Below are 71,136 nucleotides of genomic sequence, written 5' to 3' on the forward strand. Positions count from 1 at the left end.
TGTGAAGAAGAGTGGGGACTGTGATTGGATTCCTTTTGTTGTTGATATGATTGGGTGCCTCCTGCCTCTGTACTCTATACATGTATACATACATCCTATTTTTATTATTTTTCCTATAACCAAATATAAATTATTCATTCTACTTTACGTTTTTTCAATGCTAATATTTGACTCCTCTCTTTGGGATAATGCTTTTTTCTCATTATTATGTCATCAACTTGTGTTTATGCCTCCCCTCCCCTCCCCTCCAATGCGCAATTCACTACATACGTAACACAATTTTAAAAAAAGAATTTTTTTTCTTTTCTTTTTTATGGTTTTCAAATTATTTCGTCTTTAATATTTTAAAATGTTTTACTTTTTTTTTTTATTTTTAAAATTTTAAGTTTTATTATTAAGATTTGAGTTTTGTTTATATTTAGTTGTTAATTTTTTTTAATTTATATTTTTATTAGCATTAATTTTTATTAATTAATTCAAAAGAATTATGATTTATGAAGTAAATTTTGATAAAAATAGTAAAATTTATGAACCACGTAAACACTAGATTAAAGTAAAAAAGAAAAAAAAAAAAAAAAAAGTCCTTGAAATGGTTCAAATGTATTATTCTCGTGGGGAATTTGATTTCAATTCTCAGCAACTCTATAACTACAAAACAAAGTACTATTACTCAGCTATTAATTTAAGGTGCACTTTTTTCCTGTGATAATTTTTGGTCAATGTTGCTTTTGAAAATACAATATAGTGGTATGTCTTTTGATATTTATTATCAAGACTTTGTTGAGTGAATCGAGACGTAAAAGAATAAAAAAAAAGAGGAATCAATTATGAATCAAATGATGGTTATTTTGAATCATATAGAAGGTACAGTGACGAAATGGTGTCATTCACTTGTAGAAATGATTAAATCTCACCACATACATACACCCCACAATAATAGTAAAGTATATATATAAAATACCAATACCAATACCAATAACGATAGCATAATATTTATGATATGATTTTAAATTTATTTGTTTTCCTTTCTTAGGCAAGCTGGGAGGGTGGTTGCATTCCCAATACATGGCTTAGCTTAGAGAAAAAAATATGATAACAATGATGAGAAAAATGATTTTGAATAATAGTTAGTATATATAAATTAAAGAAAGGGGAATATATATATATATATATATATATATATATATAGAAGGAATAGATGGAGAGACCGAGAGAGAAGAGATCAAAGGGGATTAAATTAGATTTATTTGGGGGACACGATGGGGAATGGTAGGGCTGCTTAGGTTGTCAGTAAGAATTCTCTTGTGTCAGAGAAAAACTCATTCTCTCTGACTCAGTTTTTCTTAATTATATTATTTTTTTGGATAATATATACATATATTTTTTGATATTATAAATTTAAAAAAGAAAAAGAGAGAGAGGTTGGAGAAGGGGCAGGGCACATGCAAAAGGGTATAGTGTAGAGAGGGCAAAGACATGATAGATCGATATCTATGGCTATGGGTGTGGTGGGTGCAAGGACGATTCTGTCCATTTCTCAGCTTTTGTCACGTTTGGATATATCCTCTAAATCTTACCTTTTCCCATTTTCACCCATTTTATATAATATTCACTGTTCTTCTTCTTCTTCTTCTTCCTCTTCTTCTTCTTTAATTAGATTAATTTAGCACTTCGTGTTATGAGTTTACCAGAAAGTCTGATGTATGGTATTTCGTAGTTTATGTTGTTCATTTGGTGTTTTGGATTTTGGTTCAAATTTTGTAGATGGGTGTTCTTTTTAATTATTTCTCATGTTACATTGTGGTAGGAATGGATAAGTGTTAATATGTGTAAAAAGATGTTCTTATACTTTTATGAAATGAATCCCAAACAAACTATGTCTATAAGTATTTTTAACATATAATAACATTTGATATCATGTGTGGTAAAATATTGGGAGATACGGTAAATAATTAGACTTAAAAAGTTGAAAAGTTGAGTGTATTTAAAGTTGGATAAACACGTTTTTTTAATCATTTGTAATTTTAAAAGTTAGAAATTAGTATTTATAGTTCTATAAAAACTAAAACAATGTAAATATTTCGATAGTGATTAAAAAAACCTCTTAAATCATAGGTAACTAAGATCCAATGAACAAAATTTATAATTTAATATATATATTTTAACAATCTATCTTGTAAGGATGTGTTTGATACGAACCAAATTTATAAAACTAAAGAATACTTGCTCTTTTCAAATAAGGAAATTATTTATATGCTAACATAATTTGAATAAATCGTGGATTAATTTTATTTTCAACTCAATAAATATTGAGCTTTGTACAAATTTGTGAGAGAAAAAGTTAATTAAGTCAAGTTGAATTAAATTTATCCCAAACCAACCAATGCTATAAGTACTATAGAACAAATTATTGAAATGAGTAGGCCCTTTTAATCCAATAATATATATGCATATACATGGTTAAAAATGACAGAAGGGTGGGTTTTGTTATAAGAAGATATAGTTTGAATTGGAGGGAAATGAAGAAGGAAAGAAACAAAAGACAGTAAAAGCAATGTGTGTGTTCGAAAAATGAAAACTTTGTACCATTCCAATACAAATATAAGAAAGAAAACAATAGTGAAACGAAGAAGAAGAAGGAAAAAAAAATTAGAAAAAGGAAAAGGAAGAATTTGGGGATTTGGGTTTGGTTTTTGTGTTGTTGACATTATGGAAAACGCAGGGTCAAAAGGACAAAGGAGGCAAATTGAAAGGGAATGTTGGGAAAATAACAAAATAATTATTATAACAAAAAAAAACAATCAATAAAGATGTTCCTCGAAGGTCGATACCAGTTCGGATTCTTAACTGGAGAGACTGTACGTCCTCCACCAGGAGACGCCTTGGAACGACTCTGGAAAGGAGAGGACTCACTTATTCGGTCCATGCTGATTAATAGTATGGAACCACAGATCGGCAAGCCTTTACTATATGCAGCCACAGCAAAAGATTTGTGGGATACAACTCAGACCCTTTACTCGAAACGACAGAATGTCTCTCGGTTATATACACTACGAAAACAGGTCCATAATTGCAAACAAGGGACCCTGGACGTAACTACCTATTTTAACAAGCTCTCTCTCCTCTGGCAAGAGATGGATTTGTGCAGAGAGACAGTTTGGGACACACCAAATGACAGTACACAATATGCTAAACTTGAAGAGGCTGACCGTGTTTATGACTTCCTTGCAGGACTTAATCCCAAATTTGATAATGTTTGTGGTCGTATACTCGGACAAAGACCTCTTCCCTCGCTAATGGAAGTTTGTTTTGAAGTCCGCCTGGAAGAGGATCGCACTAATGCCATGGGTGTATTGACTACCCCTACCATTGACTCCGCAGCCTTTAGCGCTCGGTCCTCAAATCATGACAGTGACAAGAATAATGGGAAGTCAATTCCTGTGTGTGAGCACTGCAAGAAACAATGGCACACCAAGGATCAGTGTTGGAAACTCCACGGTCGTCCCCCAGGAGGTAAGAAACGGTCCTCCAACGAGAAACAGAACTCAGGACGTGCCTACATTAGTGAGACTACACCTGCTAGCACTTCTCAATCAACTGATCCTACTGTGAGCCAGACCAAGACTCCGACTCTGGGTGCCATTGCTCAGTCAGGTATGCCTCAGTCCCTTGGGCTTATTAGCGTTGATGGGAAGAATCCCTGGATCTTAGACTCGGGGGCTACAGATCACTTGACAGGTTCTTCAGCACACTTTATCTCATATGCCCCGTGTGCCGGTAATGAAAAAATCCGAATAGCCGATGGCTCTCTAGCTCCGATCGCTGGCAAAGGACAAATAGTTCCCTTTGACGGTTTTGCTCTCCAGAATGTTTTGCATGTCCCTAAACTGTCTTACAATTTGTTATCTATAAGCAAGATCACTCGTGAGTTGCATTGTAAAGCTATCTTCTTACCTGAATCGGTTTATTTTCAGGACATGAGCTCGGGGAGGACGATTGGCACTGCCCGGCATAGCAGGGGACTTTACATCCTTGATGATGATACCTCATGTAGTAGTTTGTCTAGGGTTAGTTTACTGTCATCCTACTTTAGCACTTCTGAACAAGACTGTATGTTGTGGCATTTTCGACTGGGCCACCCAAACTTTACATATATGCAACATTTATTTCCCCACCTTTTTTCTAAAGTTGATGTCTCTTCTCTATCTTGTGATGTGTGTATCCGGGCAAAACAACATCGAGTCTCTTTTCCCTCACAACCATATAAACCTACACAACCGTTTAACCTCATCCATAGTGACGTTTGGGGTCCTTCCAAGGTCACCACCTCCTCGGGAAAGCGGTGGTTTGTAACTTTCATTGATGACCATACCCGTCTCACCTGGGTCTACCTTATCTCAGATAAATCCGAGGTTCCATCCATTTTCCAAAACTTCTATCATACTATCAAAACACAATTTCATACAAAAATTGCAATTCTTCGAAGTGATAATGGTCGGGAATTCCAAAACCATAACCTTAGTGAATTTCTAGCCTCCAAGGGGATTGTTCACCAAACCTCATGTGCCTACACTCCTCAACAAAATGGAGTGGCCGAACGAAAAAACCGACACCTTGTGGAAGTAGCCCGCTCACTTATGCTTTCCACTTCCCTTCCATCATACCTGTGGGGAGATGCTATTCTTACAGCTGCTCACTTAATCAATAGAATGCCTTCTCGTATCCTCCACCTTCAGACTCCCTTAGATTGTCTTAAGGAGTCTTACCCCTCTACTCGTCTTGTTTCTGAGGTTCCTCTTCGTGTGTTTGGGTGCACCGCCTATGTCCATAATTTCGGCCCTAATCAGACCAAATTTACCCCTCGGGCTCAGGCCTGTGTGTTTGTTGGGTATCCCCTTCACCAACACGGTTATAAATGTTTTCACCCGCCGTCTAGGAAATATTTTGTCACTATGGACGTTACTTTCTGTGAAAACCGACCCTACTTTCCTGTTAGCCATCTTCAGGGGGAGAATGTGAGTGAAGAGTCTAACAACACCTTTGAATTTGTTGAACCTACTCTTATTACCGTGTCTGACATTGATCCTCATCCCATAATCTTACCCACAAACCAAGTTCCCTGGAAAACATATTACAGGAGGAATCTCAGAAAGGAAGTTGGGTCCCCTACTAGTCAACCGCCGGCTCCAGTCCAAAATTTCGAACCTCCTCGAGACCAAGGTATGGAAAACCCTACAAAACCTTGTACTAATAATACAATGAGTGAGAATGACAAGTCTGATGTTGCTGTTCTTGAAAATATGGAAGAAAAGAACCATGATGATGAGACTGAGGTTAGAATAGAAACCAGTAACGATGAAGCTGAACAGGGTCATACAAGAAAACTTGATGAGTATGATCCCTCTCTTGACATTCCAATTGCATTGAGAAAAGGTACCAGATCATGCACTAAACATCCCATTTGCAACTATGTTTCCTATGATAATCTCTCTCCACAGTTTAGAGCGTTTACAGCAAACCTTGACTCTACCATAATACCGAAAAATATCTACACTGCTCTAGAGTGTCCTGAATGGAAGAATGCTGTTATGGAAGAGATGAAGGCTCTCGAAAAGAATAGAACTTGGGAGATCTGTGCTCTACCCAAGGGACATAAAACTGTAGGATGCAAATGGGTATTCTCTCTCAAATACAAAGCAGATGGTACGCTTGATAGACACAAGGCAAGGTTAGTTGCAAAGGGGTTCACTCAAACCTATGGTATTGACTATTCGGAAACTTTTTCTCCAGTTGCTAAATTGAATACTGTTAGAGTCCTGCTATCTGTTGCTGTGAACAAAGATTGGCCTCTATACCAGCTGGATGTTAAGAATGCTTTTTTGAATGGAGACCTTGTGGAGGAAGTCTACATGAGCCCCCCACCAGGATTTGAAGCCCAATTTGGTCAGGAGGTGTGTAAACTCCAAAAATCTCTATATGGTCTGAAACAGTCTCCGAGAGCATGGTTTGACAGATTCACTACCTTTGTCAAGTCCCAAGGGTACAGTCAAGGGCACTCTGACCATACTTTATTTACAAAGGCTTCCAAAACAGGAAAGATAGCTATTCTAATTGTTTATGTGGATGACATTGTTTTGACTGGAGATGATCAAACAGAAATCAGTCAACTAAAGCAAAGAATGGGTGATGAATTTGAAATCAAAGACTTGGGAAATCTGAAATATTTCCTTGGAATGGAGGTGGCTAGATCAAAAGAAGGTATTTCCGTGTCTCAGAGAAAATACACCCTTGATTTGCTAACCGAGACAGGTATGTTGGGATGTCGTCCTGCTGATACTCCTATTGAATTCAACTGTAAACTAGGAAACTCTGATGATCAAGTTCCAGTTGATAAAGAACAATATCAGCGCCTTGTAGGTAAATTAATTTACTTATCCCATACTCGTCCGGATATTTCCTTTGCTGTGAGTGTTGTCAGCCAGTTTATGCAGGCTCCCTATGAGAAACATATGGAAGCTGTTAACAGAATCCTGAGATACTTGAAAAATACACCTGGTAAAGGGTTGATGTTTAGAAAAACAAATAGAAAGACCATTGAGGCATATACTGACTCAGATTGGGCAGGATCTGTTATTGATAGAAAGTCTACATCCGGTTATTGTACCTTTGTTTGGGGCAATCTTGTAACTTGGAGGAGTAAGAAGCAAAGTGTTGTGGCCAGGAGCAGTGCTGAGGCTGAATACAGAGCTATGAGTCTGGGAATATGTGAGGAAATTTGGCTCCAGAAAGTCTTGTCAGATCTTCATCAGGAATGTGAGACACCATTGAAGCTTTTTTGTGATAATAAAGCCGCTATTAGTATTGCTAACAACCCAGTGCAACATGATAGAACTAAACATGTTGAGATTGATCGGCATTTCATCAAAGAAAGACTTGACAGTGGAAGCATATGCATTCCGTACATTCCTTCAAGCCAACAGATTGCTGATGTTCTTACCAAGGGGCTTCTCCGACCACACTTCGACCTTTGCGTTAGCAAGTTGGGACTCATTGATATTTACCTCCCAACTTGAGGGGGAGTGTTAGAATTAGTACTTTTGGAAAGAATAAAATATACTTTTGGAAAAAATAAAATATAAGATTTTATTTCCTAAATATTTCCTAAATCTTTTCCTTTCTTATTCCTATTGTACTCTATTTATACTCCCTTTGTACCTATTGTTTTTGTTCATAAGAAAAATAATAAAAACTAAAGTATCGTGGTTTTTCTCCCGGTTCTCGGGTTTCCACGTAAGTCTCGGGTTGTTGTTAATTGCTTTCAATATTAATTAATTAGTTTCTTCTTTTATAATTGAAATTTGGGGGGAAAAAGGAAGAGGTGGAAAAAAGGTCAAATCAAAGAGGGTACGTTGGAAAAGAGAGGGGGGGTTGGGAATTAGAATCCCAAGAGATTAGAATGGTTACAAATCGTAAAAGACTAAAATAAGAAAAAAAGAAAAAAAACAATATTGGTGTATTGAAAGAAAGAGTTATGTGTGTTGGTTTGTTTGTATGTGAGTTTTTTTTTTTCTTTCAAACCACTCCCAAACACACCGAATATTTGCTTTGGTATTTCAATTGAAAGATTGATTTCGACCATCTATGGGGTCTCTCTTCTTATCTCTCTCTCTCTATCTCTCACACACCACTTCACAAGATTCCTCCATTTCTTTTTCCTTCTTCTATGTTCAAACTACTAATTACTGTACGTTGTTAATTAGTAGTTTTTTCAACAATAAACTAATGGAGATCGGTTGGTGTGAATTGGTCAAATATTTCAACTAGCTAACATATACATACCATTTTTATCATACCATGAGATACTAAAAGAAAATGTTATAGCACAGAAAAACATGTGTAGATGAAGGGAGTTGGTAGAAGGTTTACCGAGAAAAAACACAGAAAGAAAACAGAAAAGCTAAGAAGGGCTGGAGAACAATGTTTTCTAATTAATTAAGTGCAATAGTAATATTGGTTTTTTAAGCCTCTCAATTAAGTTGATATATGATCCTTAATACTTTCATCATGCATCAGATAATAAATCACCTATTTTTAAAACAATAGAGTTCTCATTTAATAGATTTTTCGAATTTTCATTCAAATTCAATGTTTCGTAATATTACAATTTTTACTTTTAAATTTGAGTTTAAGCTTCAAAATTTTTCTATTTCTTTTTTAATTTTGTTTCAATTTTGTTCTGAGGCCACCTCAAAATTTACACAACTTTTAACCTAGGCTAATATTTTAATTAAGTTAAAGGAATCGAATTAATTAATTATAATTAAATTTCTAAACTAAGACTTCTGTAATTTTTTTAACACCGCAAAAATAATTAAAATATTACATCCTAATTATTGTAAATTAATTGATTGAAAGCTAACAAATAAAATACCAAAATATTATTAGTAAATATGTGAAGGTAAAAGAATAAAATTAAGGACTAAATCAAAATTAAACTTAAAATTTAAGTGAGACCCTGCCATTTTAAAATTTAAAAAATAAATAGAAACTAAAATAAATAAATGAATGAATATATATGTGTGTTTGTGTAATATTTTTCGAAAAGTTGTCTTCATCTAAGATTTTAGCTATTTTATTTGAACTAAAATAGTTCTAATCATTAAATTATTTTTTTTCGAAAAAGATACATGAGTCAGTGGATACACCCGAACATCTCCACTAGGTAAACATCCCTTTAACACCTTCTTTCCATTAAACTTAGATACTTCATTCAAACCGTGTCGAAGCCAACTTTATAAAAAATGTCAACTTACAAATAACTACACAAAATCCAAATCTTTTTTGTATTGTTAAGAACTCCTACACTCAATAACAAAGTATTTAAGAGTTTTAAAATAAACTCATCATTAAGTGTAAGAATTCTTAACATATATATATATATATATATAATATGGACGATATGACTCTCATCATATACACATAAAAATAAAAATATTAAAATATTATAAGAAAACCTTGTCACGTAGCTAAATATATGATTATGCAATCTTCAAATAGATTTCTGAAATATAAGGGCACAGAAATCTATTTTTATTATTATTAGTATTATTCAACAAATCTTCTCCGTAGAAATAATGATCCAATAGAACAAATAAAACTGTGCATAGAAAACTCTGGAAGAAACAATGTTGATTTCTTTTTTAAAGTATATTTTTGTTAAAGAAAGGAAGAGGAAATTCAAACTTTAGATGAAACTCTCAAATCAAAGTGGGACTATATCCACCACACCACTTATGACGTTATCAATTCTTTGTAAAGTGCTCTATCACACTCAAAAATTAGAAAATAATCAAATAAAATCATATACACATGTACCTATTATCCCTCCCAACCAAGAATTTAGAGACTTTATTTTCTTCGTTAATTTATGACATATTAATAGTCGAAGTGGTTAAACGTATTTTGTTAATAGATATGAAACGACATAAACTAATAATGGTGAAATAAGTTTGAACGAATAATCACATTCTTTGTTCTACTAAAACTATTTAAATCGAGCGATTAAATGATAATTGATATATTCTTTTGTATGTGGGTATGATCGATATCTAAATGTGGAGATATATCTTTTAATAATTAAATAATCACATTCTTTATCTCGTTACAACTATTTAGATCGAGATGAGTATATAATAAAATAGTTTTTTAATGTAGGAGTATGATTTGAACTCTAAATAATAGGAAAGGTTGTATCTACGATAAAACATACATTTAAACGTGAAGCTCACACACCCCATTCTAACTATAGTTTATGTGGATGAGATGGGCGTAATAATTTGAAAGAGTAGTTTAGTAAGTAAAGAAAGCCAAGATGATGGAAGATGGAGAGGTGGAGAGAAGGGATAATGATTGAGGAACAAATGAAGAGGCATAGGAAATAGAAGGCAATGACCAATTGGTGGAATGTATTAAAATAATAATATGAAGAGAGAGAGAGAGAGAGAGAGAGAGAGAGAGAGTATGATAATAAAAATAAAAAGCTGTATAGTTGCTGTATGAGTGGGAGACACAAGAAGGGGTCCATTATAGAATGTGGGATTCTATCACATCCCATGCATTGTTGTCATGTCATTTCATAAAACCACACACCACCACCAACTTCAATCTCTCTCTCTCTCTATCTCTCTCTAGCACTCCATCATTATTAACATTCACTTAATTATTGGAGTTAAACGTAATTAATAACCTAAGTATATAGTAAGGGGTGTTTTAGCTCAACTTGGGTCTGAGAGAGATGAAGGTGAATCATGTAATGTGAGTTGTCAAGTTTTGTTGAGTTTTGTTTGAAAACTTTTATACAACATGATCTTCTTTCAATAGATTTGAATCATTTTTTAAAAATGTTTACATCATGTCTTTAAACTTTCTAATTAACTTCACCGTCATATTTATCATTTTCAAGCTTTTTAAAGAGTGTTACATTTGAGTGATACTAAAGACGAATTCCCTCTCAATTATTTATTTATTTGGTTTTTCGACCCTTCTGATGAACACTTTTTGAGCCATAAATGAAATAAGAGGATACAGAATTTACTAAAGCACCAGTTTTTAAAATTATTTGTATCAAATAATTATTTCATTAGATTTGACAGTTTTGGTGGGGAGGATCAAAGAAAAAGGTTATTTGTATGATGTATTGAATAACCTTTCCAATGTATATATAAATTGAAAGAAACAATAAATTTTGTGCTAGTTTACTGACATCAATATTTTCCAAATTTTAACTTAAAAACTATAAAAATGGAAATGTAACTCTAAAAAAAAGCTTTTTTTTTTTTGTTTTCGATAAGATTTTTTAAAAATAAAATAAATGGTAACGAAAAAAAAATACCGATAAAAGTCCATCGTAATCTAATTATTAATAGATTTTGATATTGTACAAATTTTTTAAATAAAAAATGCAGCAGGTTGTCTCATAGAGAAAGAATATTTAACAATATGTTACTGGGAAAATCATTGTTTCTCTTACCAATTTCAACAACTACCTCTACAAAATCTGTTCCCAAGACCAAATATATTTAAATGGCAAGTAGCCATATCTGGACAAACCAAGTCAATTTCAAACAGTTCTAATCTTTACTTTGCCTATTTTTAAATTCCATCCCCGTTTACTTTTTGGTCCCTCGTCTTCTTCCCCTCCACCATTATCTTAAATTGCTTTTAGGACAATAATGTTGTTGATGATATAAGAGGCAAAAAGGAAAAATAAAAAAAGGGTGTGATACTTACATGACATGACAAACAATATGGTAAATATTTATTATCGGAGAAGAACATGAACAACTTAAAAAGAAAAAAAAAAATCTGTACATAAATACAGTTTTTTGTCACATATTTCTGATGCATAAATAAAAGGGTAAAAGGGGTGGAAACTTCACAATTTGATAGTGAAAATTTGACTAATTGGGTGGAAACGTTAGAATTTTAAAGTGAAAAGTTGACTTGCTCTACTTTCAAATGTTATGTTGTATGTTAATAATTCAAGAAGAGTATGAATTACATATAAATCTATTAATTGAGATTGAATTTTTGATAGAGTTGTTGCAGAAATGTTATATGTGAGTTTAAAACATTAATATTGGGTCACATATATTAAGATGTTGGCATTGGTGCCATGCCATCTATTTCTATATTTTTATTTTGTTATATCTAACACCGTTCATTGTTCTTGTCTCACCTATTGAAACATTTAAAAGTATTTGGACAAAACACAAAAGTCAAAACATAGACACAAACGATAGAACATAATTTAACCTAAAACCCATAGGGGATAAAATTAATGAAAACCTAGGTAAATAGCTCCCATGACAATTTGGAAATTCAACTCTTAGTATCTTTTTAAAATAAATAATTTAGAAATTCAACTATTACACAACAAAATTCAATTTCATTGTGAGTGAGAAATTTCAAATTCTCCATCTTATTTTTGTCAAAATGATCATAGATTAATTAACATCATCAGATATATATACTATCAACTTTAAAGTTAGAGATTCGATCTTCCATCCATATATTATTTAAAAAAATTTCACCGGAAGTAAATATCTAATATTTATGTCTTAATTTATTATTATTATTGTTATTTTTGTTGAGTAATTGAAAGAGACGGAAAAAACGACCTTTGAACTTGATAATTGTGTCTTTCTTGTTGAGATATATGATCAAATCGACTATTAGTTCCTTGATGTAACAAAGTAAAATTATGCATGTGTCATCTCATCATCAAGTTTTGATGAAAAGTTTCCATTTTGGTTAAAGAAATTTGGACATAGCAATTGCAATGAAAACCAATTTGGTAAGGTACGGTAACCCATGCATGATGTTGCTAGCTAGTTCAAAATAATTGGGTAGAGTGGAAAAATTCAAACTACTTAAGTTAAGTTGATAACCATCACATTTGTTTAATAAGCAGTATTAACTTGAGAACAAAATGATATAATAATAATAATAATTGGAATTAGAGAGATTTATTTGGGGTAACGTAGATTAATTACCATCGCATAAAGAGGGGAAGCTAATAATTGTGATCCAATACATCAACGTTAATGCCAAGGATTAAGAATATATTTATATATATAAAAAAAGAACAAATGGGTCCATAGTCGTTAGTAATTAGGTTGGAATTGAAATTAAAGTTTGAATAATGGTATGAGATAAAAGTTGAAAGAAAAATGATAATTAATAATAATAATAATAATAATAATAATAATAATAATAATAATAATAGAAGGGCAAACAGTATAGAGAGGAAGAATTTTCAGAAAGATTCGGTTAATGGAATGGACAAAGAATCTAAAAGAAAAAAAAAAAAGGAAAGGAAAATGAGAGGAGGTGATTGAAGAAAGGGCGCCCGAGGATCGAGGGAGGGGGTACCCCACGCAATGCCCAAACTGACCGAAGGGACTGCCCGACACCGATCGCAGACTCAGTAACTTTCAGAGGATCGAAATCTCTCGTCGTTTTCCGCTGCCCGTAAAGGGGTACGGGCAGGAGGGTACCCTCTGATTTAAAGTCTCCCGCTCCGGACGGCACGCGCGCTCAGCTCAGGTACTTCCACGCCTTCATTTTCTTTATAACTATTTACCAATATTTTACATTTTTTTACTCTCTATTTTCTTGTGATTTTCATTTTCTTTAGAAATATTTTCTTAGGAAACCATGTTTATTAAAATCACGTGATGATTAGGTTTGAAGATTAGTACATAATTAACTATAATGTATTTTTAATTAATTGTTGGTGAGGGTATTTTTTTAAACTTAAAAAGAGTAGAAATTTGAACATTTAAAATCTCCATTAAAGATATATATATGTCACGATAACTAGAGTTGGGTTTAAGTTGGTGTTATTAAATAGTATGTTTACTTTTCTTATAAAAAAAGATTTAGGAGGAAGTGAGGTAAAAGAAAAAAATTATATCATTTTATATATACTACATAAAGGAAATGTATTAAAATTAAATGTATAATAAGTACTACTAATGTGTTGAAAATTAAAATATGATTGAAAGAAAGAGAAGTAAAAAAATAATAATAATTGTAAAAAGAAATACAATGAGGGGTAAGGATTTGATTAATTTATTTAATTGAGGTGAGAAAGTAAAAGTGAAAATGGATGGGGGTGAAAAGTTTAAAAGAGTAGAAATTAACTTTAGAAGAAGGATAAATAGATAAGGGTGAAGAAAAGCAATAATTAAGGAAAATTAATAAATATAATTGTCGTGTAACTTAAGGGATAAGAATTTGAACTTTGGTATGATTATCTATCAACAATCTGGAACCAAGAAATTGACCATAACACGACACCCACAATTCTCATACGACATGTAGGTCCCTTCATCTTTTTCATTTTATATATATATATAAATTTTATAAAAATTTGTTGTCTTCTTAAACCACAATTTAATTAGTAAATGAAAAAACAAATTAAATAATGGAAAGATAAAGACTAAAAATACTGATGATGTGTCGCATTCTTTGTGTGTCTTAACTATGAGTGGTCAATGTCACAACACAACAACCACCATCATTAATTTTTTTTTTTTTTCTCTTCTTCTAAATTTCTACTTAATTATATATTATTATATCATGAGTGAATTGGACCATTTCTAGCATTATTTCAAACAATTAAACTCTAATTCCTTTGATTTTTCAAAATGAAAAACGTTTATATATCTGCCTCACCTATCTAATTAACTACAATCGTGATTTTTCAAAAAAAGAAAAGAAAAAAAAGTTCGAATCATGACACTGAAAAATAGTTGATTTTTTTTCTTTTATGAAAAATCATTTATCAAATATGATTAGGTATTAGATATGTATTTTTGATAATTATGAGTTTGGGTACAAAATAAGTTAAAAGGTCACTTCATTCTTTTAATAAATCTTTGATAGCCGTATTGATAATTGTACGTTAAAAAATGTTTTCTCGAATTCACCAAATTACATTCCATACCATAATTTATGGAAAAAAAGTTGTTGCTAATACGTGTTAAACATGTATTTATTCTTAATGTTTATAGTGAAAGGGCGGTAAAAGGGTAATTTATAACTATCTCAATTGTTATTTATTTATCTTAATACAACATATTATTATTGTTCAAGTAAGCTACCACCTATTTGTCATTTTGCGTATAAATAAAGGTTTTTAGTGGATTTATAAGTGAGAAGTATATTTTAAATAAATTAGAGTTTGGGAGAGAATTTATTCTATTTAAAATTTAAAATTTTTTAATTTATATTATTCATATTTTTTTATTTATTTATGATATTATTTTTTTTCAATATCCATGATTTTGGACTCATTTTTACCACACCTGCCTTATGATTAAATAATTTTGCATTTGTGATATTGCTATGTAAATATTGTATATTCTTAAGACCTAATGTTATACACCATATAACATTTAAAGTTTTTTTTTTTTGTTTTTCTTTAAAAAAGATACCAAAAGGATTAAATTATGTAAACATTTATATAGCAAACTTTAGAAACAACAAAAAAGGAATTACATAAAAGCATTGATGTCCAGATATATAAAACAAAAGCTATAACAATGTTATATGACAAAATTTAATCATTAATTAAACTTTTTAAATTTGTATGTAATAGATCTTAAAACCTAAAAAGTATCTACTACACTGGAAATAGCTTTAAGCTTTGTTTTTCATTTTTCCAATACTGTAAAATTCTAAGCATGCAAAACCAATATCAAACATTGAGTAGGTTTATGTTCCATGTGACGCACAATATATATCAATGTTGTATGTCTAATAAATTCATCTATTCAACAAAGTTGACCTAATTTAAAATCTTAATAGACAATTTTTTTTTTTTAAAGTAAGAAAGATATTTAATTTTACATGAACATGAAAGTTCAGATACTAATTTATAATTGACCTAAAATTCAATGGGTAAGATGAAAATATGGGAAAACGATGAAATATTAGTTGGTTTGATATATTAAGATAAAGTCATGGTTTTTATTTCCATGAGTTGTTTCGAAAAAAGAAAAAACATGAAATGAATCATTCTAGTTCAATTATCTCTTTCATATATATTGTAGATGCATTTATTAGTTTGCTTTATTACAAATATAGAAATATATTATAAATTAGAATTATAAGTATAGAAAACTTTTACGTGAGTGGGAAAAAGGGCTGCATATATATTTAATTTTGATCCAAAATTTGTCATATGTTGAATACTATTAGGTAAAACAGGGTCTGAAGGGGAAACAAAGAGAGAAGAAAAGGGTTAATGGATCAATCAATGTGTTCTCATGTGTCAATGTCTAGGAGTAGAGTCATGTGTTTGAATTGTTGTTTTCATGTAATTTCCTAATGTTTCTCTGTCACACACTATGTGAACTATAAATCAGCCACTTCAACAGTTGTTTTTTCCTTTATATAAAAATAACTTAAATTTAAAAAGAAATTTTAAAGTAGTCAACTTTGGTCTATCTTTTGATTTTATCAATATCCAATCTTTTGCCGCATATCCCAGTTTTAATTTATTTTTTTAAATTATTATAAATGACAAAATTGTTTAAAATATTTATAAAACATAACAAAATTAATTTTAAATTATATCAATGAAAGTAACTGATAATAGACTATCAATATTTATAAAAAATGTATTTATAAATACATATAACGCAATATCTCTATATCTATCCGTGATAGCTAATGAAATTTTGTCGTCTTTATAAATAATTTAACTCATTTCACTATATTTGAAGACATTTAAAAAACAATAATAATAATAAGAGTAATAGTAAATAAAAAATCAACCTTTAAAATATAGTTTATTCCTAGTAAAATTATTGTAAATGATAAAATTATTAAAAATATTTTAAAAAAATAGTAAAAATTTAGATCTAATAAACTTATATATGAGTGTCTTATGATAGTGGTATAACGGTATCTATTACTAAAAGAAAATTATACTATATTTGTCGTAAATATTTTAATTAATCTTTCTATACGTTCAAATGATAAAACTTGGAAGCATCATCTCATAAATCAGTTGTTGATTTAAAAGTATAAAGAGATGATAAGTGATTGGACCAATTTAGTATGATATATAATAGGTGATAATTAAATGAACCCAAGGAAAAAAGAAAAAAGATTGATGAGTGAAACATAATATTAATTACTTATCTTTTTCTAAGGGATAGAGACGATAGAGAATGTGGAAGAGGAAAGTGATGGAATGAAGTTTGAGTTGGATCACACGTGTGAATGAATTTGATGACAAAACAATTATTAAAAGTGATAAATCATAAATAAAGATATCCCAATGGTGCAGCATCAGATATTCGAGTGCCTATATAGCATGCAACTGCTTAGCCTTAGCTTGTTGCTTTAAAATTAATTAAGCGTTTGGTGAAGCCCAAACTTGAATCCCCCGAAGGGTATGATACCTAGCTTTAATTTGTGGGGTATGTCCTAGCTGGGCTGGGACACTCAACCCTTTACCCATATTTCTAAATATCCCTTCTCTGATCTATATATCACTTTTACGTATATTTATATATAATTATTTCACATTATTCAATTCTTTTGTATGGGTGGAGGAGTGGGTGTTTAAAGTCCTCACTCCTGATCAAATTCATCTATTCACTGCTAAAATGCTCAAAAAGAGATTGCAAAAAAGCATATGTGTCTATTTCAATTTTCAAATATTTGACATCCCCAAACCAACTAGGATGCCCCAAAAGATTCTCTTATTTATAGTCTCACTGCCCCCTCCTGCCTTTATTTCTATCATTTTAACCAACTATTAAATAATTGATCTTTCTTTTGAGACTCATTGATCTATACGGGTTTACTTAGTATTTTTCAGTTATTTGCTGGATTTCTTTGAGTAAAAAAACAGCCATAAATAAATACATATTCCGAATACGAAAACCTGAGGCATTCCGCGACAGAGATTCGCGACATAATACCCTTCTTACTCCCCCGGATAACATTAGTAAATTAGTGGAGAAAATAACTTGTTGAGAGCGGCCGCAATGAGTGAGAGCATCATCGACACGTTTTCCATTCCCTTTATGAAGTACTACGACTCTTCATCTTATCAATGAGTTCGGATAAGGATTAAATGGATGAGTTCTGAGATATATTGACTTGTATAGCATATATATATATATATATATATATATAATTCCTTGGATCAAGAATAGTTTTTTCTTAAAAAATTATTTTTTCCCTCTCTCAAACTTACTAATAAGTTTTGAGTTAAATTTTGAGATAGTTGGGTTGAAAGGGTTAGGAGTGTGTTATTGTCATATTTGAACAAATTATGAAGATAAATTGAGGAACTATCTTAGTTTTGAATAAATTTGAATGCTTTCAATCATATCATCTCTTGTAAGAGTAACTCCATGTACTTCCACACTATTGAAATTTTAAATCATTAATAAGGAGAAAGATAATTTATAAGAAAAAGAAAAAAAAATTCTAAATCACGTGTGTTTAGCCAATAATTACGGGTGAGTAATATTATTGTATATAATATTGTAATGAATTAACTCAACTCACATATTTTTTAACTTTCGACTTTTTTTGGTCACCTTACACCCTACATAATAATTTATTGAAAAATGTGTATGTTTACATATAATTTTCAAATTTATAACATGAAACAATAAGAAGCAATAGAATTAAGAGACAATTTTTCTATAACCTATTCTATTTATTCTCTCGAGCTCCTCTCCATCTCTACTTTTATATTGATCTTGTAACAGTGAAGATGCCAAAAATTTATCAACCTTATTGAAATATTAGGAATCTCTAATATATTTCATTTCATTCAACAGAAATGATTCAAGAATGGACATATCAAAGTAAAAAAAGTGAACAAAAAAGAAGTGGAAAAAAGAAAAAGAAGGAAAAAAAAATGTTTTTTTTTTTCCTGAAAGAATCAGTTGGTACCAAATTACAAAACCCAAGACAAGAGTTGATATTAAAAAGAAAAAGAAAACCTAAAAACAGTTGCTTTGCTTTACCATTTGTACAGCAAAAATAAATCTTATATATCCTATATATATTAAACCCTTCTCCTCTTTCCACACTCTCAAAAGCTCATCCCTTCTTCTCTCATCAAAATCAAAATCCCTCCATCTCAAATCAAAAACATTCATCCAACCAAAAAACCTACTTTCTTTATCTCTTTTTCCCCACTAACTAAAAAAGAACTCACAACTTCCACATCCCTTTGCTTTTCTTTTCTTTTATTTTCTTTTCTCTTTTGTTTTTGGATTGTTCTTAAATCCAATCTCCCAAAAGAAAAGGAAAAAAAATGATCCAAGAACTATTTGGTGTATCAGGGCTTTTAGCTGCTGCTGGAGACACCAAAATCTCCATCAATAATACTTGTTCAATTCTAGATTCTTCCCCTTCCACTTCCCTTTCTGCCTCCGCCACTGCCGCCACTAACGCCACTAACGCCACCGCAACCACCACTGCCACCGCAACAACCTCCTCAAATTCCGAAGGCCAAAACTTGCGATGCCCAAGATGCGACTCTTCAAACACTAAATTCTGTTACTACAACAACTACAACCTAACTCAACCTCGACACTTCTGTAAAACATGTCGCCGCTATTGGACCAAAGGTGGAGCCCTTAGGAACGTTCCCATCGGTGGTGGCTGTCGGAAGAACAAGAGCGCTGCCGCCACGGTGGCTGCTGCTGTAGGGAAGTCCACATCTGGAAAAATGAAAACGTTATCGTCTGAAATACTGGGTCGGGTCGGTTTCGGAAATGGGTCGGCGTTGGATCACGAAATAATATCATCGCCCACGCAAATTCTGTGGGGGTCGCCGCAAAATTCTCACCTTCTTGCTATTTTGAGATCCGCCACCCAAAACCCTAACCCTAATAATCTCGCCGCTTCCCACGTCATCAGTAATGACCCACCGCCGTCCACCACGCCGTTTCATGCTCGGACCACGGGTTTCGATGATCCTCCGGCTGGAACTCACGTTTCTTCTCTGGGGCTCTGCAGCTCTTACTGGAGGAACAATCAGAATCAAGTTCATCATCAACAAAATGGGTATCCTCACGGCGGTGGAGATCAGGTCCACGGCGGCGCCAGTGGGATTCAGGAGCTCTATCAGAAGCTTAAATCATCGTCGAATAATTATTTCACTGACGGTCACCAGGGATCGGTGGGAGTAACGAATGTGGCTACGACGGCTACGGCGGCGATTTTGGAAGCAGCGCCGGTGGGCGGCGGCGAAATGACAGGTTTCTGGAATCCAGCTTTTACTTGGTCTGATGTTCATGCTAGTGCTAATGGAGCATATCCTTAAAAAATGAAAAAGAAAAAAGGGGACTTTGTTTTATTTTCCCTTTTAATTTAGGTTTTCTTCTCCATATTAGGATTTGTTTTTGTTTGTGTTTTTCTGTTGGGTTTTTGGTGTATGAAATGAATGGATTATTTAGCATCAGTGTTTTTCTTTTTTGGGAAAAATTAATTACGCAGTTTGTGTGCCTTTAAATTAAATTAACTTAATTATATATGAAAATGTATTCAATTTTAACTTCATGAAATTAATTAATATTAATTTTACCATCTTTTTATGTAAATGGTATTCTATTTTAAGAGATTTTCTTACTTGGAATCTTACATTTTTTTGTTACAATTAGTACTTACATTTCATGTTTTTTTTTCCTTTTTTTTAAAAATACAATAATAATTCAAACCCATTAAAGTATCCTTTCAACATTTCAAATTCTTATTGCTTTTACTTTGTACTTTTATGGAGAAAAAACAAGAAAAAGTCTCACAGAATTAAGTTTCCCTATCAACAGATGAAACAATAATAATTCCTTTATTGTGTGTATACTACTGGTTCAAGATAATTAATTAGGCAATATTAGATTTTATTTGATGTATGTATGAGGGTAACACTCTCATTTCTATTTTCATCTGTCACCTTTGTCTGTAATATATAATGTTTGTGAGAGTTTTTAGTTGAGATAGGGGAAATTGTATGCTTAATTAATACTTTTCTCCCTTACAATCCGGCATCAATTGCTTTCAACTTAATCGTATAATTTTGATTTCCTTTTCTTCACTTAGGCTTTCTTCTAGCACTCTTGTCCTCTCATGTATTTTCTGGACTTATTTCTTATTTAATAAAGTGAGGATGATAAAGATGGGTGTGTTCAAATAATAAAAATATTTTGGTTGGGCCTACTACTAACTTAATGATATCTTTTCATATAAATACTTTTTTTCTCCTATTATAGTTAAAATACAATATTTAGTTAACCAATAACATTTATGGAAAATGAAAATAGAGGGAGATCAAAAGGAGAAACACAAAGATATATTGAGAGATCTTTCTTTTTCTTGGTTTCCTAGAAAAAACAGATCTCTTTTGTATATACATAGTTAATTCAATGGTAAAACAAGAGAATAAAATATAGAAATAAGTTAGGGAGGTAGTGGAGAAGGTGGTAAAAAGAATAGAAATGTAAATGGAAGGTAAATAAAATAATAGAGTGAGAATAAGAAAAAGATATGGTTTAGAAGGATATAATATATATATACACAAACATATATGTATAAGTTAATATTATTAGGAAGGAAGTGAAAGAAAAGAGAGAAAGAAGCAGGCTTTTGGGGAAATAAAGAAAAGTGATATTGGTGTGTGTGTGTGTGTGTGTGTGAATGTTTTCTTTCAACATCTTCTCTGATTCTTACTATGTGCTCTCAGATTTATTGCTTTATTTTTAGATGTCTATATCTCGCTCTCTCATTGCCTTTCAAATCTAACTTTATACTTTAAATAATATTGTGCTCCCATTTCTATATTCTACTATTTCTCTATAAATCTCACTATGCCTATTCCTAATGTTTTCATTATTATCCTAATCAAAACCTTATTAATTAAACACCCTTTTCTTTTCACTTTGGATTTTTTTATAACTATTTTTCTTCAAATCGACTATAAACATGTATCTCAAATAAGTTGACACATCTTGAATGCATTTGATAATTTAGGAAATTTTAAATAGGATTAGACTAGAGACAAGTGTTGAAAGCGATAAAAGTAGTATCATAATTATGTAAAAGAAATGTGGTTTAGAACACCCAAGAGCAGTGAAATAGTTGGAAAATATGAGTAAAGTTATTGTTTTTTAACACAATTTAGAAACCTATGTAGTAAATGACATAACCTCAATTGAACTATAGCTCTTTTTGATCAAAATATGTGAATATTTGAAGGGCTGTAATAACCTAATACCTATAAATATGAAGTTTTTTTTTTATTATTATTATTAGTTTCAAACCATACAAAAACACAAAGAATTGTTCTCTTAATTCTCATAAGCCAAAAATTTATCTTTTTTGTATATAATTGCTCACACATATTATAGTCTTGTGTTTGAAATGTTGTATTTAGATGTAGGTAATTTATCAAATCCCTAGAAGACGATTGTTCAGACACCTTGAGCACCGTAAATGAATTAAATCTTATAAAAATTAAAGGATTCAAGTTATTCCAGCAAGATATACTAAGGAGGATAATCTTCCAATTGAATAAAAGAAGTATTATAATTGGAAGAAAAAAAACCCTAAAATTGTTACCCAAAAAGCAGCATTGGTGATCGTATATCCAAGGAAGATGAAGATATTGAGAACCAAATAAGCGTAGAAGATGTAGCAGTATGATTGCCATCATTCGACAAGATTAATTTTAGTTTTATGTCATTAAAATTTTGTACTTTTTTTTTTTTTCCAAATTGTGATGTTTTTAAACTTAATTTTTCAAAATACCAATAAATTGCTTATCAATTGATGCCATGAATATCATTCTTAGATACATTTAACAAACCCCATCTAACTTATCAAAATAAATTGAATGATTATTATCACTCTATAATCATGAGAGGCATACAACGTGCAGATTTTTCTAAAAGCCTTAATTTTCATTTAGTTTTATCATGTGAACATGGATCAAACTTTTAATTTTAAGCAATTAAGTTTAAATCCAATTGCTTGAATCGGTTCAACTCTAATATATACTTCTTGAATTTAGAAATTAAATATCAAACCAAATTTATAATTATCAACAAAAATCTCATAATATTTAGAAACAGTTATCCCTTATGATTTAATTTCAAAAGATTAAAACGTTTAGGGATCTAAATATTACAATCTTAAATTGATGGCCAACAAGGAAAAAAAAGTCTCCAGATGTAAATGGACAGCGGCTCATTATCACTTTTGAGTTACAATATTTGTAGTATTAGGTTTTAATTATATTAAAAGTCAATTTTAAATTCGTCATAAGAACCAAATATAAACATAACTCAAGAATAGTGAAACTATTCTTTCTCTCCTAACCTATCGTCCATAATAATGATAATAATCACAATAACAATAACAATAATACAGATGATTTTCATCATATTCTTAAGAAACCAATTATGTATATGTAATGCAAATAAAATATAGAAAAATTTGGGTTGGGAAAGGGAAATTATTGGATACAATATTACAACCTGAGCACATGCAAACTACGAGGGCTTGGGCCCATACGGATACCCAACAAATTTGGCAGCTAACCTCCCACTTGGAACCTAACCCAATAATCAATATTCAAAACATAACTTCCTCTTTCTAAATTCCAACCATGTGATTCAAAGTTTTCCTTTGCAATGGAAACCACCCAGTTTAATTTATCAATTTTTATGCATACAAGTACCAATGTTTGAGTATGTTCGAAACATACTCTAAATATTTAATTTATTAGAAAAAATTAGAGTGATTCACAATTACTCAAAATAAATATATTTTAATCTGTTTTTTTCTAAATCAAAATAGTTTAAATAAAATAAACTTTTTTTTTTTTTTTTTTTGTGTATTAACTTATACAAAATATATATATATAAATAAAATCTTAAGATTTTTTTGTTTATAATTATAAGTTCAAATACATATTTTCATTGCATATTAGTCGAGCTAAACTTAATTTCCACGTCACTTTCTTATACAATATTTCATTTGCATACACAACAGTTATTTATATAAGTATAGGATTCTTTGGAGCCATCAATTGTATCAATTTCTACTTCCAACTTCATTCACTTTCTCAATTTAGATGTAAATGAACACTTTAGAAGCATGCCTTGTCCAAAGAACAATACATATAATATTTTCAAAGCTACTAAAAGAATTAAGTTTAAATGATTCTAAAGTTTTGCATTGCTTGGTTCACTCTGTTTCCCGTCTTATACCTCTCCTCTCCTATGATATGTAGTCAAACTCTCATGACTAAGAAGTAAATCCTGATGCGTGATTCATCGATGTCGTCCCACAGCCTTGCCACATAACAAGGCATTCGAAGGGATGTTATATTCATTGGCAAGACTCTGAGTTGGAGTCCAGACTCTGAGATAGAATTGTTGGCCAAGATACTGTCTTTCCCAGATTGAAGACCTCAAATTCCACATCCCTTGGTTGTCCAATGACACTAATATGGTTGTCCATGAATTAGGATACACCTGCAACATTAACAAGGCCATACAAGAAGCTCAGGACTGATTCCATTTGGGGGAGTACTTAGCTGATTCTAAGGATAGCTATATTGGAAAAGAACAAGATAGCTCGAAATGTGTCAAAACAAATGTATAATGAAATCATTGAATGGATTTTTTTTTCTTAGAAGATTTGTCACTGCATGATGGTATTGATAATGACACTTGATACTGGAGTTGAGTCGTATGGAAACAAGCACAGGAAAGTTGGTTTACCTGTGCGGTGTGTCTGGTTAGAGCATCTACTAAATTGTAGGAGTTTCTACTGTCTTGACTCCATTGTCCATAGCCATACCTATCATATTGCCAATAAAGGAAAAATGTCAAGATTTGGACAAGAAACATTGTAGAAGCAGAGAGAACAGAACATTAGACTTACCCAACCACCCAGAAATCGTAACCATCAAGGTGGAAGGATTGCACGGTATTCTCATTGTTCTGGAAAACAATTTCAACAAAATCGTGGAGAGCCGTCGGTAATACAGAAGTAGCAATGAAGGCAGGGCCATCAGAGGGAAGGCTCTGGAGGGAATCTACAGAGAAGACACCAGGGATGTTGAAGTAATCAGCAAGCTTTAGGGGGGTATCAGAATTAACATATGAGACCCGATTGATGGCGTATCGCTGTTTTCCATTAATTAAAGCAGCCGAAGTTGCCAAAACAATTGTCTTTGTTGGGATAATCTTCCCATAATGGAAAGAGCCCTGTGGATTAGGCCTAGCTGCATTTGCTGTTAAGTTCCACCTTCAAGATTTCAATAGAAAAAGATCAGTCACCTTTTTGATAGAAATCAAAAGAAAACAACCCATTACATCTTTTCGACATACCTGAAAGTTCTGGCTTGCTTAACAGACCAATCTACTTCGGTGGTAGGACCAGCAGGTAGAGGTCCAGAAACAGGTGAATTGGAATTTGAGTAATGTAACACTGCAGTTGCTGTGAGTACAGTTTTAGTAAAGCGTGTTGACGCAACGATGTAATAGTCCTTGGGGGCCTGATCTAAGGTGACTAGAACCGATAAAGATTGACCAACATGAACATCAAGAGAGTCATATAAGTTCTGTAGAGTATGAGATCCTTCAACCTCAACTAACTTCATTTTATGTCCTTGAATCCTGAAGTTAAGAGATGTTGACAAACCCACATTTGAGATCCTGAACATGTAAGTTTTACCTGAAACATGGATGTGGAGGAATAAGTGTTAGGCTGCTTTGGGAACTTCAATGAAAAAGGAAATGTGCAAAACTTCAGAAACGAAATAGATATGATTTGACAATAACCTTGATCGCCAGTGAAAGTACTATGAGTTTGTCCATTAATAAGGACACCATCAGGCAAAGGAAGAGATCCTCCTGAATCTAGAGATTCTTGAAGGGACTGAAAAGTAAAGAAACCAATATCAACATCGCTTATCAGAATAGATAACACAAAGAACTCTTTCAGGTCTTCTATTCTAGAATTTATAATCTAATCCAAAGCAAATTTAAAGGTCAATCTACAAACAGGCAATATATCAGAAACAATATCTTTCCTATTGGTTTCATTAGCATGAACTTGCAGAGAATGGAAACTTTTGAATTACCTTATGACTGGTCTTGTACCAATCACCAATAAGAAGAGTAAAATCTCCATCTTGAATAGGATAGGGGATTGGAATTCTTGGTCTCTGGTAAACATTTAGGGCACCAAATCCACCAGCAGCTTTGTGAAATTGAGTTGAAGGGAAGTATGCAAAAGATCCGATCTGATCTTTGGTTTGGAAAGAATAAGTATAATTGGAGTTTGGAGGAATTGGACAATTGGTCCCAACCACTCCATCTTGCCATGAGTTTTTCCTTTGCTTGATCCCATTCCTTAAGATAGAACAAACATTACAGTAAATAAGACCAAATTTAAAAGTACTACCGATCACTCACAACTACACCTAGAAAAACTAAAGCCACTAAGCAAGTACTCAGAAAACAAGACATAACTGACAATGTACTCAGAAAACAACATGATCTGAATGAAACTATGAACTTAAAACTACAATGCTAGAAAAGGAAGGAAATTCAGCAACTCACCATGTAAGCAACAAAGGCTCATCCAGCTTGTTGAAAAGATTAAGGATGATATTGTCATTGGTCACTACTTCTAGTTTAGGGCCAGGAAACTGACCATTGATGAGGATTACCTTAAAAAAAATCAAACAGAGGAACAATTTAAACAAACAGTAAACAGCAACAAAAATCTGTAAAAGCCAGATCTGAAACAGGAAAAGCAGACAACCAACCTGTTGAGGAACACCCAGAGGAGAGATAGTCCCATATGTCACAGTCCAAGTGTAAAACCTATATGGGTTTTCAGCATTCACTAATGAAACACTCAGCAAAGCCAAAGCTCCAAAAATCAGTCTAAGCAAACCCTGTTTCTCCATGAACACTGCAAAAAGGCACTACATCAGAAACCCCCACAGACACAATGTGGAATAAATTAAGAAGACAGTGGAAAGAAAAGAAATACCTTGATTGAGAGAATGGAGAGGAGATTAAGGATGAAGAGAGTCTTATTTGTTGAGAATGTGAAACCCCTTTTTATTAGGGTCAGTGGGTAACAGCTAGAGGTTGATTTGAATACAACTGGAGTGGATAAAGGGGTTAAATAGAGACAGGGCGGGAAGAGAACCAAGATTCTTCATCTGCACTAATAATATTTTCTTAATTGTAATAATCCAATTTGAGTTTTGATTTAAAAAATGCTAATGTATGTGTAGAAAAGGCAGGGCAGTGTACGTTTGGTAAAGGTTGTAACTTTATGGAGTGAGTATTCGGTGCTACTGACGCGTTTTCTCATAATTGAGAACCCAAATCGCTTCAACTGGAAGCAACCTTAATTACAATGGATGAGCGTCAGAAGTTAGATTAAATATTTCTGTTTTCATCTTTCTTTCAATTTTCTTTTTGGATGAAAAACTCCCCCAGATTACGCTGTTATTCATGGCTTTAATCTTCCTTTCTTTTTCTTTTTGACCATCTTTCTTTTTCCTCTAAAGATTAAAAAATAGTAATAATAATAATTAAACTGCCTGACGATTTTGATTCTCTTTTTCACAAGAATGGATCACAATGGACAGTGATGCAAGATGTCTGGAAAATGACTTTCCTTTGCAACTTTTTCTCCATCAGAATGGAAGTATCTCTTAAGTGAAATATTCTACTAAAAAAGGGTTAAATAATAAATGTAGTTTATAACATTAAAAACTTTTGTAGGTTTGGTTTATGAATTTTGAAGTGGTTAAATTATTTTAAAAAATACCTTAAATTTTAAAAAGTTTAAAAAATGTATTGAATTTTAAAAAATATTAAAAATAATAATATTACCATTAATAGAAATCGTTAAAATTTTGTTTTATAGATATCCTTTAACTAATGAAAAATTTCATAAATACGTTAAGCTTAAAAAAAAAAAGAAAGAAAAAAAAGATATTTTTTATTGATTCAAAATCTATTAAATTATATAAAGAGAATTATGGAACCACCAAACAATTTTAAATAAAATCATTATTCTAATATGTTTTAAGTAGAATTTTTTATTTGTTTTAATTTAAATTTTTTATTTCTATTTTTGAATTGCGAAAATTTTGGTGTAAAAAATTGATAAATAAATATATTATTTATTTATTTTTAATTTAAGGGTATTTAGGTAACTCTCATTACCAATTTTATAGTTGCAATTGGCCTATTAATCTTTGGTCTCATTCCCTCTTTGATTGTTAGAATCTGATTCCTTAAAAATTGTTAGCTCGCTCTACAATATGGAGTTGGACATCTGTGAGACGAAGAATATTGTGGGAGAGATTTTAGGTATCGGTAATTTGCTTAACATTAGATATCCTTTTGTAAATGTCTCTGCGTGTGCAATATAATTGTACTGTTGCCCATTCTCTTGCCATGGCTGCCATTGTCGTGAGCTATGATCTCAATCTCTTCTTACGTCGGAGAAGAATTATGCCAACTTGGGATTTCCTGTTTGCATGCTTATATTAGTAGTAATATATGCTCTTAAACAGGATTGTTGTTGACGTTCTCCAGTTTTCTTTTTTTAAAAAAAAAAAGTGTTAAATTGAATGTTAAAAAGAAAAGAAAAGAAAAGAAAAGAAAAGAAAAACATTAATTTTGGAGATGAGAAGCATGTGAGATGTCGGAGAGGGCAGAGGTTTGTTGAGTAAATTAATGTAAAAATAATAAGAAGAAGAAGAAGAAATAGTTCCCCTTCCCCACACGGTTTGGTTTGTCACACCGTGGCTATTTGTCTCCTCATATCAAACGACGCACCGCCAACTGAATGTCACCAATCTCTAAACTATTTTTAAATCATTGATTCCAAAATCAAACCTTTTTCTATTAACAATAATCTATCCCACCATTCATCTCTCCTATATCCTCTCTTTTAATCTTCCTATTTTAATTTGCGTCATATTTTTTATTTATTGCCATTTCTGGTACTATTATATTACAATCCCAATAATAATACTTATTCATCACATTCATATATATATACCATAGTATTTATAAATATTTCCCAAATTAACTCATGATTTAAAGCTTAAAAGAAATAAAAAGAGAGATTCAACTTTCAAGGACAGTATTGGGATACATTTTTAGAAACAAATTCAAAGGGTAAAATGGACACACAAATGTTTCTCCCTCATTATGACTTTTTTTTATACACTACATATTTTAGATATTTAGATAAATGATATTTTTTTTGTTCTAAGGTTTAGGGTTTGGGTCGATTCATCCCCTATATTTTAAAATTGAACAATTAAGTAGTGTTTCTAATGCCTAAAAATATTAACTCAGTGTCTGGTCAATAACATGTTCATTTTTTTATTTTATTTTTTTTGTAAAAAACCGAAACAAAAATTTGTCCAAATTTGATGGAGAATATTGTATTTTTAACTCAAAACAAAGACATGGTAAAACCAAACTTTCAGTTTTGAAAACGGAGCATTGAGGATTTATTATAATTTATTTGATTGTAAGCGGAGGGAAAATGAAAGAGGAAGACGAATCACACGGGGGTGTATTTTAGTCAACTACTTTTGTCCATGTCCTAACCATATTAGTCCAATTTTTGAAAATTCAACCACAATTTCAAAACAATATGCACTGTTATTATTATTATTATTATTATTATTATTATTTAATTTGTCAAAGTTGACATACCAATAAGACTTTTCAAAGTCTACTGTGTAGTATATATGTATGCAAAATAAATTTAAAAATTAAATCACTTATTAATTTTACAAAAGAAACAAACTTGTGCGATACATTTTAAATATCATATTTTTCAATTTTTCTTCTTCCTTTTAAAGTAGAATTGTAATGTTACCTTTGTACATGTCGTTTTCTCTTTCTGTACCGATGAACATATAATAAAAAATAATGGTATGTCAAAACAAAAGAGACTCAGTAGCACCACACAAACAAGATTGAAAATTCAGCGGTGTCGTCCAGGCCGCCTTGCCTTGAGAAGAAACAGCATCGACAAAACATTAATGGCCGCTACCATTTCTCAAAGCTTAGTCCTCTCTCCCCCGTGGATTATTGGAAATGGAAACAGTAGCTTCTACCGTCTCTTCTCTTCTCTTCTCTTCTCTTCTCTTCTGCCTTTTCCCATATATTAATTAATGGTAAATACTATTTTCTTTTCCTCCTCTCTTTCTTTCCTTTTTCTACATATCCTTTTTGAAAGAAGAAAAAAAATTATTATGTTCTCTCTAACTAATTCATTATCACACCAAAATTTCAATTTTAGTTTTTTTTTTTTTTTAATGTTTAATTTTCATCTAGTTTTAGAAGTATATTTTGAGTTTCAAACTTAGTAATTTTTATTTTAATTCTCATACGCGTATGAACGATATACATTATCAAAACCTCGTCTTGAAACCATTTATATAGATTTTTTTTTTTTTATAAATCTAAGATCGTAAACGTTAATATTTTTTTTTTAATTCTTTGGTATACTTACTTTTCACTTATTTTAAAAACTAAAACCACATTTTGAAAAGAAGAAAACAACAGTTTTTAAAAGTTTGCTTTCATTTTTACAAATTGGGTACATATTATTCAATTTTGTGTTCCGGAATAATGTATGAAACCACAATATGAAATTTAAGATAAAATAGAAACAAAATTATTCTCAAACAACTTTATCTCTTAAAAGAATAACAACAAGCAAAGCAGGGATAAAAGGCACATATTGAGTGGATCCAATTTTGTTTTCTTTTAAAGCGATAAATTTTTATTGCTTAAAATTCATTTTTTTTAATAATATTAACACATGTTAGAAAAAGGGATAATTGCAAATGTAGCAATTATATTCAAAATAATTAAGTATGTAGTAACATTTTAAAAAAATTGCAAATATAGCAAAACTTGTCAAAATCTATCAACGATAGGAGTCTATCACTGATAGACTATGTAGCAAATGTTGGTCTATCAACGATAGACTCTTATGGTTTATCAGTGATAGACTCTATCACTGATAGACTTTGCTATATTTGCAATTTTTTAAAAATATTGCTACATACTTAATAATTATTCTAAAAATTGCTACATATTATAATTACCCTTAGAAAAACTTGGCTCTATTTTTATTATGTCCACATATGTGCCCATGTTTAAAAGGTTAAATTAATTAAAATACTTTTATTAACTTTGATGGAAAAAGAAAAGGGAAGAAAGAAAAGAGGATTTAAACTTGTAGTTCAAATTAAGCACATACCGTGTCAACAGTTGAGTCAATCATGCCCAAGTTTCTGCTATATATCTTTGAGAGAGAGATAATCGATCTTAAAGATAAGAATGGTGGGGGAGGAATTGTTAGTCGGAGCGGCTTTGGGTGCTTTATTGGGGGAGTTGCTGAAAAGGGTTTTGAATTTGATGGAAAAAACCGTTCATTTCAAACCTGAACTTGAAGGACTCAAATCACAGGTTGAGTTTTTAATGCCATTAATGGATCAGGTGGATGAGCTTGGTGAGGATTTCAAGCTTCGATATTCTGATCAAACCTTGAAGTTGAAGATACTCATAAATAAAGGTAAGCAACTTATTGAAGAATGCAATTATGTTGCCATACAAAGTACTCTCTCCAGGTACTCCAAGATCCCACGTTACACAAAAAAGCTTCGAAGATTGGATGCTGAACTTAAAAGGGCGGAAAGCAATTTGAGGTTGGAATTATGCGTACAACAAATGAAATTACAAGCTTTGGAAAATAATTACAATAATGGTGGCCGCCGTGGTCGAATTCGTGATCGAGCTAAATTATTTGTAACCAACATCCTCGACAACCTATTTAGGGGCGAGAGTGGGATTAATAATAATGAATATAAAATCAAGCTGCCCTTGCTGTTTTATCACGACAGGAGACTCAAAGGTAAATTATATATATCATTATTAATCATCATCATATCATCCTCATATGTTCTTTTAATTATATATAAAACATTTTTGGTAGGATATTATTTAGTTGTTTAAATGGGTGCAGGGAAAGCCGGTGCAAATTTTGTTGATGCTTTTGTTGGAAGAGCAGTAGAACACATTAAGGACGACCCAAAGGAAGGTGGGTTTATATATATAAATATAATTAGTACTGTACTGATCTTCTTTTTATAATTGTTTTACATTAACAAAAAGCGTGTTTAATTAATTTAAAGGGATTGAGGGAAAAATTGAAGAGAAGATAAAGAAGTGGGGGGAAGGTAGATTTGAGAAGATATTTCATCGTACATTTGAAACAACTATTGTAGCAGCCGAAGAAAAACTTCAAATATGGTTTGCTTGTAATTTGTCAACTACAAGAGAGAAAGGTGAAAATATTGAAACAGTAGCAGCAGCTGGTGTTTTATTTGTATCTTCAGCAAAGCTTGCATTCTGCAGTCTCAAACCTACTCCAGTACTACATTCCTCCACTGTTAATACACAATCCCTATATCTCAAGGTACCATACTTTTACTCATTTTCATATATCAATAGATATAGAAACAAAAGTACTGACACATTTGAGATTTTTGGTAATCCAGTTTCACGGTTAAGCAATCTCCACAATAAACTCTCTAAAAAAACATAATCTGCAAAATAATATAAACTCTCTAAATAGCTAATTTATATTTCTTTATAGTTAATTGATTATTTTGTAATAGTCAAATATATATTCTCTGACAATATATCAGAGATTAGAAAATCAAATCTCTCCTAACTTAAGGTTAATATATATTTATTTTGTATATATATACTACTTTTTATTTGATCAATAGAGCTATTGTTGATGTTGCCGAAAACAATATATTTATAAGAGACTTATTATCAGTTGAGTATCTCACAAAAGATACAATGAAACAGGTAGTTATACCGTTTGAGCTACTAAAAGACGTTGAGTTTGATGGAGATCAAAAATGCATACGAGTCATCGCCATTGATGACCAGAAATTTGAGTTTATGAATTTCCGGAACTACAATGTCGCTAAAGAAGGCATCCAACACATTCCACTCGCACCCATATGGACTCACTAGCTCTACAAACTCTCTCTGCCTTAATTCTTGGGTTAGTAATACATTATATATATTGGATTCAAGTATTTATATATATATATATATAAGATAGATATATTATATTTCTTTATTTATTTGGTAAGTACAGTCTTCTAGGCTAGAGCTTTAATTATAGTCGTGTTAATTATTATAACTACAAGTTAATTTTGTGATTATGAATTTGAAACTTATTAATTAAATAGGAAAGAGTCACGTGGGGGAGAGAAATTTAGTAACCATTCTACTTTTTGTTTTAGTTATTGAAAATTAAAATTATTTCATCCTTGTTTCTTAGGATATGATTGAAATATGATTGAACTTTTAACTAAATTCTAGAAACAAAAACAAGCTTCTAAAAGCTAATCTTTTTAAATTTTCAAATGTTAGTTTGGTTTTTAAAATCATCTACAAAATGTAGATCACGGAAGAAGAAATGTTAGATGCAAATAATTTCTACAAGCTTAATTAAAAAAAAAAAAAAAAAAAAACAAGAAATAAAGGTAGAGATGTGTGGAAGAAGGTAGGAAAAGAGATCTTTTAAATAAATGGAGGAGAAGCACAAGCATAAGGTAGTAAATTCTTTTAATTCAGTATAATTAGGGTCTTTAATTGATTACTAATTGCTAGTTTTTAGCTTAAATAACCCATGGAAATTTATGGATGAAGTCCATGAGCCAGGGGGAAAGAAAAAAGATGAAAGGTAAATTTTATGTAATAATTTAGTGATGTTTTGGTGTTTTAAAGTTCAGATTAAATAATAGTTGGCTAAATAGATTCTTTTGATTGAAGTTATTATTTTTTAAGTCTTCTGGAGACCGTACCTTTGATTAATTAATTACAGCTCTCATTCTCGTTAATTAGAAACAAAACATAGTTTAAAAAATTAGTTGCTTCATTATCAGACAAAATGCTGAAAATCCCTGAAGGAATGAGAATGGTCTTTGTTATTATTATTATTATTGTTTTTCTTTTTTATATAATGGAGGAGAAGCAGTCCAAACTGTACAGGGAGTTTCATTGTTGATGTTTTTTTTATTGATATAATCCATCAACCAAGAGAAAATAATCAATCTACTTTGTGTACTTCACTGATATATATGTATATATGTGCGTGTTAGGTACTTTAACTGGGGGACTAATGAGTTGTTTTTTTGTTAGATCATCACGACAGGTTGAAAATTCGAGAGAATTTATTTCCATCGTTTGGAACTTTAATTTGGAATTTCAAGAGATTGACTATATTTGTATTCTGAAATTTCAGATTAGAAGAAGACTTATTTACTAGACATATTTGCTTATTCTCTATATAATTAACTTCAAGAAGTTTGTGATTATATGTTTATATTCTGAAACTTTAATTTACTAGGGTTTATTGACAAATGTTTCCATCTTGGACTTCCAAGAGATTTATATGAATATGTATGTCATATGATTTTAGTATTTCAATTCATTAGATGTTAAATTTTGAAAATGTCTTAATTTTATTCCTTCCCTACCTTATTTTAGAGGACTATATACGAGCGTTTTAGAAATAACTAACGATTAATTTAAAAATAATCAGTAGTGAATAATGATTAATCGAATATGTTTTTAGAGTACTGTTTGTTTAATACCAATTCAAAATGATTACGAATATTGCGAGAATTTGAGAGTGGATGGACATCTCTCATAAATGGTTTTCAAACCACTTGATTTTATATATATTTATTTGAATTAGAATTTCACTGAGATGTGATTGAAATATAGAGGGCGGGGATGGAGATATGGAGATGGGGAATGCTTCTCCTTTCCAGTCCTCGTCTTTCCTCTATGGACATCTCTAATCAGGAGATCAGAATCCACGTTAACGACTAATGAGACTACGCAATTCAACCCAAGATCTATTAGTAAATCAACCACATATATCTATATCTATATGTCAAACTCTACTAATTATGCTTATTTATATTCCTTAACTAGTTGATTATTTTATTTTGTAACAATCAAATATATATTCTCTAACCATATATGAGAGATTAGAAAATCGAAGGATATTTCGCTTAATGAACTCGCTAGCCTACAACCTCTCTCTCTCTACCTTAACTCTTGGGGATGGTCGGGTAAGTATTATTATATATGTTGGATTCAAGTTTCTATATTTGGTAACTAAAGACTTTTCTAGTTTAATTATATGGTTATTGTTAATGTTATATATTTTTGCTTTTGCTTTATTAATTATTTGGCTGTGTTTTAATTTCTACATTTGCTTTGAAAACTCCTATGGATTAGCTCGAGACAGGATTTGATGAAATGGCCTGAATTTTAACAAAGGAAAGAATTATGTATGAGGAGAGAAATTCATCGGTAATTCATTTCATTTTTTTGTTTTTGGTTTTTAAAATTCTAAAAACAAAAACAAAACTAGCTGAGGGTAATTATTATTGTCATTATTTTTTTGAAATAACATAGAACGGACCGTTAGAATTCCAATAGAATTTATGGCTATCTTTAGCATTTTGGAATTTCAAGAGATAATTATGATTAATTGTAATGTTTGTATCCTGAAATTTTTCAAGATCTAGCTTATTACTAAATATGTTTGTATCTCTTGTATAATTAATTTCAAGAGATTTATGACTATGTTTTTAATTAGCATGAAATTTCACAAAAAAAATTAATTATGTTTGCTTCTTAGAATTTCAAAAAATTTATTACTATGTTTGTACCGGTGGAATTTCAAAACATTTATGCCTATGTATATTACCTTGATATTTCCATAGATGTGTGTTGTGTATGTGTGTGGTGGAATTTTAACAAATTAATTTTATACGAATATCTATGTCATTTTATTTTAGTATTTCAATTTAGAATGTGTTAAAATTTGAAAACATTCATAATATTTATTCCTTTCTCACCAAGCCGGCCGTTACTATCTTATTCTAGAGGACTTATATGACATTTAATTATTGAAATTCTAGAAATAATCTATGATTAAGTTAAGAATAACTTTGTCATAACAGTGAATGATTCAATATATATGTTCTTAAAGTCGCCGTAGACTTGGTTTTCCACGTTTGTACAAACATATATTGAGATCGATGTTCATTTATTTGTGATCAAATTCTTCAAGGTGTTCTCGAAATTCATTACGCGTTCCTTCTATTGATACGATTGACCAAGCTTTTGTCACACTCTCAATTTCATCATCTGTGGTCCAAACACGGTGAGGTAATTATCTCACCCTCTCGTTTGAAGGGATGTTAAGAGGGAAGAATCCACGGTGAAAAATGTGAATATTGAAGGCCAATTCTTGCCAACAATTATTTGAATTTGTCACCCAAATAATTATCTTTTGTTCTCATTTATTATTGTTCATATGGGCTTTCTGGAGTGGTGCAACTTTCCCCTTTGTCTCTAACCTTATCTGCATTTATTGTTCCTCAAGTTGGAATGAAATAAAGAGACTTATGCCTGCTCTTGCATCGGAAAAAGACTTTGTCCATTAATTTTCGGTTGTTCTTTTAATCCACTTTTTCTCTCAAATATAACAAAACCCAAAACATGAAGCTATCGTTTTTTTTTTTCATAAATTTCAAATTTACTCTTTGTTGTTTTTTAATTTTCCATCATCCTTCTCTTCACTTCACTTCTTTTTCTTCTTCCTTGCAAAATTTATTATTCTCTATTTTATATTATATCTTCTTCTTTTTCATATTTCCATTTCTTTTTATTTACGATTTTTTAATTTCTTCTTCTAAAATTTTCTTCCATCTTTATTTTTCTCTTTTTTTTTTGGGTACAAAATCTAAACGATATTGGTATAGGATTTAAACAATTTTGAACAATCTTGTACCAATATCTAGATGATCAATTGTCTATCATAAATAGACAAAAATAGACCACTATCACTAATAGATCCTTTTAAATTTAGTACAAGATCATTTAAACTGAGTACATAATTATTTTTTCACGCTTGTATGACCAGAAGGTATTTTTGTTATTTCATGTGGTGAGTTTTTTCCTTTTTCGAAATTGTTGTGTAATATTTTTGTAAAAAAAAATCATTTATTATATTAGTTAAATGTTGCGTATATTATAATTATCGGCAAATTTTAATTCAAAAGTCTAGAAAACTTCACTTACTTTGAAACAGTTAAAGATTTATGAAAAAGAAAAAAGAAAAAAAAAAGATGCACTTATTCTTCAATAAAATAATAACAATCATGCGAATATGGAATTTATAATTTAAATTAGTAAAAAGGAAAAGTGATCCAATTTAATATTACATTGAAATTATTCACCTAATCTTTTTTATAGCATGACTGAAAATATATCGATTCATATTTATGATTCTAGAAGTCAAATGCATGAGAATAAATCGAGAAAGCATGTATGAAATTATCATCCTCTGCATTTTTTTTAATTGAATAATTAAAAGTTGTCTATAATATAATATATATGTAGAAAACGTTTGATTTTAGTCTCTTAGTTTATGAAATTCGTTAACAACTTGACATAAGTCAACAAAAAACAAAACACTAGCTAACTTAATTTCTACAGTTTTGAAAGACTATATATATATATATACTGATCTTGATAGCACTTTTGGATTTTATTTACAAGGGACTTAACCATAAGACTTTTCAAACAAAAGAATAGAAAAGGCATCATCATCTTTAATACAATAGTATCTTTTCTTTGGTTTACTTGGTTGGAAAGAAACGATACAATCACCATCCAATTGATTATAATCTGGTTGGTTTAATTAGTCTTGATTTATCAGTTTGTACTTTTTCAAATCGATTCCGACGGAATCCATCATTGTCTTTGATCAACAACCTACGATTAGGTTGGTTTTAGTCAGTCGACTCGATCTGTATTATACACATCTCTAATATTAGCAAAATAAGTTGATACAGTTCTTTATTGTGTTTTTCCATTTGCATATTTGGTAAAATAAGTTTCAATTTTTGACTCATAGACTTATTTCAACCTATATATATTTGATAGGCTAAAAAAAGTATCATATTTGTAAAATAGAAAAAGTGTACGACACATTTTAAATATCTCATCCTTTCAATTGTGGTTTAGAGCGATTTATTTTAAAGCAGAAGTGTGGTTGTTAGGTCAGTAGAGGTGGGGTTCAGGTTTTTTCTTCAGCCATGAATGTGTCAAATGAAGAGAATCAGTAGAGCACAGAAAAGAGTTTGAAAATTCAGCAGCGTCGTCCACTGTCCATGCCTGGAGAAGAAACAACACCCACAAAGAAATGGTAAACAAAACAACATTAATGGATTGGAAACAAACAATAAATATAGCTTCTCCTTTCTTTCCTTTTTCCTATTAATTCTTTTTTTCATTTTATTATTTTGTTCTCCAACCAAAGATAAAAGTGTTATCAATCGCATATAGTAAAAATGAAGTTAACAAAGTTCATTTAAAAAACTATTCGACACATGATCACAAGCTTTCGTTGGATGTTGTCTAGACTGCATGAACAAAAAATAATAATGGTGCAACCTAAACTACATTCAAGTCTTTCTTTTCCCTTCCAAAAAATACATAAAACACATATTTGGCCACTTTATTTAAATAAAGTTGTTCAAAGCTGAATCTCAAATAAAAATGGGGTGGATAGGCACTTTTGCGTTCTGTCGTGAAACCTAGGATATTAATTACAATGCAATTTCCTATGCATTACACATAGAGAGATTTAAAGGGTTTAAAAAGTCGTTCAAACTTATTTAAAACACCATTCATTTCGATCCAAAAACGCTTCATGTATACACTTTTATATATATATATGACTGTGTGAAAATTATATTAAATAAATTAAAATATCTAAAAACTATATCAAAATTTTGATTTTATCAAAGATAGAAATTATTAACTTTTTATCGGTGTTTATCAATGTTTATTATTGATAGAATCTGAAATTTTGCTATATATTATAAATATTTTGTCAAATTTGTTACTTTTTATAATTTTCTTTTTTAATTTTTCATTTAAATAGTTTTCCGTCAAATACAAAACATGTGATTCTCTCTATGTATTTTTGTTTAATACAAATTGAACTGTGGCTTACAGTTTTCAATTTTTTTGTTTAAAGAAAAGCTCTCTACAAATGGAATTCAAGCTAATAATAATTTAATTTTTAAAAATAAAATGCATTACAAAGGAAGTTAAAAATTTGACATACTTGAAAAAGAAAAAAAGAAAAAAAAACTTATTTTGCTTAACAATGAATTTATTTACAAATGTATTAAAAGAATTATAAGGAAGTCAAGATATATGTTATGATGGGCAAGATGTATGTTACATGGTCTATATGATTATCAAATATATCTATGGTCTTACTTAAAATATAAACAAATTATCAAATTAAAATAATTAAAGGATTTGTACGTACTTAGAAACAAAAAAATAACAATGATCTTTGGTTAAAAGATGCAACAATTTATTTTTTATGTCGTGGAATTTGAAAGATTAATAGCGATCTTTTTTATAAAATTTATATCTATCTATAGATCTATGATATAATAATTATTATAAAAAACAAATATTGAAAAGGTAAATAAAAAATGATTACATATGTGTAACTACCCCTTTATATTTTGTGACTTTCTTTCAAATTTCGTACTCCTTTATTATTGGTAGAATGCTAAATTAAAATTTTAATTTATATGTAATAAAATAATAATTAAGTAAGTAAGAGTACATACTAAAAAAATTGAAATTATCATTTGGAAGAAAAAATAGTAAAAAAAAACGATTCTCTAAGCTAAAATAATTTAACTCGGCAAAATAGTAAAATAAGATTATAATATTTGTACACTTCACACAATAGAAAAAAGAAAAGAAAAGAAAAGAAAAAAAATACTCGAACACATCTTTTTCTTTATAGCATTAATAAATAATTAAGTAATCTTTTTTTACAAACTACGTGTGAAGACGGTGATGCCTTTTCTTTCCCACATTATGAAATTTTATAATACTAATAAATTTTTAAGGAAAAAAAAGGAAAGAAATAGTGGAGGAAACTTGACAAGTTGGCATACACACCAAGTCAACGGTTGAGTCGAGATGAATATTTTGTATAAATAGCTTTAACTATGTCAATATATTGCCCAAGCTTCCAAACATCTCCCAAGTTTCTGCTATATCAGTTAATAATTATATATTTTTGAGAGAGAGGGGTAATCGATCTTAAAAATAAGAATGGTGGAGAAGGATTTGTTAGGCGGAGCAGCTGTGGGTGCTTTATTGGCACAGTTGCTGAATGAGGTTATGAAATTGATTGAAAAAGCCGTTCATTTCAAACCTGAGCTTGAAGGACTCAAATCACAGGTTGGGTTTTTAATGCGATTAATGGATCAGGTGGATGAGCTTGGTGAGGATTTCAAGCTTCGGTATTTTGATCAAACCTTGAAGTTGAAGATACTCATAAATAAAGGTAAGCAACTTATTGAAGAATGCAATGATGTTGCCATACAAAGTACTCTCTCCAGGTACTCCAAGATCCCACGTTACACAAAAAAGCTTCGAAAATTGGATGCTGAACTTAAAAGCGCTCAAAGCAATTTGATGTTGGCATTAAGTGTACAACAATTACTAGCTTTGGAAAGAAATTATAATAATAATGGCCGAACCCAAATCCTCGATAAACGACCATTTAGGAGCGAGGGTGGGAGTACTAATAATGAATATAAAATCAAGCTGCCCTTGCTGTTTTATCACGACAAGAGACTCAAAGGTAAATTATATATATCATTATTAATCATCATCATATCATCCTCATATGTTCTTTTAATTATATATAAAACATTTTTGGTAGGATATTATTTAGTTGTATAAATGGGTGCAGGGAAAGCCGGTGCAAATTTTGTTGATGCTTTTGTTGGAAGAGCAGTAGAACACATTAAGGACGACCCAAAGGAAGGTGGGTTTATATAAATATAATTAGTACTGTACTGATCCTCTTTTTATAATTGTTTTAAATTTTAAAAAAAAAGCGTGTTTAATTAATTTAAAGGGATTGAGGGAAGAATTGAAGAGAAGATAAAGAAGTGGGGGGAAGGTAGATTTGAGAAGATATTTCATCGCACATTTGAAACAACTATTGTAGCAGCCGAAGAAAAACTTCATATATGGTTTGCTTGTAATTTGTCAACTACAAGAGAGAAAGGTGAAAATATTGAAACAGTAGCAGTAGCTGGTGTTTTATTTGTATCTTCAGCAAAGCTTGCATTCTGCAGTCTCAAACCTACTCCACAATATCTCAAGGTACCCTACTTTTACGTACTCATTTTCATAAATCGATAGATATAGAAACAAAAGTACTGACACATTTGAGATTTATTGTAATCCAGTTTCGTAGTCGAGTAATCTCCACAATAAAATCAACAATTCACCAAAAAGGAAAACTCTTTAAAGAAACATATTTCGAAGAAAAATAATATAAACTCTCCTAATAACTAACATACTATAAGGTAAACCACGCATATCTTTGTTTGAACCTCTTCTTATGTTTTATTTATATTTCTTACTAGAGGATTATTTTGTAATAGTAAAATATATATTCTTTGAAAACACATGAGAGATTAGAAAATTCAACCTCTCCTAACTTAAGGTCAATAGAGCTATCGTTGATGTTGCAGAAAAAACAAGTATATTTATAAGAGACTTATTATATATATATATTAGTTGAGTATCTCATGAAAGACACAACAACAGGTAGTTATGCCATTTGAGTTACTAAAAGGCTTTAAGTTTGATGAAGATCAAAAATACATACGAGTCATCGCCATTGATGACCAGAAATTTGAGTTCATGAATTTCCGGAACTACAATGTCGCTAAAGAAGGCATCCAACACATTCCAATTGCTCGCTAGCTCTACAAACTTTCTCTGCATGCCTTTATTCTTGGGTTAGTAATACATTATATTGGATTCAAGTTTATATATTTATTTATTTATTTATTTGGTAAGTACAGTATTCTAGGGCTAGATCTTTTATTATGGTTGTGGTTAATTATTATAACTACAAGTTAACTTTGTGATCATGAATTAGAAACTTATTAGTTAAATATTTTTGTTTTTGCTTTATTTTAATTTCTACCTTTACTTTGGAAATTCCAATGGAATTTTAACAAAGGAAAATAAGAATTGGAAAGAGTCAGGTGGGCGAGAGAGATTCAACACCAAAGACCCCACTGCTAACCATTTTATTTTTATTTTAGTTTTTGAAAATCAAACTTATTTCTTCCTCGTATTTTCTTATGATGATTGGCATCTCTTAAATGCAATAGTTGAACTTTTAACCAAACTCTGAAAATAAAAACTTGTTTTTAAAAGTTACTCTTCGTAAATTTTCAAAATTTGGTTTGGTTTTTTAAACCAACAATGAAATTTAGACGATGGAAGAAGAAATTTTGGGTGGAAATAATTTCTACAAGCTTGATTTTTTTTTTTTTTAAAAGAAAAACAAGAATCAAAGGTTGAGATGTCTAGAGGAGAAGCAGTTGTACAAACTGTACAAGGGAGTTTCACTATTGTTGATGTTTTTTTTTCTTTTGAAATAATATAATATGGTCTCTGATTGCTTGGCTACGTTTAACCTTAATTACTAATACCCATGCAACTTTATTGATACAATCCATCGACCAAGAGAAAATAATCAAGCTACTTTGTGTACTTTGCTGATACATATATATATATATATATAGGTATGTTAGAACTTTGACCAAAGGGACTAATGAGTTATTATCATGACAGGTTGAAAAACTTCAAGAGAATTTATGAGCATCTTTGTCACTTTGAAATTTCAAGAGATTGTGACTATGTTCATGTCCTGATATTTCAAAAGAGACTTATTCCATATATATGTTTGTTTTTCTCTGTATAATTAATTTTAGGAGGTATGTGATTATGTTTCTATCCTGAAATTTTAAGAGGTTTATCAATAATGTTTGCATCTTGGAATTTTAAGAGATTTATATATGAAGATGTTTGTGATTGTTAAATTTTGAGAACATCTTAATTTTATCCTTTCTCTTCTTATTTTAGAAGAGTTATGCGAGCATTTTAGAAATAAATTATGATAATGAATAATCGAATATGTGTGGAGAGTGGTGGAATGATTGTGAATTTTGTGGGAATGTGAGAATGCATATGGACCTCTCTTAAAAATGGTTTTCAATCCACTTGAATTTATATATATTTATTTGAATTTTCGTTTCTACCATTTGGATGAAAGCTTTTTGATAAGATACATACATACATACATACATAAAGATTGAGCTCTTTGAATCTCACCTGAAGCACATATTAGTCTTGGGTTGTATTGTACTTAAATGAAGTAAAGAAAAATGGATAGATTTTGGTATATTTTGTAATAGTTTATTATATTTAAAAAGTTTTCTAACAATGATGAAATGTAATATAATTTAAATTAGGAAAAAGAAAAGGCGACCCATTTTAATATTACATTGAAAATATTGATACTCAGTTGACTTTATTTCCGACGCCAATTATACACCCAATTTTTTTTAGCATGACGAAAGGATTGCTTGATATTTATGGTTCAAGAAGTCAATCTCATCCATAAATTGATTTTCACTGTTCTTTCCTCCTTCACGAAGAAACTTTGAAAGCATTTACACACAGAAACAGAATCGAAAAAAAAGATAAGAAAAATGATACGGTCATGGAGCCACGATACCATTCTCATCCCACCAAGTTCGAAATTTTCTAATTTAGACGCTCCATTCCCACTTCCCAAATACCTCAAGAAGATTCGAATTTTTGCTTCAATGGAACCCCAAACCTTTGAAACTCTACTAAACGAGTTGAAGGGGTTAAGCTGATCGGTTAAAGGTATTGTCTTTTGTTGTTTCTGTTTCTTAACGAAAGAAATGGCGCTGGAATTGGTGGGTGGAGCTGTTTTGGGGACTGTGGTTGGGGAGCTATTCAAAGCGGTCTCGAATCTGGGTGAAAGGGCCATTAGTTTCAATCCTGTTCTTAAGGATATCCGTTCCAAGCTTAATGCTATATTCCCTTTGGTGAAGCAAATCGATGAGCTTAATGATTATCTCGATTACCCAAAGGAAGAGACAGAGAAATTGAGGGATCTAATGGATGAAGGGAGGCGGCTGCTTCTCCAGTGCGGCGATGTGAAATTGGGGGATCTTAATTATTTGAAGAAGCCATTTTACACCAAAAGGCTTCGGGAATTGGATACTGCACTTCGAAGTTTCATGGATATTTTGATGTTGCAGATGGCTAGAGATCAGAAGAAGAACATGAAGATGATGAACCAAATGATGGAGATCATTTGTAGACTTGATAATAGAGGTGGGTCGAGTAAGCCTATGGATTTGTTTGTTCCACCATGTCTGGTTCCTCAACTGCGAGAAGAAACGGTTGGGTTGGAGAAGCCAGTTAAGGAGTTGAAGGTGAAACTTTTCAAAAATGGGGTTCAAATGTTGGTGGTGACAGCTCCTGGTGGCTGTGGAAAAACCACACTGGCCTTAAAATTTTGCCATGACAAAGAAGTCAAAGGTACGTCCAAATCATTCCTTTTGAGGAAAAAATGAAAAAAGTTTGCCTATATATTGAGCTTAGGGAATGAAGTTATATTAAACTATTGGATGATAAGAACTTAACGGCATCTCTTACAGGAGCTTTCTAATTTCTCGTCTTGATAGATATATTCCAGGAGAAGATCTTCTTTGTTGCAGTTTCAAGGAAACCAGATTTGAAGCTTATATTGAAAGATATAATTGAAAGCCTTAGAGGCATTCAATTGCCTGATTTGCAAAGTGATGAACGTGCATTCTGCTATTTAGAAATGTGGTTGAAGCAAACAAGTGTAAATCGTCCTGTTTTGATTGTGTTAGATGATGTGTGGAATGGACGAGAATCTGAAGTTCTTCTTGATAATCTGTTCCAATTGCCTTGCTGCAAGGTCTTGGTCACTTCTAGGTTTTATTTCCCAAGATTTAGTGAGTCTCATTATTTGGAACCTTTGAACCGTGAGAATGCAATACAACTTTTTCGTCGTGCAGCATCATTGGACAAAGGAATTTCTAAGCTCCCCGATGATGAAACTGTAGAAAAGGCAAACTTCCTATTATCTGATTAGCTTTACTTTTTATAATATTTTTATATCTGTCAGTTTCTTTTAAATGGCTAAGTTTAAAGATCTCTTTGAAATTGAATTTCAGATAATTGGGGGATGCAAGAGACTCCCTCTTGCACTGAAGGTAATCGGAAGGTCTCTTTCCCGCAAACCAACATCGGTTTGGAAAGTGACAGGGAGGAATTTGGCTAGAAGTGGCTCCATATTTGATTCTGACAATGAACTTCTTGAATGCCTACAGAGCAGTTTGGATGTCTTGGATGATAACATGGTAACTAAGCAGAGTTTCATGGATTTAGGCTCTTTTCATGAAGATCAAAGAATTCCTGCTTCGACCTTCATTGACATGTGCACAGTTCTGTACAAACTAGACGAAAGTGAAGCAATGGTTATCCTCGACGAACTATCCTCTCGAAGTCTAGTTAATTATGTCACGACGAGGTAAATACTATTCACAAATGTTTGTAATTTCACTTGCCGATAGTGTGACCTGTATTATTGATGTAAAGAGAATAGAAACTGATTTATTTTGTGGGGTTATTGATCAGAAAATATGGATATGATGATGACTTCTATGAAGAGTACTCTTTTACTCAGCATGATATTCTTAGAGATTTGGCTATCCACTTGATGAATATGGAGCCCATAGAACAAAGGAAAAGATTGATCTTAGACATTAATGAAAACGATCTTCCCAAATGGTGGGTTGATCAAGAAAAGCATCCTTCCTATGCCAACCTTATATCTATAACCACAGGTTTCTCTCTCTCTCTCTCTCTCTCTCTCTCTCTGATATTCCATTTTCTTTCCTTTTTCTTTATCACTTTCACAACTTACTCAAAGGGGTTTTTGATGTTGCAGATGAGAGATTCTCAGCAAGTTGGCCTGACATGGAAGCACCTGAAGTGGAGGTTCTGATTCTTAATCTTCAGTCAAGAACTTACAACTTGCCTGGGTTCATCAAAAGAATGAATAAGCTGAAAGTTTTGGTAATCACATATTTTGGTTCTTTTCTAACTGAGGTGACAAGTGAAGATAATCAACTACTCGACTGCCTAACGAGTCTTGAACGAATTAGGTTCGAGCGGTTTTCAGTTTCTATCTTTAGTAATCCAAACCCGAAACCGCTGATAAATTTGCAGAAAATATCCTTCTTTATGTGCAAATTTGGTCAAACATTCATGGACGTTTCAACCCCAATCTCAGATTTGTTGCCAAACTTGCTGGAGATTTCCGTAGACTTTTGCAACAATTTGAGTTCAGTCCCCAATAGGTTGTGTGAAATTGTCAGCTTGCAGAAGCTGAGCATTACAAATTGCCATGGACTATCTTCCTTGCCAGAAGATGTAGGAAAGTTGATTAATCTAAAAAATCTAAGGCTAAGATCTTGCATTCATTTAGAAGAGTTTCCCGAGTCGACAACGAAGCTTCGGGAATTAGTCCTGCTTGATATATCTAACTGTCTTGGTCTTGCCAAGCTTCCTGAGAAGATTGGTGAATTGCATAATTTAGAAAAGCTTGACATGAGGCACTGCTCAAGTTTGCGCAAGCTGCCATTGTCGATTGGAAACCTGAAAAAGGTGAAGTTTTTATGTGATAGAGAGGTTGGAGAGTGGTTGAAGAAGGTTGCGCCTCGCCTTGCCAAACAGGTGAAAGTGCAAGAGGAAGAAGCCAACCTGGAGTGGCTCGGTTTTTGAACCATTATTTTACCTTTAAACATTGGTTTGTTTTTTTCGTTCGTGTTTAGAATAAGTGTAAATTTTTTGCGTCAAACATGAATATACTTCAATTGAAGTCTTCCATCAAATTTGGGAGCAATTGGGTTTAGGGTTATATTTTGGACAATATGTTTTCATAATTTGAAATAATTAGTATTATAACACTTCCTCATTCAATTATTTATAATGTTTTATTCATAATTATTTTTAATCTTCAGATAGAGACCCTAATACAAAAATAAATAAAATCACTCCTAAAAATTTAGCAAAAGAATTTAATTTTATAAACTTATGTAAATTGTGTTTGGTTGTTGAATAATGTTCATGTAAAAGTTCTAAATTTTGGTTTGATTAGTTTTTCTCCAAGTATTGGAATTTATGTAGTATTTAGGCGCATTATCATGTGATGAATCTTTCTTTTATCTTTTTGTTCATAATATTTTGATTCATTTCTTTGCGCAATGTTATTAAAACATTATTGATAATAAATGGTAGTCGCAAATATAGGACTAGAATCAAAATATTAGCATAAAAGTGTATCACGATAGACTTGAATATATTAATAATTTTTTAAAAATGTACCGTATAATTAATTATTATTTCTAAAATGGTTACCGATTATAATTACTTTAATAATAAAATAAAAATCTAATAATTTAATTCCAACACCAAGTTGGGCCTGAAAACCCGCAGTTATTGCTTTCAGGCCACTAAATGGAACTAGCCCATGTTGGGGTAATGGGCTCTATAAATATAGTCCACTGATGGTGCCATCTCCTAAACCATCAATTTAATCCTTAAATCACAAGTATTTATTATAAATTATCGGATCTATTAGATAAAAAAAAAAAAAAAAAAAAAAAAAAAAAAAAAAAAAAAAACCTAAAATTTTAAGGTACCATTAGACAGAATTTAAATTAAAACATACATAAACAAATAACCACTTTGTTTTGTATAGCCATGAAAGACGTAAGTTGAGCCACCAAATAAAAAGAGAATGTTTTTCGTTCAAACCTCACCCCTCTCGATTGACACAACACTCATGAGATTAACACAAATCACATTAATTATAATTTTTGCTTAGTTTATTTAAAAGAGCTAAAGAAAAATGAGCATCACATCATGTCACGAAGTGTAGAATAATTTTCTCAAAAAGCTTTCAACGTGGGACATTTATATATCCAATATTAATTAATCTATCCCAATTTCCGAAAGGTTAAAGAACATCTTTCTAAAAAGGTACTTTTCTTATTACACTTTTATATATATATATATACATACACACACACACACACACACACACACTAGTGATCAAAATATTTGACTAAAAATAAATAATTGAAAATAGTTGATGGGGTGTTGATGCTTTGAAATTAGGAGAGACAAGAATAAAACAGAAGATAAAAATGATTATTAAATATAGTTAATTGAACTTAGTCAACAAAGATAAATGGTTGCAACAAAAAATAAAATGAATAATAAAGATCCCTTTTATTTCTTTACCGTAGAAATATAAGAGTGGGAAACACGTAGATTTATCACAAACAGAAGGAAAAAAAGAGAGAGAGAGAGAGAGAGAGAGAGGATAAAATGTTGTATTTTTTTTTAGGGAGAAAATGAATAATTTTTTTTTTTCTATTTTATATTTTCTAAAAGGAAAAAAGAAAAAAAGAAAAAGAAAAAAAAGGAAAGAATGTGGGGAGACAGTGGGCACTGAAAGAATTGTAAGAAAAAAAGAAGTGATGGGGAATGGGGAATGGGAGTAATTTTCTTTTATTTTATGTGGCGAAACGTTGATGTGTTGTTTATGTATTCTGTTGTTCCCACTCACTTACAATCCATTCCTCATCCATTTCCCTTTTTTCTTTTTTTCTTTTTTTTTCCTTTTTTTTTTTTGAAAGATAACCCATTTTCTCTCTTTTAATTATTCAACTTTCTTACTTACTAATATCCTAACACTCTCAATTTTTTTTTTTTTATTTGTACGCACTTCTAAATTTGAGTTTCTTTTCCTTTTTTATTATATTTTATCTTTTTAATTTTTTAATTTTTTATTTAGTTTTTAGTAAGACATGTTAAATTTATTTTAGAAATATAAAACTTTCTTTCTATATTTACACTTTTAACTTCATTTCGTTATAAGGGTTAATGTCTATTAATTGTTTAGAAAATGTTATAAGATAAATTAGAATTATTTGTCTTTCACTAAAATTTTTATATAAAATTAAATTTAAAAGTTCGCTCTATAATTATTTTAGTTTAATTAATTGATAATTAATGCAAAATAATCATTCGTAGATTTTTGGGATTTAAAAGTGTAAAATGTTAAAAGTTAAAAGGGCAAATAAAAACTAAAACAAAAAATCGATGGTAAAGAAGTGATTTTTAAAATTTATGAAATAAAATAGAAACTATACTTAAAAGATATAAGTGTAATATTTTGAAATCTAGACGTGGAAACTAAATTAAAAACCTGTTGAAAATGAAAACATAGATTAAATACTTTATTTATTTGTTTTGAACAAGATGTAGACAATATTCTCAAGTTCTCTATAGTGTCATTTAATCTTTGCTTTATATTCTTGATTTTAAAAAAAAAAAAAAATCTTTTTCTTTCTTCTTTTTAACTATAGTTTAATTTAAAGAAACTAAAGCTATCATGACATTTGATTTTATAAAATTGAAAATATATAAATGAACACATACTCTTACAATTATAATAGTTTATATTTAGAATGTTGATTATTTTAATTAAGATTATAGTATATAGTATTTGGTGGAGGTGTAAGTGAGTTTCCCAATCCCATCTAAAATCTAAAGAAAATAAGAGAATCAATCTTGAATTACAAAAATGGCCACAACCAGGACAATTAATTTCAACCACAAAATCAAAGGATGAAAAGATAATGTCCAATCTAACAATATAAAATATATGCCCAATTTCAGAAGAAAAAAAAACACAAATATTCAATCCAAAGTACTAAAATATGTACTCACAAAAGTAAGTTGATGTGTATCTCTGTTTCTTTTTTTCTTTTTAATGTAGGTAGGTCTAAATCTTACTATACTTTTAATTTGTATTTGTGATTTAATTTTCTAAAAAATAGTAAAAACAATTTTTTTTAATGAAAATTTATTTCTATAAACACTCTTAGTATGCCAAAAGCACTTTGGGTCTCTTTTTAGTATTTTAAAACTATATATTTAACTATCTAATGAAAAAATTTCAATATAATATAGCCAAAGTGCTACTTTAATTTCGTCCATTGTCAACCCCATCAAGATTATTTAAGAGAGAAAAGTGATAGTGTGAATTGTGAAAAGAAGAAGTATGTATCAAGAAAATACTAAAAAAAATTTGCTTTACAGGATCGAAAATTATTTTAATAAGATAAAAATAGATTAAACATAATGTCAAACTTGTCCAAGGTCATAAGATTAAACAATGAATTTTTCTCCATACTTTATGAAGTCAAAAAGTTGTGCTCACAAATTTGAAAGCCATAATGTCAAATAATAAAATTTCATTCATCTAAGTCTATGACATGTGATAGCACAATTGAAAGATATTATTAATTCACATTTCCCACTTCAACCCTTTTTAAATGATCACCTTCAATTCTTTTGCCAAATGTTTTCCATTCATGGACCCTTTCTCAAATTATATCTCCTTTTATTTTACTTGGGTTTCCATTTTTTTAAAAAAATAAATAAATAAATAATTGTTTATATGCACTTCATGTTCTACCCATATATCTCTCATCTTTCTCCTTTTTAAATAGTGAGAGATGCAAAAAGGGATATAGCATTGTATTTTGGCTTGTAAGACCATAATTTTAAACCATTAATTTCATCAAACATTTGGAAATTTTCTAATTTCATAAAGTTTCGAACATGATATTCAACAAAAGGGAGATAATTTGTAAACCTTTCTTCTTTTCTTTTCCTTTTTATAAAAAGTGAAAGTGAATAGATTAGTCTTTTCTTTCCAACTTTTAAGTTGAGTGATATGTAGGTCATAAATTAGTACAACACCCCATTAGTTAACTTTGTATATTAATTAATGTGTGTCATTCTTTTTTTGGAAACAAAAGTTTAGTTTTATAGTTCTCTTTTTTCTTTTTTCTTTTTTTTTTTCTTGAGAAGGAATAATATAGATGGTTATATACATACTAAACAACTATCATGTTTTGGTATTTGTTAATGAATTTTTTTTAAATTGTGTTATTGTTGAAATAAAAATTAATATAAATGATAAGAATTATAAACTTACAAAAAAAAATTGGAAGATAATTACAACAGCTAGCTTTTTGGGTAATTTCTAAATTCATACACATCTCCAAAATAAATAAGGAAGAGGGAACAAAAACCATTCATTCTATTCTAATTTCATTAATTTAATACCTAAAAACGGAGATTCCTCATCCCATTTTAAAATCAATCTTCATCAAACAAAATCACTCTTTTATCCTTTTAAATGTTATTAATCGAAGATGAAATAACATTGAATTTAATTTGATCACACTACTTCCTACGCCACCTACTCTAATATTATATTAAATTATGGATTGAAATTCAAAAGCTTAAGCTAATATCATATGTGAAGATAAATTTAATATATTATATCATCTAACATAGATTGATTGACTTCTAACTTCCATACTTCCAACTAATTATGAGCTATCAACCAAGGAAAAAGGGAAGATTATATATATATATATATATATATATATATATATATATATATATATATAAAAAAAAAGAGTAGTTTGCATGAGAGGGAGATGGAGATTGGGAGGAAAGAGAGAAGCTAAGTAAAAGCCCACAAACTTGATTCTAGGGTTTGTCCTTCCACATTAGGGTTTAAAGAAGAAAGTTGGAAAGATTTGAAGTGCATCAAAATCCAAATGAATGGAAGATGGGGTCCACTGATTGAGCAGTTTAGTCACAGTAAGAGCCATTGATTGGATGAAAAAAAAAAGTAAACAAAACAAGAAAAGGGCAAAGGCATCAATTGTACAATAGTTGTTTCAAGTGTAATCAGAAACTCAATTTTAGAGAAACAAAGCATAATGGTCTTTCATATGTTTTGGTTTGTAACAGGAGAGCCATTGCTTCTCAATCCTTTCAGAATCTCTTTTCTTTTTTCTTTTTAATATATTTTGAGATCATTATTCCTTTAGTGTACTTCATGAAGAACCCTATATAGTTCTTAAACTATTCAATCTCACGCCTTCTCATATGGATAACAAAAGTTGGTTTTAGATTAGATTCTCCAAAAACAAAATCCAAATTACCATAAATACTCTCCGAACTTTGTTATATTCTTTACAAAATCCTAATCTTGGTTACTTTTCACATTTTATATATAATCTCTTTCTTATGTTTTGAATTTCGTATGTAGTGCTATGAACAACCTAGAATAATTTTGACTATGGGTTTAGAGAAGTAAAATATATAAACTTTCTAACCTAGTGGCGTCGTATTGTATTTTGAAAACATTCTCTCTTATAGTATCATTCTCCCTTGGCTCCATGAAAATAGTTAGTGAACCATGTGTTCATCTCTATACATTTTTATATTACTTAATTGTTAACCTAATAATTTACAAAACTATTAGTATCGAAATTTTTTAGAACACGGTATGTTAATTGACTTTAAAGTTGAAACAATGTGGTAATTAATGTTTTGAGTCATTTTCAATTCAAGTGGCTGTCACATTTTAAATTTCAATTAATATAATGAGTAGCAATATTGCAACTTCTGAAGATTGGAGAGTATATTTATGACCAAATAATTCCACAGAGTTTTTCTTTCTTATGTAATTTAGGCTTCTATATATTCCATTAGTAAAATCAATGCTTTTGAAAAAACATCTGTTCATGAAAGCTTATGATAAACATATATTTTTTTTCAGACTATAACATTTCAAATGTCTCGAATTAATTAGAGAAGATATATTTAATAATCTTCTTCTTCTTCTTTTCTTTATTTTTGGTTGAGTGGCAGTTATTGCACAAGTCTACGCAAATTGAAAAGTGGGAATCTTTTTCGTCATCAATAATAGAAAAACCAATGAAAAGAATCCATATTAAAATTTGGGTATTACTAAAAGAAGGATATTAATTTTTTATTCTTTTTAAAAAAAGGAAGAACGAATATACTTTGATATTTAATACGTGAAAAATCAAGAGTAAAATATTAGTGTTTGAGTTGGAAAAAGAAAGGAGTGATAGGCAAAGGAACGGTGGAAAAAAATACTCATTTTTCATAAGAGATTCGCTAATTATAATTAGGTGACAGCAACGGATTTTAGGTATTTAAAAAAAAAAAAATCAAAATCAATCAATAGGATATATAAAAATAAAATAAACTAAAAACGTCTACATTATTCTACTTTAATATCTCAAAACATTACACTCAAATATTTCCTAAAATTACTTCCATCTATAGTGTTTTTTTTTTTAATCTTCATAGTTACTGTGGATAAATATTTTTAAGTTATTAACTAAATGAAATAAAAATAAAAAAGTTGAATTTTTTCACTTTAAATCCATTTTTATTTTTGTTTTTATTTTTTTAAGAAATATCATATTAGTTTTTTACAAACTAGAGTGACTTATTCAAGTATAAACAATAATATAATCTAACTTTTTTTTCCTTGTAAATCTAAAAGTAGAACCGTATGGTTAACATTTTAATCACAAACAACGAGTATGCTTTGATGAAAGCAGTGGCACACCAACCGGTAGCCGTGGCATGTTCACGGAAGAAGACTTTTGTGGATTTAGAGTTGACCACACCACACGGTAGTGATAGTTGGGTACGGAACATAAGAAACCAATAAGGAACTTGGGTATGGAACATAGGGAACTCAATGGGAAATGAATGGTTATATGAAGATGCAGCGGGGAGCACGGTACCCACAAGGTGTATATGGAATGGAAATGCAACCTGCCTATCCCGTCAAGTACTAGATTTCCACGAGATCTTCTCTTTTTAATTTATTTAATTTAGCCTCTTATCAGAACGCTTGGTAGCTAGCAAGGTTTTTATTCATTTGCTATTTTCGAAAATAAAAGTACATTTTATTATACTTTTTCTTTTAGCTTAGTAATTACTGTATTACAATTATTTCCAAGGACTTTTTCAAATTTAGACACTAATAAATAAATAAATAAAATCCCTCATAGAAATTTAGTAAAAATTTTAATAATCTAGAATTAAATCTTTTAACAAATATCCTAGAATGAAAAACTTAAAACAAAAGTGACCTCTTTTGGTATCCTTTTAAATTTTCAAACACTAATTAAATCAAATCAGTAATTTCAATTACTTCTTTTCTTTTATATTAATCATGTGAGAATGGTTAATTACAACTCTTTTCTTGAACTTTTCATGAATAATCTATCTAACTGAAGGGAAAAAAGAACATAAAATCAGAATCCTTTCAAATAATGTTGAACTTTAGTAACAATTTTTTTATAGAACCCGTGCCAATATCAGTTGAATGTCATACCAATATATTTGATTCCCTTAATTCTAATGTTACTATTAGTATTTGTTCATTTTTAATTCTGATTGTATTTATTTATAATATTACTTTAAAATAAAATAAAATAAAATAAAAAGAAAAGAGAGGTGAGAATGAGAGCAGTAACTTGTAATTTTTACTGCTATTATTACCTCACAACGGGAACTCTGAAGAAGGGAATAATAGAGGATGAACACAAATTCTAAGAATCAAATTTCAAATTCATATCACAAACCTGAAAACAAAATAATTTAAGAAAACAAAAAGGATAGTGATTGGAGTGTTGTGAGCGGTTGTGATTATTTAGTATAAAAAGAAGAAGAAGAAGAAGAAGAAGAAGAAGAAGAAAAGGCATCTTTTAGTTTTAGCATATGGGTTGTGCGGTGCGGCAGTAAGAGTAAGCAGAGCCAATGAATGCACAACATACCTCATCTTCATTCCTCCAATTATGGGAAGGACACGTGTGAGGATCAGAGAGAAGGAATCAAGTACGAATCAAAAAAAGGGACATCGTACTGGATCCTTACAACACCAGCACCCAATCCAACCGTTTATTATAAAATGCCCTTATTCCACGTGCCCATATCTTACTCGATGTGACCATCCTTTCTCTCTCTTCTCTCCCACAAAATGTTGAGCCATACTTTTTTGTTGCAACTCAATGAATCAACCAAACCATTTTCCACCCTTCCTTTTCTTTTTCTCTTTTCTTCCTTACCCTATTTCATTTTCTCAATGTTGTTCTACAATCTTCTTCAAACTTATTTTATATATCCAAAAGAAATAAAAGAAGAAGAAGGGCAATTGATAATACAAATTGAAATAGATATTTTTACCAATTAAATTATGGTTACGTGAAGTAATAAAAAGTTATCCCCTTTCTTTTTCAGTTTGAACATGATGTATAGCCATTTCTTTGCATAGAGACAAAAGGGAAAATAGAAGTTCAGTTTATGTCATTTACCCTTTCCAATATATATAAGCTGAAGCTGCTATGTGCAAAATGATCTCATCCTTATCATTAAACCTTGGTTACTGTCTCACAAGCACTTTTAGCTTAACTTATATATATATATATATAAAAAAAAATTCTACTGAAATTTGTACTATATTTGAAAAAAGAAAATGAAATTGCAGTTGGTAACTTTTTTTTTAGATCTTAAAATTGTTATTATTCTCGAATTATCTTTTAATTATTAATTATGTATTTTTTTCTCCCACTTTTAAAGGAAAATTGTATTGATTGATTTTTTTTTTGTTAGAAGAATATATAGCAAATATGGCACTAAGTTATAGAATTTCAAAATTCTCATTCTTGAAAATATTTTTCATCTTAGGTATATTATTATTTCGAAACCATCTTTGAAGGTATTTATTCTCTAAGTTTTTTTTAAGCCATTGCATCCTTTCCTTACTTTCCCTATTATTCGTTCTTCTTCTTCTTCGTTAGATTTCAATTGGTTTTTGAAATTGGTACAAATGTCTTCATTTGTGATTTGTTTTTGATATACTTACAACATGATTTTTATATTTTTCAAATTTCTTGCAGTTCATTGTTGTTATGGTTAAGTATTCAATGAATATTGTCAAATGTATCAATTGTATAAATCTGTGCAACAATGATATAACTCAGTCAATAATTATCAAGTATATCATATTAGTAAAATACATTAACATATTAGTAAAGTGAATTATTATTCAAGTATATCAACCAAGTTTACAAGTGAATAGTGTATCAAATGTATTTAATCAATCGGGTGTATGAATGAAAAATACTAAGTGTATATGCAATACATCAAGTGTATCGAACATATCACTTGTATTAAAGGTATCAAATTTAATAAATGTACCAGTTAAGCATAACAAGTTTATCAGCAGTTATCAAGTATATCAAACTTATCGATGAAACATTCAAGTATATCAAACTAATGTCAATGAAATACGGAGTGAGGGTAAGTTTGTAATTTTTCATTTTCAAATCTAGTTGGGTTTGGTTTTTGACATTTTTACAAAACCAAAAGTTGAGTGTTATAGGCCTAATTTATTAAACCTATTATGATAAATGATTTTTTTAAAATGAAAATAATGTGTTTTTTTAAAAGCAATGTCAAAAGTAGAGTATGAGAAAAAATAGTCACGAGTAGTTTGAGCGAAGTCGTGTACACTTTGTTGGAAAGCCCATCCACGACTTCTAAGTTGGCACGTGGACCCTACACCTTTTTCTTTTCTTTTTTTCATTATTCAATATATAAATATATATTAAATATTCAAATCCCAATTTCCAAAAATATATTTTCTTATTAAATATATTTTTAAATTTCAAATTTCAATCTCCAGTTTTAAATATATATATAAACAAAATATGTTATTAAAATAATTTATTGTCATAATTTTTTTTATTTTGATTTAAAAAAAAAATTAGATATTCTTTCTATATAATAGAATTAGATATTTTGATACTAAAAGAATTAGATATTTCGTTAATAATAGTAGATCGTAAATATTTGTTTAATATATTTTTCAATAACATATTTTATTAATATATATATACATATATTTAATAACTACTTTATTTTTGTTAATAATTTTTCCTCGTACCCGACATTACATTTAAAAAAGAGATTATTTAAAAAATAAATAAAATGTGATTATCCTTAATTTTCTAGAATAAACCTTTAACAATTTGCTTGATGAATCTCTTAAAATTACCTCATCCAATCAATCTATATATGCTAAATTAGCAACAGACCTTATAACTAGATCTTTTAATATATAACAGTTCTATGAATGTAAATAAAGTATGTAACAACAAACATATATTAAAATGTAGAAATATATACGTTTAGTACTTTAAATGTAATAATATTTGGAAATATGAGTGGTGAGTGTGTTATTTGTAACTGCTATTAATTTTGACACACAAACTCAGTTGGCGAAAGGAAAGGATGAGAGAAGGCGTAAAATATCAAAACTGGCCTCAAATGATAGATAAAATTACGTGTAGGTCAAAGACACCATTGCTTTCGGCCCACGATTCCTCTCTTGGCGCACCCACCCACCCAAGAATCTACTAGAAACCATTTTCTTTTTTGGAAATCTGAAAAAGAGTCCCCCTTTATTCATTTCATTAAAACACACTGTTTTTTTTTTTTTTTGAAAAATAAAAAAACAAGAGTAAACAATTCGCCGCGTGATTACGATCTAATGGAATCCAAAGATTCCAACACCACCAGGAGGACTCGGCAACTCGACCACACCGATTCGATTTAATTTCCCTTCGAGTCGCCCATTTATTGTGCTAGATGCGACGACCCGATTTCGTCTAAAAACACAAAACCCTCCCTCTCTCCCTCCCTCCCTCCCTCCCTCCCTCCATCGAATCTTTACCCTCCTGAATCTGCGCTGTTTATAAATAATACACTCTCCCCATCTCTCTTTCTCTGTCTCTTCTCTGTTTTCTCTCTATTTCAAATGTTTGAGATTAACATACAGAGAATTCGACTCATCCACTGATTTTCAAGGCTACTTTACTTCGTTATGGAACTCAGCTTAGATTTGTCTTTGGACCACTCTCCCAAAACCATTCCCCAAATTCTTCATGAACTTTCCTCTATTTCCGATTCCTTTACTAAACGATCCAAGCTCGACGATTACGTCAAAAGATTGGAAGATGAAATGAGAAAGATCGATGCTTTTAAACGAGAGCTTCCTCTATGTGTTCTTCTCTTGCAAGATGGTGGGTTTCTTTTGGGATTCTCTGATTTTAGAATATGGGTTTCGGCTTTTTTGACGTTTCCATTCCTGGGTTTGCAGCTATTTTGAGATTGAAAGACGAGGTCTTGCAGTTCAAGGAACAGCCGGTGATTGAAGAGTTTATCCCATCGAAGGGAATTTCCGATCAAGCTGATGAGGAAAACGTGAAGAGGAAAACGAGGAAGTGGTTGAGTTCCGCTCAGTTGTGGAGTACCAATTTCAATTTTGTTGATGAAGAAATCGCAAACCCCAAATCAAATATGAACTTGGTAATTTTTGACAGAGATTTAATTGTTAAAATTTTCATCCTTTTGAGTTGAATGGAGGGTTTTTTTTTTTTTTTTTTGGGGATTAAATTTAAGTAGCTTTAATTACAGGATGGGGATGAAGACGATCGGTCTGTTCCACAGACCCCAATAGAAAATTGGAATTGTGCAAAAAGACGAAGAGCATTCGAATTGTTCAAAGATCAAAACAATTTTGTAAAAAGAGCCACAAATGAAGATGTAGCGTTTTCCGAAGTCCCAAAACTTACTCTAATGACCCCAATCTCTGATCCTTTTCCTGTTAATTTGACCGTCAAGAACGGCGGCAACGGTGGACGGAACGGCAGAGCTGCTGTTTCTGGGTTATCTTCACCGGCGGGGCAAATGAAAGGACAGGCAAAATTATCCCAACAGCAACAGACTATAAGGAAACAAAGACGGTGCTGGTCGCCGGAGCTCCACCGGCGTTTTGTCGACGCACTACATCGACTCGGCGGATCTCAGGGTAAAAAAAAAAAAAACACAACCACACAACTTTGATCCATTTGGAAAACTTTAAATCCTGAGAATAAATTAATCGATCTATTTCAATTCCGCAGTGGCAACTCCAAAACAGATAAGGGAATTGATGCAAGTGGACGGCCTCACCAACGACGAAGTGAAAAGCCATTTACAAGTACGATTAACAAAACAAAAAAATACAAACAATTTCTGGGTTCGTTTTAAATTCCGAAAGTCTAATCGCAAACTTGTTAAATCTTGATGGAAACAGAAATACAGACTACACGTTCGAAAATTGTCGCCGGCGGAAGGTTCAAGCGGCGAGAATGAGTTAAAAACAAGTGTAACACACGCGGGATCCCCAGATGGGCCACTCCACGGCGGTGGGTCTGGAAAAGCTCTGTCGACGACAGAAGGGGAAAGTATGGAAGTGGAAGAAGATGCGAAATCGGACGGTCATAGTTGGAAAGGAAGAATTCAGAAACATGGAGATATGTGAGGAACTGAAAAGAGAAAAAAAAAAAAGAAGAAAAAAACAAAAGAAATGAAATGGGTGTTTTTCAGTTCCGACAAGTTTTGCAGAGAAATGGATACAAAATGGGGAATCTGAAATTTCTGATTTTGTAGACACAAAAGAATAAGGTATAATTGTAACTTACAAAGTTATTTGTTTTTTTCTTTGTTAAATGTGTAGTAGTATTAGTAAGTTAAGTAGTATTTGATGATGAGGATGTTACTTTAAAGAAAAAAAAAAAAACTGATCTTTTTGAAGAGGAAGTTTTTTTTGTAACCTTTTTCAATGTTGGTGGAGATGTGCGTATTGGCCTCTCATCAATGCAATTGTATTGTAGGAAATAACAAGACATTACAATCTTCTGTCGCAAATCCATCTAAACAAACCTCGTCTAATGAATAACAATATCATAGTCTGTTCCATCCTTGTTTCATTCTTTCTTATATGCTATCATAATACAATTGGGGTGAGGATTCAAATTTAGAATCTAAGTCAGTATCCAATGACATCTACCTAAGCAGCTCCTTCGAGTGCACTTAAATATATATAATACATATTTTAATGTAATAAGTGATCGAGAAAGTTTATAATGGGAAGTTATGTTCATGTTTATACAATTGTGTGTTAAAAAGATAGTATTTTGAGAAAGAAGAGAGTGGGACTGACAAAACAGAGAAGGGGGTCTGCTCCATTGAAGATTAATTGATAAGAGAAGCTGCTTCTCACGTGGATTCTCACCATGTTATCAACTAAGCATGTGGTGGATGAGCACTTGCCGAGCACGTGGGTGGCATCTTCTCCTCCAATTTGTTAGTGGAATATAGCATCATCGCATAAATAAAAGCAATGGAGAAACATGAAGAGAAATTTTTGGCTTTTTTTTTTCTTAGCATCAATGGAAGACTTGGAGTAACAGTGCAACTTAGATGAGTTTTCTTAAAGGCTGGGTTTCATTCCTACACTCTTAATTCTCACATTCATCGTATTAACTCCACTGACTTATCTGTCATTGCTAGAATATCATATAGCTTACAAGTATGAATATATATTTCATATTGTAGATTCTTCTAAATCAAATGAGTTCATAAAATCTGGATTCCATCAAAATTATTGAATGTTGTTCAATATAAGATCCAAAATTCACAAATAAACTTAAACTCATAAGGACCACGTTTCAAAATTAAGAAATAATCTAGCTAGACTAAAACTATAACTTTACAATATGCCTATGACTGGAGACATATGTCCAAAGAAAGACTTATAAATAGTTTCATTTGACTATCTCAAAGTAGAGACCAAGTAAGGTAGGAGAGACCACTTATAGTTGCCGAGATAGAACTATTTGAGTGTGGCTGCCCCTCACACCCAGACCTAGTTTGACCCTTGCTTCCTCATTCAAGGACGACGGATGAAGATACGGGAAGGTTCGGGTTGGCCCTTGCTAGGGCGCCCACTACGCAGGCAAGCAGCAAAGGTCCAGATGACTGGTCTGACTGTAAAGAATCGGGCTAGAAGGGCTAATGACAACTCTAGTAGAAGCACTAAGCATTATTTATTATTATTGCTTAGTTGAACTGAAAATAGTAAGTAATCTTCGTGGGAGGTAATAATTACTTTGGTTCCTATATTATAAGTTTTATTTAACATATACAATTTTAATTAAATCTTAATCTCTAGTAATTTTCATATTACAAAATATTGTGAATATGTTTAGCAAAAGGTTAATAGATGATAATTTAGTAGCAGAGAACAAATTTGGAGATTTAAAAGTGGATGAATGTATATGAAAGTAATAGTAATATAGTGGGTAGACAAAGCCAAGTGGGGCAGTAAATTTTTTAATACAAACAGAGAAAGGGAACAACAAAATGTGTATATTCTCCACGTGGTCAAATCTTATTTTAGATATTGAGACAAGATGCTTCCAACTTGAAGGGTAAGGTATAAAAAGTTGAAGCCTCATCCATTTGTTTTCCTTTTCTTTTCTTTTTTTAAAAATAAGAAGTTTTTAAGTAAACAATTTGAAATGAGTGAAAATTCGAGTTTCTAACTTCTTGATCAAGAGTGTCTGCATTATTTCATTTAAATTGTCGACAACATAGTATACCATCATTTTTTCTTCATGTGCATAATGTATTCCATCAATTCAATTGGAAGAGTTGATTATTATAATGTGGCTTATAATAGTTTTGTGTTTTGTAGAGTTTACTGTTTTAGTTTAAAAATAAGATTGTAAGCATTACTATAAAGACAAATAGAGAGAATATGAGTAGGAAATAATAAACATCGTAATAAATAGTAAAGTATATAATAAAAAGGCATCTGAAATTTGAAGTAGTTAGAAACATTAAAGAATATAATTGTAGTTTCAAACATTGAATAATAAACTATAGCTCACTCTACGTATTTGAAGTTTCTTTTATGTTCATAGGTAAACCTTTGATGACTCATTTTTTTAAGTAGCTTTTTGTTGAGATATGATGGATAATTAGGAGGTGTTTGTCAATAATGAAGTGATTTTGATTTCCATAAACATCATAATTATATTGGAATTAAGTAGACTTAACCTCAATCATATTGCTCAGAAAACTTTCACTAGTTTGGTACTTGATTCTTTGCCTGAATTTAGGAACGAAAGTACAAATATGTCTACAAAAATTCCTTTAGAAAAGGGAGAACCTTATTCCTTCCTAAACCTTATTTAATTTCATTTTCCAACTCTTCCATCTTCCTACAAAATGACAATAGCATCTGAATAATTGATATGACTAACTTTTGTTATTGAGATATTATTTAATTTGTTGTTTATATATACTATTCCGTTCATGGATAAACACTTATTTAGTAAGTTAGTAACTAAGAATATGTAGGTTGAGAATCAAATCTCAGAAGTTAATAGTACAAATTTATGATAATAGAGTTATGCTCAAGTTGACTAAATTAGCTAGTTGATAAATTATAAGATAATAATATTTTGTATTTAATTTTGATTTTATATTAATTTGAAATACATTAAACACTATTGACATAACATACATTTTTCATAAAATAAATCATCATGACATTGATAAAATTAAATTTTCTAAGGATGATCCAAGATCCATTCAAGAAACTCTAGGACTTTACAAATGGAGGCTTATAATGCATTTTTCTATGTTGTAAACCAAGTAGACATTGTTTAGGGTAATTACGAGGTCCCAACTATAATAGTGTAATGTATAATTATTTATAACTTATAATTAAATATAGTAAATTTTAAACAATTTTTTGCGATAACATTTATTACTTTGTTACGATAGATACTATTTCATACTTCTTTTCTATATTTACTATTTTCTATTAAATAAAAATTTAAACTTCATATATGAACGATTACAATAAATAGTTTATACTATTATAAAAATCTTTAATTTTTGTTGCATAATATATTCGACGAGGATATAATTTCAATAGCTAACTAAAATATAATTTATTTAAATTAATCAAAATAAGTATAAGCGGAATGTATATAAAAAAAGAGAATTATGTAATGTCTATTTTGCCCCCAAAAATAAATCCCTAATTTCCACTTCCTTCTCTCTGGTCACTGCATCGAGCACGCACGGGTGTTCTCTGTCTCTATTAACGCTGAAACCTTGCGGCGGCGACGGTGCCGGCTAATACCTAACGACGGCAGCGAAGGGCTGATACTTTCCTTCAAGCACGGAAGCTTCTGTGTTAAAATTATTCTTTTTGCCCTAATTCTAGCAACTCCCTGTTCCCAAGTACCCGCCATCGCTTATCGCTTGCTCTACTTCTTCTCCAGCCGTTATCTTCTCTTCTATTACCATCTTAAAGTTGACGCGAAATTGGTGTGAAAATCACTCCGAGCTCGCAGGTGAGAGAACTTCAGCTCCGTTTCTTTTTCCTCAACGTGTATTTATACTTATATCAGTCTTGAATACTCCGTTATAAAATAGTGGCATTCTTACATACTCCAGTACCTTCACTTAATGTTCCTAAGACATGGAGTTTTTCACCCAGTTCTCTGATTCAATTTCTTTGTGGCAGGAACTATGAGGGAACTCGTGACTGTTCAAGTTGGAGAATTTGCGAACTTCGTTGGTTCTCATTTCTGGAACTTTCAGGTAGAGCCCTCCCCGTATTACCATTTTCTCTTCCACTTTGTGTATCGTGCGCATTGGTGGGATTGAAACTGGTAATTTAGCACCGAGTAAATCTTCTTCTTCAATTTACATTAGTTGTACGATTGATTGGACTCTAACCATTGGGATTTTGAAATTCGTATTTATTTTCTTTTCGTTGATCTTGATGGAAGGATGAGTTGATTGGCTTGGCTGCGGACCCTCTTGGAGATGCTGTGTTTAAGAATCAACATCTTAATATGGACGTACTCTACCGTTCTGGTGAGACTCAACAGGTGGATTATTTTACATTATGTTGTCAATGAAGAAAGTTATAGAGTTGTCACTTCAAGCCGCACATTGTTGTAAACTCACTGACGGAAGATTTAACATTTAATGTTTAAACCTCTTCTTTTAGTTAATGTAACTGAATATCTTATTTCATGCATTGGTTAAAAGCTTCATTTTGGCAAAGTACGTCGTGTTGAGTTTATATTGTCTTTAAAAATTGATGCTTGCTTCTTAATTCTTTAAATTGATGATAGTATTTTCCTAACCAACTGTACCACCCCTAAGTTGTAGCATATTTGTGCTAGGTTTTCTTTTTTAGCTAAATTAACTTTCTTCACTAAATGAGCTGATTTTCTGTAATTTGTCCATCTGTTTCATTTTTCTCCTCTAAATATTTTGCAGGGTGTACTTACATATACTCCACGCCTAGTTTCAGTTGGCTTTAAAGGTATCTTTCTGTAAACAATACATGGGAGCAAGCTTATCATAAAGTAATTTTATGTTTCCTAGATATTAAATAAGTTGTATGATGCTAATACAATTTTGAGTCGCAACCCATCCCTCTGATTGAGTTATAATATGCAGGAGGCTTAGGATCTGTAAGTGCACGTGGCACTCTATATAATGATGACGTGGATACACCATCTGATATTGTCACATGGTGAGATTTTCATTATTGAAGAATGAAATTTCCGCCCCTCATATTTAGAGACACCCACCAGAACATTAATATACATGCCTATATTATTTATGAATTCCCATTTGTTCAACTCTACATCTAAAAGTTGGAGTAGGAGCTTGATCCCAATTGCTTTCTCTGGCTAACTGTAGAAGCTCCTGGATAGATGGTTTACATTACTCTTTTGCTTATATCAGCGTGTCCATAGATGTATACTAATGTAAGACATAAAGTTCTGATGTTTAAGGGCTTTGTACAATATGAACTGACTTTCTTGATATTTACAGTTGCAGTCTGATGAGCCAATAACTCCAAAACCCTGTGAAATTTCCTAATTTAGTGTTTGCACTCAGTTTTTAACTTTCTAGTTCAGCATAGCATTGATCTAGGTCGAAATTTTGTTTCTTCGATCCAGTAATGCACCATCTGGTTTGTAAACTTTATGTATTTGAAAGCTTCAATGACTTCTAATTTTGTAGTGTAATCTGGAAATAAATTTATGGTGCTTGAAGAAATTGAATGTGTATTTTCTTTCTGCAGGCGTGGTAGTGTTGCCACTCATCATACTGAACCACGTAAGAAAAACTTATTCTTGCAAAGTTTATCTGAAGAAGAGCAAGAGAACTTGGTGGATGGTGAAAATAGTAGTCGAGGAGAAATTGAGGATAAAGATATTGTTAAATGTCTAGAAAATGATGTCACCTTTTGGACGGACTTCTCTAAGGTTCACTATCACCCTCAAAGTTTATATCAATTAGCTGGATCGTGGGTGGATGCTCAGGAGTTCGACAATTATGGAATTGGAAAAGAGTCTTTCTCTTGGAGTTTGCAAGGTGAAGATATTGATGAAAGGCTTCGTTTTTTTGTGGAGGAATGTGACCATATCCAAGTATGTGTTACTAGAAATAATTTTAATTGAAATGTACCAAATGGTTACTTTATTTTCTTCTTCTGATTCCCCAGCCCCAAACTTTCCTTTCCCCCTCGCTGGTAACTGTTCTCATGCATTTATGCACCATCCCTTTGTTTTTTTGAAAATTTTGAATTTTTTATCACCTCAATGGAATGTAATCCTTTCTTTTCTCTCTGTAATTACATTATGTGCAAATTATTCATCCCTGTGGATTGTTGTATGATCAAGTTGTGGAATCTCCTAGAATTTTTAGGACACTGTTTAGGATGAATTTGAATGTTTAAAACTATGCATATATACTCTAGGTACTTTTTCCTTGCGATATTGTTCTTAGCAATGTAATGGACATTATATATATATATTTACCCCCTTATTAATGAAAGGAATGGACATATCTATTGAGGAAGCCATTGCCATTGGGAAAATCATGTTTTCTACTTCGCTTTTATCTTCATCTTTATTTTCTCTTTTTCTATGGTGTTCAAGGGTGGGATTTAAATCGACAAGTACTCTTTCTTTGACCTAGAATTGAACTTTGACTTTATTTTCTCTTTTTCTATGGTGTTCAAGGGTGGGATTTGAATTGACAAGTTCTCTTTCTTTGACCTAGAATTGAACTGACTCTTACAAATTATACTGCTCTACTATGTCTGTTAGTATTGTGATCGTATATTAAACATTGATACTTCATTTTTATATGTCACTAGGTCTATTATAGTGGAATTATTTACACCCCCATATGATGGGACCTTTAATACACAATTTTGTGCTAGGATGGTGGTACTTATATTCCTTGTTTATAATGGCCTTTTATTGATGCTTATAGGGCTTTCAGTTCATAGTTGAAGACTCGGGAGGATTTTCAGCAGTAGCTGGGGATTTTCTTGAGAGCGTTGCAGATGAATATTCAAACACCCCAGTTTTACTTTATAGTGTTCGAAGTCCTAGTTCTAACGTGCTTCGTGAAAATAAGAGGCAGATAGTTTCTAGAGATCTCCACGATGCAATTTCATTTGCGAGATTATCATCTTTCTGTCAGCTCTATGTGCCAGTTGGTTTGCCAAGTTTGAGCAGAAGTATGTGCCACTGTGGCTGCAAAATTTTCTTGCTTATCATTCTCTGTCTAATAGATGCTACAATCTTGATCATCCGACTTTTAAATATTTGAACATTCTGCACTCAGACCTTTTTCCCTCATTATTCTCCGATATAATATTAATAATCATCTTTACCTTTATCAAGGCAAAGCTGCCACCCATCTCTGCATTGATGACCAGAAACCTTATCACTGTAGTGCTGTATATGCTGCTGCTTTACACTCCATTGGTCTTCCTTTTCGAATGGAAGCCCAGGGGCCAACCACAGATTCATGTTATGTTTCTGGTGCACTTCATGTCAATGACATGGTACGTATGTTAGCTGGGCAAGGTAGGCAAAACATGGTGGCCATTTTGGATGTTGCAATGCCAGCGCCCACTCTCTTGGGTATGTACTCTTCCATTGCTTTCTACTCGCAGAAAAGAGCCTTTCATAATTGGTCATAGGTTTCTGCAATCTGTACTACAGAGAAACATTTGGGTCAATCTTTGTTGGGAAGTTTGCAACCGTTGACACCAGAGGTAAAAGAAGATGCAGAAGATTTGTTGGCATTGGAGTCCATGACTGTGCATGGAGTGTTTGAATCAGGTATGTATTACATTAAGTTATCTCCTGGTATTCCTATAACATTTAGTTAAGATACTCGTTCTGCAATAGAAGATGCCGTCAAAATTATCTTGTTTAGAAGGAAAATACGGAAAATATGTTATACATCTCAATGTAATGGACCTAAAATGTTGACGTGTTACTGTTCTTACTCGTTTTTGTCCTCTTCAGGAGGGGACCGGGCTTCAGTCTCCGAATTAAAGGATCAAATTAGCGCTGCTTACGAAGGTGAAACAGTAAGACCAATGCTCTGCCATCTATCAGCAGCTCAATGTCCTCTGCCTGTACCATTGTCTTTTCCTTCAATCTTTGGAAACCTAGTTGGCCAACATGGTCAATTGTTGGCTACTCCAATCTCAGGTGTTTCATCAAGGGGATCCCTTGACGTGTATTCCATCCCCATGGCAGCTCGGCTACGTTCTAGCAATGCTGTACTACCATTTATAGAGAGAAGACTAACAAATCTTCTTAGACATGGAACGGTACAAGGATCATCTGCAACCCCATTACTTAGGAGTTGGGGGTTTGGAAGAGAGGAACTAGAAGACATGGGAGAATCACTTTCAAAAATGGTTTTGGCGCTAAATCCACATTCGCTAACTTCATCAGATTCTGATTGAAGTATAACTTATAAAATTGAAAATGTAGAAACTTATGAGAATCACTTTAAAAAGTCGTGTGTTTGATTAACTCAGAATGATGAAATGAACATGAGAATATGGGTTTTTAATGTGATTGTTCTCATTCTTGTGGCTAGGGATTTGGATGAGGGCATCAAGAAAAGTCAAGTCAACTGTCAAGCTGCCTGCAGTTTTGTTGGAATACGAATAATAGTATAGTTGCGTCTTCCTTTGATATTGCTGTCTTTTAAAATGGTGTGGTGAGTTTGTTGTTTATTTGTCTAGCAATGTTTAAAGATGTAGACAGAAACATAAAATTAAATGTTTTCTTGTACGCCATATGCTGGATGCAGTATTGTTTTTTCCATTTTTTAAAATAGTATGTTCCAACGAAGTTTGTTTAATAAATTAGGGATAAGTATGATAGGCCCAATTCAACCACTCCATTTGAACACCTAGGTTTTGACCTCTGATTAATTGTTAAAACAAACGTATTTGAAAACATTTTTTTTTTATTTTTCTCCTTTTTAATGGATATACATGTCTTCATAGTTTTCTATTTTTGAAAATTAATTGAAAATTAAGTTTATAAACATCAGCATATCATAAAAACTTGAAAACTACAAATAGTAATTTTAAAAAACTAAAATTTCACTATGAGTCAAAGAAAAACCTATAATTAAAAAATTGGGAAGAAACGGCCAATTTTCAAGTTCGAATTTTAATTTTAGTTTATAAGTAATAAAACTAAATATAATGATAAAAATGAAAATAAAATTAAATGAAAGGATATAGACAGAAAGACTAGAGCTGTTCAAACTAAATATTGATTCGAAGACATGTCTTCGTTCCTCCTTCGAGTATGTAACATGAAATCTCATGAAATCTAAATCTTAGATGATAATCATTACAGCTATGTTTTGTAACGACCATCAATTAAGTTTGAAAATTCCTCCAAAAAAATAATTCTATTGACAAGTTTAAAATTATGTTTGTCAATGTGATTGGACGAACGTGGACTTGGACTTTTTCTGCTTCCTTTTGATTCTGACCCCCATCTTCTAGTCTCTATTCTTCTTCATGTTAACAAAACAGTAATTTTTGACTGCTACTTTGTGATTTATGTGGTTCCTACAAAATAATGACAATCTAACCTTCAATTTCTTATTAAATTAAAGGTTAAACTATAATCTTTTTAAACAAAATCCTCAAGTTTAATAAAAATTATAAATAATAACAATAATATATTAAGGAAACAGCAGTGAGTTGGTAGCCACGTGGAGGACGGCCCTCATTTCTTCCAATTGGATAATTCTCTATTTCCATTTCAAGCTGACCGTTGACTCTAAACCCTACCCGATCCCATAAATCTGCCGAAATAATTTGGCTTTATACATTATATAATATAAAAATTCAATTTTAATCATTTTTCTTACTTTGAAAATTTTCAGAAAATTTTCTTTTATTCCTACAAAATCTATTAAAAATTCATTTAAACATGCAAAAACAAAACATTTGAATTGATTTTGAATAATGAAATATGTGTTCTGAAGCAATTTTAAACGTGACAAAAAAAAAAAAAATCTTGAGGATGATTTATTTGGTCAATTGTCAACTCCTTATAGTTGAATAAATATCCATATTTTTTTACACACCAATAAGATAGATATATTGAATTTTATAACACGTAATTGATTAAGACTGTTTTATTACAATTAATATAAAAAGAAATCCTCAATATTTATCGTTATGTACACAATAATAATAAAGGTATCGGGTTTCCGAAACCTTCTAATATATTTGTGTTTTTTAAGTTACAAGAATCATAGGTTAGATGGTTTACTTGACATATCTATCAATGTATGACATTAATTATATTCAAAGTACCAATTGTATTGGATTAGAGAAGAAATAAATTATAAATTAAAGTGTTTTTTTTTATTTGTTAAATCTTAATTAAGTTGACTTTAGAACATTAAAAAACAATCATGCATGTGCCGGCAAAGTCCACTATAATTTTGGGTCAACCAACTTAATTTTGATTCCAATTACTTCTAGTGAAATGGTTGTCTTCAATTCACCCTCATTAGAATTAAGGTATTTATGTACTAAAGCTTTGATATAATACCATTTTCTTATTTGATCCATCATACCTAAGTAATTTTTTTTTATTATTATTATTAATTATATTTATCTTACTGTTCAAAACTTTCTAAAACAGTCCAAGGGAATTTATCCTTAACCTACGTTGTTAAAAGATTTAAGTCTCTTTTCTTTTATTTATAGATTTGAAAATCGATATTCATCAAATATATTTTTCAAAGAATTATGGTAACAACTAAATTGAATATTTATAAAATTTTTAGAATAAAATATTAAAAAAATATGGAATCCCTTGTTTGGTAGAAAATTTAAAAATAGATTTGTATTTCATTATTTGGATATAGTCTGGTAGCTGAATTCAAAAATCAAATTTTAATTCATGTGTTGTGTAAGTTCACTAACATAATCACTGAATATTTGCTAACAACAAATTACTATTATTCTTAAAAAAAAAAAAAAAAAACAAGAGTATAACAAATTATTATTAATTTATTAATGAACATGTTTTATGTTAAAAAAATGTATAATTATTATTTTTGTAATATAATAATAATTTATAAAAAAAATTGAAAAATTGATGCCGTGATTTGGATTAAGTCAAAATTTAGGTTTATAATTAGAAATTATTACTGAATAATGGATAAAGTAGGGTAATATACTGTTTGAGAGAATTTAAACCATAAAGACTATATATGAAAGTAAGTTTTAATTTTATCCAAATGATAAGAAGAAAACTTAGAGTAGAATCACAAAATTTGGATAGCATGGTGTAAATTGTATATAATCTTATCATGAATAATTGAATAAGAAAAAAAAAAGTTGAAATAAAAAAAGAAAAGAAGTTGTTAAATTGTTGTTATGAAGATGATTGAAGTTGGCTTGAAAGATGTTGACGGTTGACATTGACCGACAGCCTTTATAAAGAAAATGGTACAGAGAGATTAAAATGTAAATTTGGTTTATGGATAAAGAAAAACGTAAACAGAATAGACAAAAATTGTTACCAACATTTATGTTAAAATTTGTGTTAAGGAGTTTTTGACTTTTTATTTGTTACACAAAACAAAACAAAACAAAACAAAACAAAACAAAACAAAACAAAAGGGTATTTTTTTTTTTTTTTTTTTTTAATTATTAACCTCTCAAATGCTGACATCCCTTCCGTTTGGTATGGTGGGAGGTTTCAAACCGCGTTCTTCTTTTTTCTTCTTTACAATCACTCTCTCTTTCTCTTTGTTTTTTCTTCTTCTTCTTCTTCTTCCTTCCATTTCAATTCCATGATACTTTTAGCTTTACAATGATTGATTGTTCACCATGCGTTGGTTGCGTAATATCTCCTTTACCCCTTCTTCAATGGTGAGGATACCGGGTACTACTACTGGTGGTGGTGGTGGTGATTCTCCTACCCGAAGATCTACTGGCAGAGGTTCTGACGATCATAATTATCGTGGAATTGTTTGGCGTTTTGGCGGCTCTAGGTATTCCCGCCATAGGAAGCTTCGTAACTTAAGTGGACGTGAACACGTCGATACTTCTTTGGCTAAATGGTCTGATACTACGCCTGACCCTGTCTCCTTGTCGCGATCACCCAGTACCTCTGATCACCCT

General features: G+C 31.0%; 8 protein-coding genes across 14 annotated transcripts in view; 7 read left to right on the forward strand and 1 right to left on the reverse strand.

Annotated features, from left to right (window-relative positions):
* The first annotated feature begins 18,622 nt into the window (after positions 1–18,622).
* LOC103484752 (dof zinc finger protein DOF5.3-like) lies at positions 18,623–20,162 on the forward strand. The gene has a single exon (XM_008442015.3). The coding sequence runs from the start codon at positions 18,860–18,862 to the stop codon at positions 19,871–19,873; it is 1,014 nt and encodes a 337-aa protein (XP_008440237.1). The 5' UTR covers positions 18,623–18,859; the 3' UTR covers positions 19,874–20,162.
* A 3,470-nt stretch (positions 20,163–23,632) lies between these two features.
* LOC103484753 (L-ascorbate oxidase homolog) lies at positions 23,633–26,905 on the reverse strand. Its single transcript, XM_008442016.3, has 9 exons — positions 26,617–26,905; positions 26,387–26,535; positions 26,178–26,287; positions 25,697–25,967; positions 25,395–25,491; positions 24,942–25,287; positions 24,493–24,858; positions 24,330–24,408; positions 23,633–24,080 (listed from the first exon to the last, which is right to left on the reverse strand). Exons 2-9 carry the CDS (start codon positions 26,528–26,530, stop codon positions 23,877–23,879), a joined length of 1,617 nt encoding a protein of 538 aa, XP_008440238.1. The 5' UTR covers positions 26,531–26,535; positions 26,617–26,905; the 3' UTR covers positions 23,633–23,876.
* A 2,536-nt stretch (positions 26,906–29,441) lies between these two features.
* LOC103484755 (uncharacterized) lies at positions 29,442–34,024 on the forward strand. 2 transcript variants are annotated; one of them, XM_051088733.1, is made up of 6 exons: positions 29,462–29,788; positions 31,122–31,536; positions 31,648–31,722; positions 31,817–32,100; positions 32,502–32,703; positions 33,849–34,024. In XM_051088733.1, the coding sequence occupies exons 1-5, from the start codon at positions 29,786–29,788 to the stop codon at positions 32,670–32,672; spliced, it is 948 nt and encodes a 315-aa protein (XP_050944690.1). In that variant the 5' UTR covers positions 29,462–29,785; the 3' UTR covers positions 32,673–32,703; positions 33,849–34,024. The 2 variants fall into 2 exon arrangements, with proteins under 2 accessions (XP_008440239.1, XP_050944690.1); XM_008442017.2 differs by having other exon boundaries at positions 29,442–31,536.
* Positions 34,025–39,794: 5,770 nt separating this feature from the next.
* On the forward strand, positions 39,795–42,691 carry LOC103484756 (uncharacterized). The gene is made up of 5 exons (XM_008442018.3): positions 39,795–40,422; positions 40,534–40,608; positions 40,702–40,952; positions 41,403–41,596; positions 42,444–42,691. Exons 1-4 carry the CDS (start codon positions 39,888–39,890, stop codon positions 41,559–41,561), a joined length of 1,020 nt encoding a protein of 339 aa, XP_008440240.1. The 5' UTR covers positions 39,795–39,887; the 3' UTR covers positions 41,562–41,596; positions 42,444–42,691.
* A 482-nt stretch (positions 42,692–43,173) lies between these two features.
* On the forward strand, positions 43,174–46,706 carry LOC103484757 (probable disease resistance protein At5g66900). Its single transcript, XM_008442019.3, has 5 exons — positions 43,174–44,228; positions 44,375–44,787; positions 44,894–45,249; positions 45,357–45,565; positions 45,670–46,706. The coding sequence occupies exons 1-5, from the start codon at positions 43,583–43,585 to the stop codon at positions 46,503–46,505; spliced, it is 2,460 nt and encodes an 819-aa protein (XP_008440241.1). The 5' UTR covers positions 43,174–43,582; the 3' UTR covers positions 46,506–46,706.
* Positions 46,707–57,250: 10,544 nt separating this feature from the next.
* LOC103484758 (transcription factor HHO5) lies at positions 57,251–59,516 on the forward strand. The gene is made up of 5 exons (XM_008442022.3): positions 57,251–57,796; positions 57,874–58,082; positions 58,191–58,584; positions 58,679–58,755; positions 58,852–59,516. Exons 1-5 carry the CDS (start codon positions 57,598–57,600, stop codon positions 59,077–59,079), a joined length of 1,107 nt encoding a protein of 368 aa, XP_008440244.1. The 5' UTR covers positions 57,251–57,597; the 3' UTR covers positions 59,080–59,516.
* Positions 59,517–62,645: 3,129 nt separating this feature from the next.
* Positions 62,646–67,660, forward strand: LOC103484759 (uncharacterized). 2 transcript variants are annotated; one of them, XM_008442023.3, is made up of 10 exons: positions 62,646–62,971; positions 63,145–63,221; positions 63,413–63,514; positions 63,912–63,957; positions 64,095–64,170; positions 64,729–65,077; positions 65,928–66,177; positions 66,344–66,586; positions 66,668–66,787; positions 66,977–67,660. In XM_008442023.3, exons 2-10 carry the CDS (start codon positions 63,150–63,152, stop codon positions 67,423–67,425), a joined length of 1,707 nt encoding a protein of 568 aa, XP_008440245.1. In that variant the 5' UTR covers positions 62,646–62,971; positions 63,145–63,149; the 3' UTR covers positions 67,426–67,660. The 2 variants fall into 2 exon arrangements, with proteins under 2 accessions (XP_008440245.1, XP_008440247.1); XM_008442025.3 differs by having other exon boundaries at positions 63,413–63,500.
* A 3,023-nt stretch (positions 67,661–70,683) lies between these two features.
* LOC103484760 (mitogen-activated protein kinase kinase kinase 5) overlaps positions 70,684–71,136 on the forward strand; it is a 6,049-nt gene continuing 5,596 nt past the window's right edge. For 3 of the 5 annotated variants that reach the window (XR_007823117.1, XM_008442026.3, XM_008442027.3), the window contains exon 1: positions 70,686–71,136. This exon is cut by the window's right edge and continues 215 nt beyond it. Coding sequence is in view for 3 of the 5 variants with exons in the window: in XM_008442026.3 (XP_008440248.1) it covers positions 70,843–71,136 (294 nt within the window). In the remaining 2 variants the exon portion in view is untranslated. The other 2 variants (XR_007823118.1, XM_008442028.3) reach the window with 1 other exon arrangement.

Source organism: Cucumis melo, chromosome 8 (genome assembly GCF_025177605.1).
Source record: "Cucumis melo cultivar AY chromosome 8, USDA_Cmelo_AY_1.0, whole genome shotgun sequence".
Lineage (NCBI taxonomy): Eukaryota > Viridiplantae > Streptophyta > Magnoliopsida > Cucurbitales > Cucurbitaceae > Cucumis > Cucumis melo.

Excerpts from the sequence above, each read along its gene's own strand:
- LOC103484757 (XM_008442019.3), top strand. The coding sequence starts at position 43,583 with ATGGCGCTGGAATTGGTGGGTGGAGCTGTTTTGGGGACTGTGGTTGGG. Across the intron at positions 44,229-44,374 it reads CCATGACAAAGAAGTCAAAG|ATATATTCCAGGAGAAGATC; the intron begins GTACGTCCAAAT and ends TCGTCTTGATAG. Across the intron at positions 45,566-45,669 it reads CCTTATATCTATAACCACAG|ATGAGAGATTCTCAGCAAGT; the intron begins GTTTCTCTCTCT and ends TTGATGTTGCAG.
- LOC103484758 (XM_008442022.3), top strand. The coding sequence starts at position 57,598 with ATGGAACTCAGCTTAGATTTGTCTTTGGACCACTCTCCCAAAACCATT. Across the intron at positions 57,797-57,873 it reads TGTTCTTCTCTTGCAAGATG|CTATTTTGAGATTGAAAGAC; the intron begins GTGGGTTTCTTT and ends CTGGGTTTGCAG. Across the intron at positions 58,756-58,851 it reads AAGTGAAAAGCCATTTACAA|AAATACAGACTACACGTTCG; the intron begins GTACGATTAACA and ends TGATGGAAACAG.
- LOC103484755 (XM_008442017.2), top strand. The coding sequence starts at position 30,963 with ATGGTGGGGGAGGAATTGTTAGTCGGAGCGGCTTTGGGTGCTTTATTG. Across the intron at positions 31,537-31,647 it reads TCACGACAGGAGACTCAAAG|GGAAAGCCGGTGCAAATTTT; the intron begins GTAAATTATATA and ends AAATGGGTGCAG. Across the intron at positions 32,101-32,501 it reads CACAATCCCTATATCTCAAG|GTAGTTATACCGTTTGAGCT; the intron begins GTACCATACTTT and ends ACAATGAAACAG.
- LOC103484752 (XM_008442015.3), top strand. The coding sequence starts at position 18,860 with ATGATCCAAGAACTATTTGGTGTATCAGGGCTTTTAGCTGCTGCTGGA.
- LOC103484753 (XM_008442016.3), bottom strand. The coding sequence starts at position 26,530 with ATGGAGAAACAGGGTTTGCTTAGACTGATTTTTGGAGCTTTGGCTTTG. Across the intron at positions 26,288-26,386 it reads CTCTGGGTGTTCCTCAACAG|GTAATCCTCATCAATGGTCA; the intron begins GTTGGTTGTCTG and ends ATTTTTTTTAAG. Across the intron at positions 24,859-24,941 it reads AAGCAAGCCAGAACTTTCAG|GTGGAACTTAACAGCAAATG; the intron begins GTATGTCGAAAA and ends GAAATCTTGAAG.
- LOC103484756 (XM_008442018.3), top strand. The coding sequence starts at position 39,888 with ATGGTGGAGAAGGATTTGTTAGGCGGAGCAGCTGTGGGTGCTTTATTG. Across the intron at positions 40,423-40,533 it reads TCACGACAAGAGACTCAAAG|GGAAAGCCGGTGCAAATTTT; the intron begins GTAAATTATATA and ends AAATGGGTGCAG. Across the intron at positions 40,609-40,701 it reads TAAGGACGACCCAAAGGAAG|GGATTGAGGGAAGAATTGAA; the intron begins GTGGGTTTATAT and ends ATTAATTTAAAG.
- LOC103484759 (XM_008442023.3), top strand. The coding sequence starts at position 63,150 with ATGAGGGAACTCGTGACTGTTCAAGTTGGAGAATTTGCGAACTTCGTT. Across the intron at positions 63,222-63,412 it reads CTCATTTCTGGAACTTTCAG|GATGAGTTGATTGGCTTGGC; the intron begins GTAGAGCCCTCC and ends TCTTGATGGAAG. Across the intron at positions 66,178-66,343 it reads TTTGCCAAGTTTGAGCAGAA|GCAAAGCTGCCACCCATCTC; the intron begins GTATGTGCCACT and ends ACCTTTATCAAG.